This window comes from Prionailurus bengalensis, chromosome E1 (assembly GCF_016509475.1).
Source record: "Prionailurus bengalensis isolate Pbe53 chromosome E1, Fcat_Pben_1.1_paternal_pri, whole genome shotgun sequence".
NCBI lineage: Eukaryota > Metazoa > Chordata > Mammalia > Carnivora > Felidae > Prionailurus > Prionailurus bengalensis.
Window position 1 is genome coordinate 8,681,260 of NC_057347.1, and position 71,125 is coordinate 8,752,384.

Sequence of the window (71,125 nt, forward strand, 5' to 3'; positions counted from 1 at the left end):
GTGATGGGTACTCAAGAGGGCACTTGTGATGAGCACTGGGTGTTATATGTAAGTGATGAATAAACTGATTTCTACTCCTGAAACGAATACTACACCGTACGTTAACCAATTGGAATTTGAGCAAAAACTTGAAACTACCAAAAAAAAAAAAAAAAAAAGGACACTGGTTGAAAGCAAGCACATCAAAAAATGCTGGACAACCTTCAGACGAGGGTGCGAATTAAAAGCGAATTAAAAAGGAAATGCGAGTGCATAATTATTAGAATGTGTCTAAAGAAAAACCCCGCTCAACTTCCCCGTCCCGTGCGGAGGGGGGAGAGAACCTAGGTGTTCCCTACTGTGTATTTCTCCTGTGAGTCTCCTTAACTGCTGACACAGGAACACTGCATTTCTGACATTGCTGGTCACCAAATGTGAGGTTTACGCCACATAAACAATTCTCTGCAACACTGACTAGGTGTGCTACCATTCACTCAATGCTCACACTACCTACCTGGAGGTAGCATCAGATCGCACAAGTTAAGGGCTCGGTCCCACAAGACTGTCCCCCTCAACACACACACACACACACACACACACACACACACACACAGAGCGGAGGCCAATGTCAGTCACCTGTGCTTCTGACCTGCCATCTGTAGACAGTTCCAACTACCCCCTCTTCTGGTTCGCTTAACTTGCAAGAGCATCTCACAGAGGTCAGGAAAACAGGTTATGTTTACTTGTTTATTATAAAAGGGCACAACAGAGGAGACAGATGAACAGCCACAGGCAAGAGATGCATCGGACAAAGTGTTTGGGAAGGGCTGTGGAGCTGCCATGCCCTCTGGGCATGCGACTCTCCCAGAACTCCCAGGGTTCACCAGACCCGAAGCTCGCTCTCCAAACCTCATGCTTTGGGGATTTTATGGCAGCTTCCTCACATAGGCATGATCAATCATTCACTTCATCTTCAGACCTCCTCTCTTCTCAAGAAAATGGGGGCTGGGGCAGAAACTCCAAGCTTCTAACGTGGCTCGATCTTCCCGGTGACCAGCTTCATCCAAGAGCCATCTGGGAGCCCAGGAGAAACAAGACCCTCCAAACACCCAGGAAATGGCAAAGGTTTCAGGAGCTCTGTGCCAGGCACAGAGGTCCAAGACCAATAAGAAATAAAAATTCTGTTCTTAATACGCAAGCGTTTTATTTAAAAAGAGCTTAATAATAGGGGCACCTGGGTGGCTCAGTCGGCTAAGCATCCAACTCGGTTTCAGCTCAGGTCACATCACAGTTCGTGAGTTCAAGCCCCGCATCGGGCTCCACAAGGACAGCACAGAGATTGCTTGGGATTCTCTCGCCCTCTCTCTCTGCCCACTTTCCCACTCGTGCACGCTCTCCCTCTCTCTCTCTACAGTAAAATAAAATAAGAATTTCATTAAAAAAAAAGGAGCTTAAGAATATATGCTATAAAATGAGAAAACACAATAAATGATATAATAATAAAATAATCTCACCCAGATTTAATTCTTGCACGACGAGTCAGTGCAGTAGAGTAAAAAAACTTGGCAGTTAGGACATGTTGGGTTTAGAAGTGACACCGACTAGCTACAAAGTAGGGTTTCCAGGACAGGAAACGCAGGGCACCCAGTTAAATTTGTATTTTCAGATAAAGAAACCAACTTTTTCTTGGTGCTAAATATATCCAACTGTTGCACAGCACCTACACGTACCAAAAGTTATTCGTTGTTTATCTGACATTTACATGCAACCGGGCTCTCTGTAATCTGTTTTGCCAAATCTGGCAACTCCACATTTAAGTCACTTACCTTCTCTGATCTGATTTCCCCTGAGAAGTGCATAGAATTGTTGAACGTTTGTATTGGACCCCTGGGGCTACTATAACACCGTACGTTAAAACCTTGAATTAAAACGAAAAACAAAAGAAAGAAGATATAAAAACACCTTAACTCTGAGTTTTCAAGATACCATCTTGTCTCATATGCTGGTGCGGCAGGCGCTAACTGTCCCGGAAATCTAAAGTCACGGCTGCTCTCTGCGTGTCTCCTGTGGTCTAAGGGGATACGACACCATTTCACAGACAGGAAATCAGCACCAAGTGTTCTCATCACTTAGGAAATTACAAAGGTTTTAGGAGCCGTGTGCCAGGAACCGGGGGGGGGGGGGGGGGGCAGCGACGCATCTATATTTTCAATGGCCTCACAGAACGGCTAACATTGACGACTGACCACACGATGGCAAAAATGTGGAAGGACCAGCGCTCTCATATCTTCGCTGGTGGAGACTGAACATGATGCAGTCACTTTGCAACACAGGGTGGAAGTGTCCTAAAAAGTTAAACTCACACAGAGCAAAGGATTCAGTCATTTCAGTCCTAGGTTGTTTGCCCAGGAGGAAAGGAAACATATGGTCATTCAAAGACTTGTGCACACGGGTCCACAACAACCTTATTTGTAATTGTCCCCACACGGAAACAACCTTAATGTCCACTAACAAGTGAATGGATAAAGAAGGTGTGTTAGTCATACAATGGAACGTTTGTCCACAGTGAAGAGGAATGGGCTATTTGTACACTCAACAAATACATTTTACAGTACTTTCCAACGTGTACGATAAGACAGATGAAATCAATTTCAAAAATGTATTCTCTTTAAATTTTTTTTTCAATGTTTATTTATTTTTGGGACAGAGAGAGACAGAGCATGAACGGGGGAGGGGCAGAGAGAGAGGGAGACACAGAATCAGAAACAGGCTCCAGGCTCCGAGCCATCAGCCCAGAGCCCGATGCGGGGCTCGAACTCACGGACCGCGAGATCATGACCTGGCTGAAGTCGGACGCTTAACCGACTGCGCCACCCAGGCGCCCCTCTCTTTAAACCAGTATATCTAAAATATTTGCATTCCAACGTAGAATAAGTATATATAAATACCGTGGTTAAAGTCAATGTAAATTAAATTTTGTCGTCTTTATTTAAGATTTTTTAATGTGTATTCATTTTTGAGAGACGGAGAGAGACAGAGCGCCAGCGGGGAAAGGGCAGAGAGAGGGAGAGGGAGAGACAGAATCCGAAGCAGGCTCCAGGCTCTGAGCTGTCAGCACAGAGCACGACGTGGGGCTCGAACTCACGAACCGTGAGATCATGTCCCGAGCTGAAGTCGGATGCTCAATCGCCTGAGCCACCCCGGCACCGCCACCCCCCCCTTTTTTTTAAGTTTATTTATTTATTTTCAGAGAGAGAGAGAGAGAGATGTAAATTAATGATAACTAAATAAAGTTAAAAATTCACTCCCTCGTCACGTGTCAAGTGCTCAATCGCCACCTGTGGCTGGTGGCTACTATAAGGAGAGTGCAGACATAGGCCGCTCGCGAATACTCAGAAGTTTCTCAGTGCTCGGTATTTAAGCAAAAACCAAAGCTCAGCTCCATCCCTCAAGTACACGCAACCCACCTACAGCAAATGACTGAGGCTTCCGAGGTTCCCCACCCCCACCTCCCCACCTTCCCACCGCTCATTCTAAGAGGGGGTGCGAAAGTATGCGCAAAACCTATCTCGGAACTCCAGTCTCTTCACTCCAGATGTCTGGACTTTCCTTCCACCCAAAGGGCAGATTCTATAAAAGGTTACGGAAGACAGAGAGCAAAGTCAGCTTTGAAAACTGAGGTTTTGCAACAGCAAACTCTTCTTTTGTGGAATCAGGAGCGGGAGGGACTCTCTGGAGAAATCCGGTAAATAGAGACCGTGTAAAATAATCCAGGAGGCCCAGAGCGCATGAATTAAAAGCTGAACCTTGATGTTGAGACTTAGGCTAATTTCTTTCGTTTGTATCATGTGGTTCCTGAGAAGATTACATCGTTGTACACACAATGACCACCCTCCCCCTCATTTGGGCCGCCTCTGAGTCTGCGTGGCTTTTAACGGCAAGTCGGATCGGTTCCTAAAGCTGGCCACTTCAAGAATGAAAAGAACAAGCCAACACCGTTGTTGGGCATGACGGACACAACCACGGGATTCAGTCGATGACGAGTCCGGCTTTTTTTGTCTAACTCGGAGAAATCACCAAGAAACCACTTTGATTTTATTCCCCAGACAGCGCTCATGGAATGCTCCCACCCCGGAGCCAATGGATGAGCCCCAGGCTCGCACCTTCTTGGTGGTCCACACCTGGGATCCATCCTGCCCTTGACTTGACTTCTCTGAGGCTTTATCTGAAAACTGCATGGTAATTAAGAAGGTTTGGATGAATGTGATTCCAAGGTACATGCCAACCACCCATTCAAAGCCTCTTAATGGGTTAATAATAAGTATGTATCTTTCAACCGCAAAATAAGTACAGTAAGCCCCCAGGACAGATGGACGGCGCTCAAATATTCGATGCTTTGTGGTCAATCACCAGGCACCAAAGCCAGGGTCCGGAATTGGTCCAGTCCCAGGTTGGGGGATTCCTGCCCTGGGATCTAGACAAAGAATCAGTAATTTGGTTCCTTTTGAAGAAAAAACAAATCTTGCGGTTAACGTACAAATAGACCCGAGGGGTGGAAAAATATGAAAATGAATTCTACCCTAAGTCTTTACTGTGTGAATTTTGATGAAGGTGACAGGGACAAGGATAGAAATGGTCCCCCCATTGTATTACCCGAGCAAGGGCTCCCTCTACTGGAAATCTATTTTGAATCCCGTGAATTGTAATTGACTCCTTGAAATGCCTATTTCGCGGTAGAAAAAGCACCCATAATTTAAATTTTTGAGACTGACGTCACCTGTCTACCTGGGTAATGATAGCTTTTCAAAATACTTTTGAAGCTAAGGCACTGATTTAGTAAAGTAAAGAATATTCATTTGATTTAGGATGAACATAATGACTATAGGAAGACGCTCTAAGTCTTGGGAAAATGCTCCCGAAGAATGCCTTTTTGTTGTTGCTATCCTTAATTTGGCAGAGCTATAAAATTATCCCGGGAAATACTTTATGGAACTCAAAGTAGTTAAAAAGAGTGAAGGGCATGAGTTTTCACTCAACACCCTGATGGCTTGGCTGCCATCCATCTGAGATGTGGGCTCACTGACTTTTTCTCAGAGATTTAGACCTTGACTAAATGTGTAGGCATCCCAAGGTGGTCACCCTACCTCTCCAACTCTTAAACCTACATGCCTGCCCAACCTGGATCAGCACACTGAAGATTTTGTATTCTAAATCCATGACGTAGTGATAAAGGTTGGGCGTTTTAAAATCTTATATTGCCTTCCTCTGGGCTCCATTTGTAATTAAAAAAAAAAGAAAGAAAAACAGACTGATATAAACTCCAAACAATGTCCACTTGAAATGCTAAACAGGTAGAGTGACATTTTGGAATCCACAGATTAGATTGTGAATGATCGAGTCTAAAAGACATTATCAATTATGTCAAACCAATAGGTCGATCAACCGTGAATTGTCTTACAATTCCCAGCAGTCAAGTGCACAGAAGTGTAAAAGGCAGTCTTCCCATTTGTGTGGCCAACAAAACAAACTGACATTCTCTCTATACAGACTGTGTTCATACCACATTTCCATCCTCAACTCACACACACACACACACACACGCGCGCGCGCACACACACACATGCTAATAATACTCATGTAATCTAACCAGTTGAAAGCAAAGGGTCACAATTCAATTCAACAACATTCACTGAGAACTTTCTGTCGATTCCATGAGAAATTTGTTAGCAGGAGCGATGTCTAAAAGGCAATGAAAAGGACAGAGGGTGAGATGTGTCCACAAGTAAATAACATTTTTGAGTGTGAGTTAAGGAGTTCTTCATTTTCACGTTGACCTGGAGATCCATGACTCTATGAACACTTTGAGATTTTTGTTATGAACCAGTTTTGTGGCAGAGAAGTGTTCTCCCTCACAAAGAATATAGCCTTATTCCCGTAAATCTATTATAATGTAGTAGATAATCGGGGTGCCTAGGTGGCCCAGTCGGTTAAGCGTCTGAATTCAGCTCAGGTCATGATCTCCGGGTTCATGGGTTCGAGCCCCGCAGCAGGCTGTCTTCTGACACATCGGAGCTTAGAGCCTGCTTCGGATTCTGTGTCTCCCTCTCTCTCTGCCCCTCCCCGCCTGTGCTCTCCCTCCCTCTCAAAAATACATAAAGCATTTAAAAAATATATAGTAGATAATCAATAAAAATGTGTAAAATTGAAATGAGCAGAATTACATGAAAATGGTGTTTTATAACCAGCTTTCTCCTTTTTACAATGCATTCTGGTTATATGTCCGTTTTTATAAATATTCTTCTACATTTCATTTTTAATGGCTGTCTGGTAGTCCTTTTATGGGTGTATCATAATTTATTGAAACAGTTTATTATTATTTCCAAGTTTTCTATTATAAACAAGTCTGACATTAATATCTTTGAAGCTAAATCTTTTCACACAGCTCTGATTACTCTCTTAGAGTAAAACCCAAAATGTAGAATTGCTAAGGTAAAGGATATTTTCACATGTGATAATTTTGATATATGTTAACAAATTGCCCCTCCATAGAGGTTATACCAACTCATAATTCTACACTAACTTTTTTGTTTTCCAATTCGGCAGACCACAAAAAAGGATCTTGCTTTAATCTTTATTTTTTGATTGATGTTTAGCACCTTTTATGATTTTTTATAATCACAAATTGCCTGCTTTTAACATCCAACCATTTTTCCACTGGTATGTTTGTTATTTTTTTATTTATTAGCAAGACATTTTTACAGGCAGCATTGAAAATAAGAACGCTTTGGGGCGCCTAGGTGGCTCAGTCAGTCAAACATCTGACTTTGGCTCAGGTCATGTTCTCACGGTTCGTGAGTTCGAGCCCTGCGTCGGGGTCTGTGCTGACAGCTCGGAGCCTGGAGCCTGCTTCCAATTCTGTGTCTCCCTCTCTCTCTGCCCCTCCCCTGCTCATGCTCTCTCTCTCTCTCGAAAATGAATAAAGTTTCCAAAAATAAAAAATAAAAAGAAAAAATATGCAAAATTAACAAAAATAATATTTTTCCAGAAAATAGGAGAGGGAAACCACCACCATGGCTCATCAAGAAAAAGGAAGCACAGATGTGCAAAATTAAGAACAAGAAAGTTGATACGGAGGGTTTAAAAGTATAATTAGAAACGCCTGTATAACTTTAAAAAGTAAGTTAGAAAACCTGAAGAAAGTGGATGATGTCCTAGAAAAATATAGAAATCATCAAAGTAAATTAAGAGTCCAAACACTTCCATAGGAAACAAATTGTGAAACAGAAAACTGAGGAAGATACCAGGGCTGTTCCAAAGCTCGTAGGATCACTCTGCTAGAGCCAGAGAATTTCCATTGCTGACCCAATAATACTTGTATTTACAGAAGTCCCGTAACGAAACATAACAAACAGAGCTGTCTCCACTCCTGTGACAGCCTGTATAGAACCCTAAGACTAAAACGTATTAAGAAACCACACCAGAAACTTCAAAATCAATCTAGTTTATAAATAAAAGCACCAAAAAAGCCTCAATAAACTACTAAAAATAACCCAACAATTCGTCAAAAGAATAATGGCCCCATGAAAAGGTAGCTTTTAGCTCGCTAGCAAAATGGATAAGTCGATACTAAGAAAAATGTGAATAGGATTTCCCGTCAGAGCTGATTGAAAATAGAAAAGAAAAAAAAAAAAAAAACGGGTTCTTGATAAAGACTGGAAAAACCTGGTCACATTTAATATGACTTCTCAGAAATTAATTAATTAATTAATTAATTCTTGGTCAAAATTCCTATCGAGAATCAAGAAATACATACTTGTTGGGGTGCCTGGGTGGCTCGGTGGGTTAAGCGACCAACTCTTGATTCTGGCTCGGGTCATGATCTCACAGTTCGTGGGTTCGAGCCCCGCGTCGGGCTCTGGGCTGACCGCTCGGAGCCTGGAGCCTGCTTCGGATTCTGTGTCTCCCTCTCTCTCTGCCCCTCCCCCACTCGTGCTCTCTCTCTCTCTCTCTCTCTCTCTCTCTCTCTGCCCCTCCCCTACTCATGCCGTCTCTGTCTCTCCCAAAATAAACAAATAAACTGAAAAAAAAAATGAAACAAAAATTCAGACGAGACAGGTTAACGACAGAAGAAAAACCCAAAGTTTTAGTACACAGGCATAGAGGCCCAATAACAAAATGGAGACCCAAAGAAATGACAGAGGCAGGCAGGTTTTACACCTTCTGGACAAGGAGACATTAAATTTGTGAGAACTTTACAGGGTAAGGAGAATGGGTGTTTGGGAGTTTTAATGACTAAGGAATTCTAAAGCAAAACTTGGGCTGAGTTAGTAGGTCAGTAAAAAAAGTAACAAGGTTTGTTTGTACAGCTTTCTCAGCTTTAAAGTCCCTGTCTCTGGTGTCTTTTTTTTTTTTTAAGTGTATTTATTTATTTTGAGAGAGAGAGAACGAGCAGGGAAGGGGCAGAGAGAGAGGGAGAGAGAGACTCCCAAGCAGGCTCTGCATAAGTGCGGAGACCAGTGAAGGGCTCGATCTCACAAATGGCGAGATCACGACCTGAGCTGAAACCAAGAATCAGATGCTTAACCAACTGAGCCCCCCAGGCGCCCCCTCTTTTTACTTCGCAATATAGGGAGGATGTTTCCACGTGGGAGATTTATGTCCTGCTTTCAGGGGGAAGCAGAGGGTCCGAACGCCCTTCCTGCATAGGCTGTCTCTTAAATAACTTTCATTTAATATAATCAACGTGATAAAGTGGCACATTTTGGGGCAGGCCGGGCTTGACCCCTCCAACCCACAAGGGAAGATACGATTTTTTTTTCCGAATAAAATCTATGAAGTTAACATAAACTCTTTCAAAGTAAATAAAGAATTTTTGTTTTCAAATTAAAAGGGGCTTCTTGTACAGCAGCTTGTAGCAGATAAATTCTCCTGGCTGAGAACCGTGAAAACAATCGGATCAAACTTCTCCAAATCTGTTTGAGAGCATCATTTTGACACTAAGACCACCAGGATTTGGGCCGGTAGATCAGAGAAAAGGAAACCCACTGCGGTGAGCCCACCACCAATTCCGAATTTCCCCAAAGCAGCAGACCAAAGGGGGGCACTCGGGTGGCTCAGTCGGTTAAGCGTCCAACTTCGGCTCAGGTCACGATCTCACTGGTTTGCGAGTTCGAGCCCTGCCTCTGGCTCTGTGCTGATGGCTCAGAGCTTGGAGCCTGCTTCCCATCCCGTGTCTCCTTCTGTCTCTGCCCCTCCCCTGCTGGTGCTCTGTCTCCCTCTCTCTCAAAAATAAATAAAGGTGGGGCGCCTGGGTGGCGCAGTCGGTTAAGCGTCCGACATCAGCCAGGTCACGATCTCGAGGTCTGTGTCAGCCAGGTCACGATCTCGCGGTCTGTGAGTTCGAGCCCCGCGTCAGGCTCTGGGCTGATGGCTCGGAGCCTGGAGCCTGTTTCTGATTCTGTGTCTCCCTCTCTCTCTGCCCCTCCCCGTTCATGCTCTGTCTCTCTCTGTCCCAAAAAAATAAATAAAAAACGTTGAAAAAAAATTTTTTAAAAATAAATAAATAAATAAATAAATAAATAAAGGTGAAAAAAAATTTTTTTGAGAGTAATAAGCAGCAAACCAAGAGCTTGCAAAGCTGTCTAGAAGCAGATGGTAAGGGCAGAAAGACTAAGGCCGTTTTCAGGCCCTTGAAGACTCGCAGACAAAATTGGAGTTTAGGGTTTACTAAGACACGAGGATACAAAATCCTGGAGAGAAAAGGAAATGGAAGAAAGCATGCCTGACGCCCTGAGCTGCTCTTTGCCTCCATCCATTTGACATTTTGTAAACAGGACACTCCCCGAGTCTGAACGCCCGGCAGAAGGCGGCTGCTAAGAGGGCGGTTTCTAATCAAAACTCCATTTGTATAAATTCCTGAGATTGAACTATTTCTCAGACGAGCTCCAGGATGGAAAATAAATGTCATCAAAAACAGTCCCCTGGGAAAACCCAAGATTCTTAATTTTTTTAAAATGTTTTATTTATTTTTGAGACAGAGAGAGACAGAGCATGAGCAGGGGAGGGGCAGAGAGAGAGAGGGAGACACAGAATCAGAAACGAACTCCAGGCTCCGAGCTGTCAGCACAGAGCCCGACCCGGGGCTCGAACCCACAAACCGTGAGATCATGACCTGAGCCAAAGTCAGACAGACGTTCAACCGACTGAGCTACCCAGGTGCCCCCGAAAACCCAAGATTCTGTTAGTGAAGAAATATGTAAGCTGTTCATCTTCAATATCCTGCCTTGCTTTTTATTGCTTAGAAGAAATAAGAATTTTGTCCCTTTTGGATGGGGGGGGCCATGGGGGGGGCGCCTGGGTAGCTCAGTCGGTTGAGCGTCTGACTTCGGCTCAGGTCACGATCAGGGCTGACAGCTCGGAGCCTGGAGCCTGCTTCAGATTCTGTGTCTCCCTCTCTCTCTGCCCCTTCCCCCCCACCAAAGATAATTAAAATTTTTAAAAATTAAAAACAAAAAAAGAATCTTGTCCCTTTGGGAGAAAAAGTAACCCAAACCACGAAAATAAAAGGCGGATTACTTTTCAAACAGAAAGAACAGACTTAATGAGAGAACAAGGAACAGCGGGAACAGACAACCGTCTCTTTTCTTTCTTTTTATTAACAGCTTTATTGAGATATAATTATCCTAGTACACAACTGACCTATTTAAAGGGTACAATTCACTGGTTTTTACTATATTCATTTCCACGAGAAGATATGTAACCATTACGACAGTCAATTTTAGAACATTTTTATCACCTCCAAAGGAACCATGGTACCTGTGAGCTATCACAACACTGCGTTCCCCAGCCCTGCTTCCCAGCCTTAAGTCGTCACTGATCTAATTTCTGTCGCTGTAGAGTTCCCCACTCTGGACTTCCAAGGAAACTGACTTATACGATATGCAGCCTTTTGCAACTGCCTTCTTTCATTTAGCATAAGGTTTCCAGGTTTCACCCACGTTGACCGCATATCCCGGCATTGGGATCTATGACGTTTTATGTATGCATTCTTCAGTCGATGGACATTTGGGTTGTTTCCACCTTTGGGCTGGTACGAATAACACGGCCATAAACATCCCTGTACCAGCTTCTGTGTTTTGTGTGTTTGCGTCTCTCAGGTATATTCCCGGGACAGGAATTGCTAGGTCATACGGTAGCTCTATGCTTAATCCTTCGAGGAACCGACAGTGTTTTCCAAACGAGTGGTGCTGTTTACATTCCCACCATCAGTGTATGGGGGCTACAAATTGTCTACGTCCTCACCAACATGTGTAATCAATTGTCCGACTTTCTGATTCTAGCTAACCTAGTGGGGTATGAACTAACATCTCCTTCTGGTTTTCATTTTCACTCCCTTGATGACTTCCAGTGCTGAGCATTTTGGCGGGGAGGGGGGTATTTACTTGCCATATATATTTATTCCTTGGACCAATGTCTACTGAAGTCCTTCACCCCTGCTTTAATTGGGTCATTCATCTTTTTTATTATTGAATATAAGGGTTCTTTTTTTTTAAATTTTATTTTAATGTTTATTTATTTGTGAAGGAGAGACAGAGAGAGACAGAGCGCGAGTGGGAGGGGGGAGCAGAGAGAGGGAGACACGGAATCCGAAGCAGGCTCCAGGCCCTGAGCTGTCAGCACAGAGCCCGATGCGGGGCTCGAACCCATGAACCGTGAGATCATGACCTGAGCCGGAGTCGGACGCTTAACCAACTGAGCCACCCGGGTGCCCCTAAGGATTCTTTACAAATATATTCTAGATGTAGGTTCCGCATCACACATATGATTGGCAAGTACTTTCTTCTATTCAGTGGTTTGTCTTTTCACTCTCTGGATGGTGTTCTTTGAAATACAATAGCTTTTAATTTTGATGATGTCCAATGTATTGATTTTTTTCTTTTGTTGCTGATGCTTTTGGTGTTATCGCGAAGATGCCTTGCCAAACCCAAGGTCACAAAGATGACGCCTAAGCTTTCAAGAGTTTTATACTTTTAGCTCTTAAATTTGGGTCCTTGATCCATGTTGAGTTAATTTTTGTATATACTGTTAAATAAAAGTCCAATTTACTTTTTTTGTTGCATGTGGATGTTTAGCTATTCCAGCCCTATCTGTTGAAAGGACTATTTTTCCCCATTAGATGGTCTTCGCACCTTTGTGAAGACCCAGTTGATGGTATTTTATGATCATAGAATTCAATCAAATATATGTGGGTTTATGATCATAGACATATGGGTTTACTTCTATACTTTCAACCCTATTCCACTCATCTATATGTCTGTTGTTGGGCCAATACCACACCGTCTTGATTACCATTGATTTGCATAGTAAGTTCTGAAATCCATAAATAAGGGTCCTCTACTTCGTTCCTTTGCCAGATCGTGTTGGCTATTTTGGGTCTCTTACCATCCCATTTGAGTTTTAGAAACAGCTTGTGAATTTCTCATAAAGAAGGCAGCTGGGATTCCGATGGAAATTGCCTTGAATCTGTAGAACAATTTAGGAGCATTTTCCTTCTTAACAATGGTAAAGTTTCCAATCCATGAACATAGACTATCTTCCCAATTACTTAGATTTTCTTTAATGTCTTCGTCAATGTTCCATAATTTTCACACGGTAAGTTTTTCACTTTTTTGTTACATTTATTCCTAAGGGTTTTTTTTCCGGATGCTATTCTAAGTGGGATTACTTCCTCAATTTCATTTTTTAATTGTTCATTGCAAATATAGAAATACAACTGATTTTTGTATGTTCATATTGTGCCCTGCCTCTTTGCTGAATCCATTTATTAGTTCTAAGCGTTTTTTTTTTATTGGATTACTTAGGATTTTTTGTATACAAGATCATTTACCTGTGAATACAGATAGTCTCAGTCTTCCATTTTAATCTTGATGACTTCTGTTTGTTTCATCTAATTTGCCGAATTGTCCTAGCTGGAACCTCCAAGTTAATGTTAAACAGAGACAGACACACTTGTCTTCTTCCCGATTTTAGAGGGAAAGCACTCACTATGTCACCAATACATACGATGAAGGTGAGGGTTGTTTTTTTTTTTTTATAGATGGACTTCATTAGGTTGTGGATATTCTCTTTTATTCCTAGTTTGCTGGCTGTTTTTATCATAAAAGAATGTCAGGGCCCCCAGGTGGCTCAGTCGGTGGAGCGTCCAGCTTCGGCTCAGGTCATGATCTCGCGGTCCGTGAGTTCGAGCCCCGCGTCGGGCTCTGTGCTGACAGCTGGGAGCCTGGAGCCTGCTTTGGATTCTGTGTCTCCCTCTCTCTCTGCCCCTCACCCGCTCACGCTCTATCTCCCTCTCTCTCTCAAAAATAAATAAATATAAAAAAATTTTTGGGGGGGGGGGGTGCCTGGGTGGCTCAGTCGGTTAAGCGTCCGACTTTGGCTCAGGTCATGATCTCACGGTCCGTGAGTTCGAGCCCCGCGTCGGGCTCTGTGCTGACAGCTCAGAGCCTGGAGCCTGCTTCAGATTCTGTGTCTCCCTCTCTCTCTGACCCTCCCCTGTTCATGCTCTGTCTCTCTCTGTCTCAAAAATAAATAAACATTAAAAAAAAATTTTTTTTAATTTAAAAAAAATTTTTTTAAGAGCGTCGGGGGCGCCTGGGTGGCTCAGTCGGTGGAGCGTCCGTCTTCGGCTCAGGTCATGATCTCGCGGTTCACGAGTTAGAGCCCTGCCTCGGGCTCTGTGCTGACAGCTGGAGTGTGGAGCCTGCTTCGGATTCTGTGTCTCCCTCTCTCTCTGCCCCTCCCCTGCTCATGCACGGTCTCTCTGTGTCACAAAAATAAGTAAAACATTAAAAAAAAAAAAAAACTAATTTACTGCCAAAAAAAAAAAATGCTATCGTCTGAGATTTTAGCAAGGCACCATCCCTGGTCACAGATCACCGTAACAAATGTAATACTGAAGAAGACTGACATATCGCAAAAACTCCCAAAAGGTGACACGGAGGCACAGAGTGACCAAATGCTGATGGGAAAGCGGCATGGGGAGACTCGCTCAACGCAGGCCCCACAAACCTGGAATTTGTAAACGATGCAAGATCTACGATGTGCAATGAAACGAGGTATGCTTGTATTTAGTAACCGACTGGATTATTTTGGTGAGGTCTCTTTCCTCCGCACAGTGTTCAGCCTCTGATGTTCCTTGGGGCGGGGGGCGGGGGGGAGGATTGGGGGGGTGGTTAGGGACGCTTTGGAATGTTCACCGTGACAGGGGATTCATAGGGCTCTCTTGCTCTCTTTCCCAGACCACATCCCGTTGTTAGACGCCATTCATTTACTGCCGGTTTCTCTGCTGTTTTCAGCAACGCCTTGGGTCATCAACCGGTCTACGAGTTCATCCAGTCAAACTTCAACTCCTTTGAAGGAACAGTTTCTCACGTCAGGGTCTGATTATTCGCTCTGACCCCAGGAGGCTTCCTCCTACCGGTAGTATCCACATGTTCTGTCCTGCAAACCAGTGGCCTATAATGCAGCCTGGGCCTTCAGGGTCCTCCCAGCTGCCCTCTCCGAGCACTGCCACCGTTCTTGGGCGCGCCCCGAGGCTTGAACTTCACTCTCCGGGGCGGCTGAGGTCTGTTCCTTGGAAAGAGAGTAGCAGCTACCCGTTTTGTGGATGCGTCTCCACCCAGGCAAAAAGCGCTGAGCCAGGGCTTAGGGAGGCTTGACGAACACGACGCAGAAGCTGGCGAGAAATCCGGAGCTCGTTGAAAAGCATGAGGTCTGTGCTGAGGTAGAAAGATCTCCAATTTGGATCATTAAATGCAAAGAACAGCTTGGTGCCAAACAGTGCGGGTAGTCTGATCCCTTTCAGGTACACGTTTTATTGATGTCTTAAGTTTTTTTCCTGCTTATTTATTTTTGAGAAAGAGAGACAGAGCGCGGGCGGGGGAGGGGCAGAGGGAGGGGGAGACACAGAATCCGAAGCAGGCTCCGGGCTCCGAGCTGTCAGCACAGAGCCCGACGCGGGGCTCGAACTCACGGACCGCGAGATCATGCCCTGAGCCAAAGTCGGATGCTCAACCGACTGAGTCACCCAGGCGTCCCTTGATGTGCACTTTTTAAATAAATGGATGGATGTGTCTATGTTGGCATTGCCTTTTTCTCCCGGAAGACATCATAAGCTATGTCTTACGTTAGCTTTGACAAGAGACTATGGGGAGGTGAAAAAGAGGCTTTCACGTGTCACTTTTCCCTCCAGATGCCTTTAGGATGTTATGTTCCTTGATATATATTACTTTTTTTTTTTAATGCCAAAAACGTTACCTAGGCGGGAAGATTTGGACCACTTTTGGTTTCCTTCTTTGATCTCACATATAGGCATGTTCAACTTTTAGGTAAATATTATAAAAACAAGTTTGTGACACGAAAGCCGACTTTTCCAAGTACAAGTTGGTGAGGTTCCCAGTGTTCCTAACCACCTACGTCTCCCGGGCATAGGAATGGCCGTCTGTACCACCTGACCTGTTCTACCCAAGTCACAAGCAGAGTTAGCTGGTCACTACTGAAAACCTGGGAAGGGGGAAGCCCTCCTATCACCGGGGTTCAGGGACAAAAGAGTATGAAGTGCCCAAAGGTGGCTTCATTGTGGCCCTCGCTACTTAAAGCATGGTCCGGGGGACCTGGTCCGGGGGCATCAGCATCACTTAGGCAGGAACCGGAAATGCAGACCGGAAGTCCTCACCCCAGACTTCCGGAACCAGGATCTGCATTTGATAAGCTTCCCAGGTGATTCATCGGCACAATGAAGTCTGAAAAGACCCGTGGAGTCTTTCAGATCCATCAAGGCAGGTGGGGGCCAACACAGACAGAAGGAATCCAAATCTCTGGGGTGGCCCCCCGCATGGGAGATTCTCGCGTTGGGCCTGAGATTGACAATCCCCCAGAAGAATCGAGATCTCCTCTCGGTACGCCCCAATCGTCACATCTGTGAAAATCACTGATGTGCTTTCGAATCACCGATCACTGTGCTAAGCACGTTACACATTTCATCTTTTTCCTGCCGACCATCCCATAAACTTGGCCTTGGCATCATCTTTCAGGTGAGGATGTGGGATCCTAGAGTCGTAATAACCTGTCCAGCCTCCTACAGCGGGTAAGGGGCAAAGGGCAGGTTCAAACCTAAGGTGCCTAATCTGTGTGCTCTTCGCTGCCGTATGGCTGTCTGCGTACGCCTCTTCGCGAAACCATCACCCTTTGCGATTAAGAAGTATGCGATCCTTTCTTGATCCCTGGTGCCCAGTTTCACACAGATGCTCAACGAGAACTGGGAAAATATCGAACGCGCCGGGAGCTTGATGTATCGCGAACGCGCAATAACACGTCAACGGGTAAACGTGGCTATGAGTGAGACGCAGCCCAGAAACCTGGAGCTAGACGGCACGGTCGGCCCTTTCCCTCCCTCAGGACCACACACAGGGCGGGAGCTCTGTTGGTGCTAACATCTCACCTGAAAGCCCAGTCTCAAGTCACCAACTTGTCGCCTTTCCACTATTAACACATCTCCCCTCCTTGTACAGGTTACGGTCTGTGCCACTCACGCCAACATTCCCCGAACGTTAGGTTGACACAGACGTGACACGTCCCCTGGTCCCCGAGAGGGTCACCAGAGGACAGCGCGAGACAGAGAGGGGGAGCTGAGCTAAATGAACACGCAAGCCCCTTCCGGTCCATGTCCAGTTTCTGTTTCAGCTGCAATTCCTGTTCTTCCTCAGTCAGGAGACATCTGCATGGGTTTATGGAAGGCACACTGTGCTCCCTGTGGCCTGTTAGGGAGCCCAGACAGACCACGAGCTCAACCTTGCTCTCTGCTACGGCTCTAAAGTGCACCCCCCACCCCGTGCGCCGAGGTCCCCACAAAATCCCAAGAGAGATCGTTGAGTTACTCTGATGTTTATTTGAATGCATCTTAGTCCACACTTGGTATAAAATCAGAAAAAGCAAAGCCAAAAAAAAAAAAAAAGGAAAAGAAAAGAAAAAAAGAAAAAAAGAAAAAAAAACAGGTCTGGAGTCTTAGCATCAGAAGGGCACCTTATATACAGGTACAGTCGGTGGCCAACACAAGTCATTGCCAGACAGTCCTTGGAGGCGGAGAACAGTCTAGACCCAGAGGAGTCCTGGGAATGCACGGTCCCGAGGGGTCTAGAGGCTGGTCCCGATGCTCCGACCGTAAGAAAAATGTGGGAGCAGTAAACGCTGTGTTTATTATTTATTTATTATTGTCATAACTGCAGCCTCGCTAGGTACAAAAGCAGTTATAAACCATTTATATGACACAGAATTACTCAGGTGTCCATTCTACTTTATGTCGTAAAACCGTTAATTGAATTTCCAGTGAGTAGTTTAGACGATTAGTGATAATAAGGAATGGTAAATCCATAGCACCATTTCATAGGTTTGCTGTCACCGATTTCTCATCTAGACATGCGGCTGAGACACTCACGGCCAAGGGCAAGTGTTCCAAAGCCGGGGGCTCCAGTTTGGGGGTTCTGTCCATGGCTTCGCATGGAGGTGCGGGCGGGACCTGTCTCTGTGCGACGCACCGGGTCGCCCACCAGGTAAAAGGGCTTCTGGCCAGTCGGGGCTCCCACCCACGCTTTGGTTTTCTGAATGAGGTGGAGCGAAGGGAGGTATCTACTTTCCAATAAAAGGGAAGGGGCAAGATGGGAAGTATTTTACGTCCGGGCCAAACACAAAGAACAACAAAACAGAACAAAAGAACAGAGCTCGGTTATACGGTTAGGAGGTAAAAGTTCCTTAGCTACTTCTTTAAGATTCAACACAAGGCTGATGGTCAACATAAAAAGCGAACGATACTATGTACATATATGTAAAAAGTGTTATAAATAGGTTTTATAAACCATAGATATTATATACATCTTCAGTCAACACGAACCCCCCCCCTCAACTGCTTTCTGTTTGATTTGGTTTGAGTTTGGGTTTTTTTGGCTAGCTCTTTTGTTTGGTTGGTTGCTTTGGGTTGGGTTTTTTTCTTTCTTTCTTTCTTTTTTTTTTTTTTTCTGGTTTCCTTCCTCCCTTCCCCCGATGTACGCTCAGTGCCTCAGACCAAACCGTCTGGGCACCTCATTCGCGTTTCCGCAAGATCACGTAGATGACGCCGCTGAGAAGGGCCAGAGGGAAGGCCACCCAGGCCAGGATGTAGGCGAAGCCGTAGGAGTAGTCAGAGTTGAGATGCCACTCTGGGTGCCTCACCGTGTAGATGGACGCTGCACTCATCACACACAGACCTGGGGAAAGACAGGGACAGGTAGGGGGAGGGAGGCAGGGAGGGGCCCCCCTGTCCACCTCCCCGATGCAGATTCCACAGGACTCCGGACACCTGCCCACACCATTCCTCTCTCTTGACACACACACACACACACACACACACATACCAGGAAGAAGGTCACCCAATCTTCCGCAGATAACGCTGTGCTCAAAGAGCATGTCTGAGGGGCGCCTGGGGGGCTCAGCCAGTTAAGCAATCGATCGACTCTTGATTTCGGCTCAGGTCATAATCTCGCGCGGTTCAGGGGTTCAAGCCCCGAGTCAGGCTCTGCGTTGACGGCATGGAGCCTGCTTGGGATTCTGTCTCCTTCTTTCTCTGCCCCTCCCCCCTCTCGCTCTCTGTATCTTTCTCAAAATAAATAAATAAGTAAATAAACTTAAAAAAAAAAGAAGAAGAAGAAGAGGGGCACTTGGGCAGCTCAGTCGGTTGGACGTCTGACTCCAGCTCAGGTCATGATCTCACAGTTCGTGGGTTCAAGCACTGTGTCGGGCTCTGTGCTGACAGCTCGGGGCCTGGAGCCTGCTTCGGATTCCGTACCTCCCTCTCTCCCCGCCCCTCCCAAAACGCACACTCTGTCTCTCTCAAAAATAAAGATTTAAAAAATTAAAAGAAGGAGGAGAAGGAGAAGGAGAAAAGCATGTCTGATTCTGGATCTGGCAGCAGAGGAAGGGTCTCGAAGATACAGAAACAGGGGAAAGAATCTGCTCTCTGCCTCTGATCGAGGGGACCCAGACCAGCATCTCCAAGGTCGCTTGTCATCTTTTCTGCCCTATTTCTCTTCCTCGGACTGTCGCCAACGCCTCGTCGACAGAAGGATGTGGCCAGCAAGAATTCGACTCACAAGATAAACCCACCTAGCGCTCTCCAGGGAGGGTTGGGCACGGGAGCGCCCGGAAACCCGTAAAGCGCTGTTCAAATGGGTGGTGATGTCCTCTGAACCAGTAACGCGAAGGGGCACTTGGCCACGATCTGAATTGTGCCAGGGCAAGAGCACTGGGGTCCAGGCAGATCCCAGAGCCCCTTGGCAGGACTTCTACTCAGGAGACCGAGCAAGCAATGCCAATGGGCACCGTTAGGCAGACAGAGGATGCAGAGAGAGGAAAAAGAAGAGGGCGGATAAGATATGAGTGGGAAGCCGAGAGAGGAATCTATCAAGCTCCATCGCACTCGGTCCCTTCTAACAGTTCCTGGTGCCCTCAAGGTCGGGTCTGAAGCCCCAAGAGTGCAAGATTATCGGGTCCAGAGATAAATCAGGTGGCCCTTCCCCTGCCCACCTCTGCAGCCCTTTGGTGTGGGACTCTTGAAGCAGGCAAGTTCAAGAGCGATGGTCCGCGCCCACAGTGACAGTCAGCATCCCCCTGCAGGGAGGGGTCCCGCGATGTCAGCACCCCAGCCTGGCGCCCCACAAAGCCCGCTCTGTTCCCTCTGTTCCCTCCTGAAAACAGGGTCTTTGAGAGGCTCTGAGTGACTCTATTATAAACCCAGCGTGCTATGTGGGATTCCTGTGGTTCCAAAGCTCCCAATGTCCCAGACCACCTACATCTAACCTCCCTGCTATTTCGCTGGACACTGTAAACTTTGTTTGAACAAAGCACGTAAGTGGGAATATACTACATTCGCCACCCTGATAAGACCGTCCTTCTCCCAGTCAGAGGAGAAAGCTCCCACGTGAGTGGCCCCTGTTGAGAAGGCCACACAATAGTCCCGCAGCTCCCGCGGGATCGGATCCAGGACCCGCTACCTACAGAAAGTTAGGGGGACAGCGCGGATGCCCGGGGTAGAGGGAAAACCAAGGGCCGGCAAACTGCCATTCGAGGGCTCTGCTGGGAACGCGCTTTATTTGCCCTGGCGTCCTCGATCCCCGATTATCTTCCCCAACGGCTCCGTGGCTGACCACCTCAAGGTGCAAATTCTTGTCTTCAAGAAATACTTGAACTTCAAGAATACTGAAGTTGTCGATACCCAGCTACCTCCTGGGGGCAGGGCTATAGAAAGACAAGTGTGACCCAGGGAACAGAATGCCAAAAGGCCAGGCCCATGCTCGTCAAGCTGGCGAGGCTTCCGAACGGGGCCCGCGTCTACCCAGCACGGGCAGGAACAAAGCCGCGGTGGCTGTGCAGACCGGCTGTGCCCAGATTTCACCGGCAGAGAGCACACGTTCCATCGGCGACCACGGGGGACAGGGGGAGGCGGGACACGCAAGTGCGGTGACTCACTAGATGGCCTCGTCTGTAGGGTATCCGCCGAGGAGTATCTCGGGGGTTAAATGACCTTGAGCTTCGCTGCCACGAGCCACCGGCCGAGACGCTCGCAAAGCCAAAGAGCGGATACGCGCTTCGTAATTACGGCTGTCGGGAGACTGATGCTTTAGGGTATACGCGACGACAAGGTGGTCTGCGTGTAGTGCCATAGTGGTGCCCTGGAACACGGGGAGTTAATGCCATACGACAGACCTCCCAATGTCGCACAGGTGTTCCCATAAATGGGCGGTCCCCATAAACTCGCTTTCTCAATGACCTGTAGGTGGGGGCGTGGTGATGAAGGTCCTCCCCACACCCCCACCTCGTGGGGAAGGTGAGGGAGGTTGCGATCACACCAGCAGTGTCCTGCCTTCTCCAAGGACGAGCGGCGTGCGCCCCGGCAGTGACAGGGATGCCCTGGGAGGGGCCCGAGTCTGGGAGGGCAGGCAGCTGTGAGTGGGGGACTCTGACCCTCTCCAGACAACACAGAAGAGCTGGCCACTCAAGAGTTTATCCCCGTCACGGGGCGCCTGGGTGGCTCAGTCAGTAAGTGTCCGCCTCTGGGTTTCAGCTCAGGTCACGATCTCGTGGCTTTGTGGGTTCGAGCCCCATGGAGGGCTCTGTGCTGACAGCGTGGAGCCTGCTTGGGATTCTCTCTCTCTCTCTCTCTCTCTCTCTCTCTGCCCCTCCCCTGCTCGTGTGCTCTCTCTCTCTCTCTCTCTCTCTCTCAAAATAAATAAACTAACTTAAAAGAGAGAGAGAGCGTGTGGACATCAGTGACCTCTGTGGAAGCTGTTCATTGTAGGGCCCGGAGCGGAAGCCTGAGAGAAGCTGCTAGAAAGCAGCAGTGGGGGGGAGGGGGAGTTGCCTTGTGGCAATGGTTGGATGAGTGAACACCTGTGAGTCACGTCCTCCCCCCCCATCCTGAGGGTGACAAAACGTTGAGGGAAGAGGCTAGAGGGTCCACTCCTCTGAAAGCGTTGGGCTCTCTGTCAGACCCACACAGAGCCTTCTCTGCATTGCCGGGCCGGTTTCCGCTTTCGGCCCCCAAATGCTGCTTAGAAAATCACCCCCACAGCATTACTGGCTTCTGACCTGGGCACGGCCGGGGCAGCATCTGAAACAGTTCATCCCTCTTTTTTTTTTTAATTTATTTGTTTTGGGGGTGGGGGGAAAGAGAGAGAGAGAGAGCACAAGCAGGGGAGGGACAGGGAGAGAGAAAGAATCCCAAGCAGGTTCTGAGCTGTCTGCACAGAGCCCAACGTGGGGCTCGATCCCACGGACCGTGAGATCATGACCCAAGCGGAAATCAAGAGTTGGCTGCTTCACCGACTGAGTCACCCAGGCGCCCCTGCTTTAGTTCATTCCTAAGGGGGGGTTTCTAAATGTGGTGTCTGACCACAGCTGCCTTTGAGCCCCTCGGAACAGGGAGGGCATCGTGCTTTTATGCTTCCCCAAAATCCTTTCATTCTAAAGCCCTAGATCTCTATCAGTCTGTTTGACGAAACAAACGGAACAAACGGAAACCCTCCCTCGGGAGTCTCCTTTGCCCGGGTTTTCTGTTCCTCTTAATCACAATAAATAGTAAGCTATACACACGTGACCCGAGTTCGCGGCAAGGGAACACAATTATCCAGTAATCCAACAAGCGGGTTATTCAGGGCCTTCTATGGAGCCTTCGATGCACGGAGCTCGGTGCGGGGCGTCAAGTAACGAAATCAGTCAAAACGTGGATCTGTCTTTCGGGTCTGTACTTCTGCGAATTTCTTGATGTTCTCCCATCGAGGGCAACCCAGCCCGACAGAGCTAGGGCCAGGGTAAGCGCTGTCTGAGAACAGACGGCTGCAGGTTCTGGAAATAAAAAGGACTCTGAAGTCCAGACACTGATTCAGAACGGCTCTTCTCTAAGAACGGGGTTTGGAACAATCTATGGCTCCTGAGTGGGAAGAGTCATCAGCAGAGAAAGTCCAGTAAGACCAGACCGAGGGATTACAAAGAGCTCGATGGCCACACCAGTGGTTCCTAAGCCCTGATCAAGAGTCACCCAGGGAACAGCCCCTCCCTAGAGCTCTCCAGAGACAAAGGCTGAGCACTGGAATTTTCTAAAAGCACCTTCTTTATTCTGGGCACCTGGGCGGCTCAGTCGGTTATGTGCCCGACTCTTGATTTCAGCTCAGGTCATGATCTCACACAGTTCATGAGTTCAAGCCCCGCATTGGGCTCCAGGCTGACGGCTCGGAGCCTGGAGCCTGCTTCGGATTCCGCATCTCCCTCTCCCTCTGCCCCTCCCCTGCTTGTGCTCTGTCTCTGTCTCTCTCAAAAATAAACATCAAAAAACATGTTTTTAATATAAAAAAAAAAGCAATGAACTAGATGAAGACACCTGTTGCTATATCCCCCAAAAGCAGCCAACCTGAGAAGTATGTAATCAAGGGAAGACAGCTCATAAATGTTAAGACCTGCTAATTATGACACGCAGAAGGGAATCAGGCGGCAGAGCAGGCAGACCAATAAGCACACACAGACGTGTAATCTGGAAAAAGGCAGAGACGGCTCCCTACATCGACAGTCAGCCCCGAGAGCCCCCCACACCTTTCATCCGCCTTTCTTGCACCCTCGTGCGTGTGATCTACGAAGACCACAGCTGGATCCTTCCAAGGGAAGCGAGGCAGAGGCAGCGCAGAAAGTATTGGGAGACTCAGAAAATACTCCAAGGGCTTCCGCTTAAAACGCCTCAGTGCTTTGCAGAAGCACGGAAATCTTCAAGTGAAGCCTCTTCTCCTTGAAGTTTTCAACCTGAGTGGGAGGACCCTGTAGATCAAGTTCGATCGCAACGTTCGGGGGGTGGGGCGGGGAACCTGTGGCTCCCAGACCACCTGCTTTCAGCTCCCGCTAACTGGAGTGAACAGTTCAGAACAGAACATTCCTTAGGGCTGGTAGATTACAACCGCTCCTGTGGCTTGACTTTTCTCATCCAACACCACTTTCTATTCAAACCGGGGCCGCTAGGCTGATGAACTGATAACTGAACGTTGGATCCCATGATAGATAAGAAGCTACATTGGAAGGGGAGAAATGAAGAACAAATCATGTGCTTTTAGACATAGAGGGTTTTTTTTTTTAATTTCTTTTTTACATTTATTTATTTTTGAGAGACAGAGAGAGAGCGCCAGTGGGGGAGGGGGAGAGAGAGAGGGAGACACAGAATCCGAAACAGGCTCCAGGCCCTGAGCTGTCAGCACAGAGCCCGACGCGGGGCTCGAACTCACAAACCGTGAGATCATGACCTGAGCCGAAGTTGGATGCTTAACTGATTAAGCCACCCAGGCGCCCCAAGCGTTTGTTTTTTTGCTTTTTTTTTTTAAATAGCAGCATTCTAAAAGGCTTGTATCGAGTTCAGAGGAGATTCAAAACAGAGAAGTGAGGGTGCACGAAGAACTATATTTTGGAAAAAGTGGAGTTTCCGCCCTGCATTTTCCATTCTGTAGCAATTCGGGCGGATTCCGTTGTCTCTAACCATAAGGAGGTTGCTAACTATATCGAGTCCGTGTCGGAGGAAGTGTGGGCTTCTGGTTGTTCCTGCTTGAGCTGGGTGACCTTGGCTATTCATTATCCTCTCCTGATCTCAGTTTATCAGTAAAATAACACCCTTGTATAGGTCTCATATATATACACACACACATATACACACACACATATATATATGCATATACACACATATATATGCATACATATGTGTGTATATGTGTGTGTATATATATACATATATGTGTGTGCATATATATGTGTGTGTATATACATACATGTGTGTGTGCATATATATATATGTGTGTATGTGTATATGTGTGTGTATATATATATATTTTATGAAAGTTCTGGTTCCTAAGTCTGTATTATTCTCTCTTGAGGACAGATCCACTGATGCAACAGCCATGATCATCAGTCGACTTGATATCGAACTGTAAATGGTAAGCCAAAAAAAGAAATCCCCAGACCATGTTCCAGTTTTGTGTATTACTTTCAGAAACGGGAATGACTAATTGATAACTCTTCTTCTAACACACCTAGGAATGATACCGTACCGCAAAATTAGTAACTCAATAAAACCAGCACCACTCTAGGAGCTTGGCTTGCTTGGTCTAACTAAACCTATGCAAGCAGCAAAGCCCTATCTGGTTTTCACATCCTAAAACTGCACGTACCGGAATGCCGTATTTAAGTATTTCATGAGAAGTAGCTGTCCGATTTCCCTCCCTTTTCCAGGGAAGGTGGGGGGGGGGGTACTCTCTGGCTTCTAGAAAAGATCATCAACATCTAACCTCAGCCCGTGTCTTACCGTACGGCCGTGGGTAAGCCATTACATCTGCACTCACCAAAGACGTGTGGGCTGTTATCAACCCTCCAATGACTGCCGCTGAGCCCAGGGTGGTGATTCAGCACCACGGACATTCTGACAACCAACCAAAAGAAGAGAGGACAGCCTAGCCCTCCGCCTACTCAGCCAGCCGGCATCTAGAACATCTCACAGTACATAGATGCTCTCTGGTGCACCGGGAGCGTGTGACTTGTTAACACGGATTTTAGGATCCACCACCGCACCTCTTAATTCTCTCCAGTGCCTTCTGACTCAGTCAACTGGCAGTCAATAGACAGGAAGAGAAGAGTCAGTGAAGGAGGACACTGGCCAGAATCTAGAGACAAAGTCGGAAGCTGTCACCCTCTATAAGAGAAGCTTCTCGGACTCTGCACATCGTACATACGGATAACCTATCCGGTGGGGGAACTGGAAGGTGGTTTAAGGAGAGGAATAGGGTGGCTCAGTCGGTAAGCGTCCGACGTCAGCTCGGGTCGTGATCTCACGGTTCGTGAGTTCGAGCCCCGCGTCGGGCTCTGTGCTGACAGCTGAGCGCCTGGATCCTGCTTCCGATTCTGTGTCTCCCTCTCTCTCTGCTCCTCCCCCACTCGCGCTCTGTCTCCCTCTCAAAAATAAATAAACATTTAAAAAATTTTTTAAAAAAAAGAAGGAGAGGAACGAGACCTCTCGCGTATTGTCACGGCCCCATGTTAGGAAATGATGCTGTGGGGGGGGGGGGGGGTGCCAAAGTGAAGACACCTAAGAAGGACAACAGTAAGCCAAAGCCCAGTGGAGCCCCGGAGCTGGGGTAAAGGAGAGCAAGAATGCGCCGTGGCTTCACCACTGCTTGGAGGTGGGAGACACGTATCCGAAAACAACCTCAGTCGCCCACGGGGGCCACTTTCCACGCTGAAGGAAGGACGGTTCCTTGGGGCTTCGCGCAACGTGCAGGGATACAACCCTCAAGCGTGGCCTTTGCTCTACTCCTATCCTTAGTAACATTCACCTCCGATGATGTGTCCAGACCGTGGCTCCGTCCCCGATATTAGGTCTGGCTGGGTTATGGACCTTCGTTCTCGAGTCCCTAAGTCCTATTTCCCATCTACCCTGTTCCATGGGGAGGTAGAGAGTTCTCAAATTCTAAGGTGCATGTGTAGGTATACACACACACACACACACACACACTCACCCCTGTGCTTTATAAAAACCACCCAATGTGCAGACTCACAAACATCAGTCACTCCCCAGCCTCGGAGACCCAGGAACAGCTTCCCCCGTGGAGTTTGTCATCCCCAACTCACCGGCAAGGATCTGGAAGACTCCGGTGATGTAAAACCGGCCCCCTTTGGTGAGAGTGAAGAGCTGGCAGAAGAACAGGAACAGGGACAGAACGCTGAAGATGATCGACAGGATCATGGTGGCCTGGACAGACTGCAGCCATTCTGGAAGGGGAGAGGCACTGGGGTTAGGAGAAGTCAGCCTGAACTCAGACGATCCACTTTTGGGACACCTGCTTGCTTGTGGCCGTTTCAAGAAAGGGCTGCAAGAAAATACTAGTGTCCCGGAACGAGGAGCTAAACTCCAGTTAAACTCTACTGAACGCCTTCCCAGTCTTTTCGCCAAGGGTCTGAGCCCCGCCCACTGCCTCTGAGCCCCGCCCACCGTCAGCTCTCTTCTTGCCCTCAGGGGCTTGCCAATTGGACCCCCTGTCTTCCGAGCACAATCCAAAACCACCGTTCAAAATATCAGCAACCCCCCCCCCCCCCCCAAGGAGAGGTGGAGATCGTGGGGTTGGCTGGGAAGAACAAACAGTGCTGGTCAGAGCCAAAGCCAATTCTGCAGGAAACTGGAAGAAAATGCTGATGGAGAAGACCCTGCAGCGAGAACCCATTTGCTCAGCCGAGCTGGATCTTGGCCGATCTTGACCCTACTCATGAACCTCAGCGCAGAGCAGCCCGTGCTCCGACAGGTCACCCGGTGGGACGCTGGATGACAGTTCCACATCTCTGTTGAATGCCTGACCCACCCACCCCCCCACCCCCCCACCAAGCCTCGGATCAAATCTCCATGCTTCCGACTAAACTTCAGGCGGAAAAGAGAATTCTGTAGTTCATCATCTATGGTAAAATAGTGCCATTTCCGGAAGGAAGGGAGAGGAGACGGCCTGGGTTCAGCCTACGGAGGGAGCCTACAGTGTCCTACTTGAAGACCCGCATTTGGCATTGCCCGCGTGTCACCCGCGTCCCTTCTTCCAAGTGCCAAAGAAATCACCGGGGTGGGTGCTCCTCTACACAAGGCAAAGCAACTGGAGAAGCCACAGGGCCTTATCTTCTCCGCTCAGTAACTGGCTACTTCGTGAAGGCTTAGAAAAACACACACTGGTGCTTAACGCGGTACTCAACGCTACGAATGCAGCATGATTTATAGTCAGTCACTGAATGAGATGAACCTGGTTTGAGTTACCAAGAGATCATGGCAGAATCTTAAGGGTGTTGGCTGGGTTAACTGTCACCAGAGTTTCAGCATAAGACTTTTCCAGACACGGTTGGAAGAAGTGTCAGATCCGGATCAACTAATCCAGCTCCTTCGTACGGAAAGAGATTTCCGGAGATGTTTGGATGGGCCCAACTGGGCACGATCAAACCTGAGAGGCCCTGGATTCCAGTCTAGCATCCTTTTCACCGTGACAGAACATAGGCTTCTTTTGTGTTTTCAGTCTCTGTGTCAACTCAGGTAAGAAAAAGATGTCCCAGGTTGGGTGCCATCTTTCTCCAGCATATTTAGTCCCTCTAGGTGAGCCTGCCATGAAGTTAATGTTGCCGGAATACTGTCTTTTTGAGAGTAAGCCAATTATCTGGGACTCTGGTAAGGGAGTCTGGAAACACAAAGATACGTGAGACCCAAATCCAGAGCTGAAAACAGTGATTCAGTTTTGCTGGGAAACGTTCTTCAGTTTCCCTCCCAGGGAGCATGGCTGATGCAAACAGTACTCTGGATTTCCTCCACCAGTTCTGAAATCTTTACCCCCCACCAGCCCCTAACAACAGACCTCACACTTCGAGAAGACCTCAAATCTTTGACATTAAATCTACACGAAGAGGAAAGGTCCCTTAGAATTAAAAAGGGAACTTAAAGCCTTCTTGAGAACTTCTTTTACCAATAATTTGAGCGTTAGCCCCAACCCCATTACAATGGGGGGCTTCTGCCGTACGTGGTCAAATCAGATCAGAATCCAGGGGTCAAGGAAGGTGTTATTCGATGAGCATTTGTTGAACGTCTATTGCTGCGAGCCCAGCTCTCAGGTTGGCTCTGGGAGATACGGAGTTGAAGGAGAAGGTTTTCAATCATAAGTACAATAAATAAATGACATACATGAAGATAGTCCAGTCAAATCACCGATCACAATACATGTGAATGGGTTCGAGTCCCTCGTTGACACAGAATTTCACCTTGAATTACATTAATTCCTGTCTATAGTCTGAGACAAGGGATACATCTCAAACAAACAATGGTAGAAAAATCAAAAGATTTTTAAAAGAGGCTCCAGGCAAATATTAACAAAAAGAAAGCAATTATAGTAATCATAGCAGCAGAAAAAAAAAAAACAGAATTTAAATTGAAAAAGATGAGGGGTGCCTGGGTATCTCAGTTGAAGCGTCCGGCTCTTGATTTCTGCTCAGGTCATGATCTCACGGTTCACGAGTTCAAGCCCTACATTGGGCTCCACACACTGACAGTACGGAACCTGCGTGGGATTCTCTTTCTCCCCGATTCTCTCTGTCCCTTCCCCGCTTGTGCAGGCACACACGCGTTCTCTCTCTCTCAAATAAATAAACTTTAATAAATAAGTAAGTTGAAAAAGATGAAAGGGGCCAAAGAGAGATACTTCCTAGTGAAGAAAGATCCAGTTTACCATAAGGAAATGGCAGTCATAAACCTTTATGCAAATAATAACACATCCTGGAAAATGTATAAAGCAAAAGATAATTGGAATACGAGAAGATATTGACAAAGTCACAATCACGGTGAAAGACTTCGGCACACTTCTCTCGGAATAGATAAATCAACTAGCAAAAAACAAAAACACAGAAGCAGAGAGATTATTCATAACAGGGTTAACAAATTCAACTTAGTAAATATATAGAAAATTTGCATCCAGATAATAAAGACCGTGAATTATTTTCAAACGCACGAGGAAGAGTCTTACACACTCTGTATCAGGCATCAAAAAAATCTCAATAAATTTCAAAGGAAACAGAAGTCATACCGGCACAACTTGAGGCAAACACAAAATAGAAATTAAAAACAAACTGGCCAAGATAATGTTGGAAATTTAAAAAATGGTATCTGGACAGAGAAATTGAGACAAAAACCAAAACTTTCTTCAGCAAGGATTGCCGCTGTACCACGTGACAAATCTATAGGCAGGTGGCCCAAGCAATACTTAGCATTTAATGGACACCCTTAGAACAATTACTAAACAATAAAAAATAATGGCAAAGAATGAACTTTCAACTCAAGAAATTAGAAAAGGAATAATGAATCCAGAAGCAATGGGCTCATTACTGAGAAGGGCAGAGATTAATAGAATTTAAAAATGACAAAAATACAATTGACTAAAGAATCATGTTCTTTGGGGAATCCAAAGAACATGGGGAATCCACGTTCTATTGGAATCAATAAGGCAGACAAATTTTACTAAATCACACAGAAGACGTGCTGAAGACACAGAAACACATTATGTCCCCAGGCAGAAACACTCAAAGTCATAAAGATGCCTCTTTTCCCCAAAGCAATCTACACGTTCAATATTATCCTAAATAATATCCCAGCCAGAACATGACACGTGCTTTAACAGCTTACCTAAAGGACAATGAAGCAACAAGAGCCAAAACATGTTGAACCAAGCACAAAAACAAGAGGAAGAAACAAAACGAGACAAACAAAAACAATGAGGCAGAACATCACCTACTAGATATCAAACATATATTATATATATATATGTATATACAACATATATACATGTAATATTATATATGTATACATAGTATGATTATAACCATGAATTATATAATATATATTTTTATGTTACTATATTTATATTAGATTATACTATATAGCTTATGCTACAAGCTTATATTATACTTATATTATAAAGTTTTAGCAGCTCAAACAATGTGGTATTAGCCATGAAAGAAAAATAAAACAACAGGACAGAATTAAGACTTTGAGAGTACACCTGTGAATTTAGTATATAATAAACACAACATACAATTCAGTAGGGAAAGGACAGAACAGATACCAAGCGGTGTTGGCCATCCATTTGTCAAAACACCCAAGTAGATCTCTAGCTCACATCATCCACAAAATTCAATTCCAGAGGCATCAAAAGGCTCAGTGTAGAATTATAAAGCCACGGAGACACGCGATTCACAAAAGAGAAATACGAACAGCCAATAAACATATTTGATGGTGCTCAATTTCATTAGCAACCAGGAAAACACAAGTGAAATCCAGAAGGGATGGGATGCCAATGTTTACCTATCACACTGGCTGAAATCAAGACGATTGGTAATGTCAACAGAGTGCATGTATGAGAGAGACGTCTGTATACCGTTCAGAGGGATGCTAATATAATAATTGTTCTGTGCCCAGCAATTTAGCAGAATCCATTTGAATTTTTAAATGTCAGGGTGCCTGGGTGGCTCAGTCGGTTGAGCGTCCGACTCTTGATTTTGGCTCAGGTCATGATCTCACTGTTTGTGGGACTGAGCCCTGCATTGGGCTCTGTGCTGATAATGTGGAAGGAGCCTGCTTGGGATTTTCTCTCTCCCCCTCTGTATGCCCCTCCCTGACGTGTGCCCTCTCTCTCTCTCTCTCTCAAAGTAAATAAATAAAAATTTAAAAAAATAATAAAAAATAAAACTTTAAATGCCAATACCACGACCCCACTGTTTAATCACTACACCCCGGATAAACATTTAAACATAGGCTCCAAGAGAAATGAATAAGGATGCTCACTGTGGTACCACTCTTCGGAGTGGAAATAAATTAAGGTAAATCCTTGCAATGGAATGTTTTGCAACAGTTAAAAAATCATGAGTTAGAAAATGAATAACCACTGAAAAGCCCTCAAGACAACGAAAAGACTCAGGTATATACACGACGTGATGTCATTATGTAAATACACACCAAAACACTATAGATGCGTAAATGCGCATGCACATGCGTGAATGCGTGTGTGTGTGTGTGTGTGTGTGTGTGTGTGTGTTCATTGAAAAAAGAGCCAAGGACGTGCCAGATTGATATCAATGATTGCCCCCAGGAACTAGAGCTGGAATGGAGAAGAGTCTGGTCTTCTGTCAAGGTCTGTACCGTTTTGGGGGCGCCCGGGTGGTTCAGTAGGTTAGACGTCCGACTTCAGCTCAGGTCACGATCTCACGGTTCGTGAGTTCGAGCCCCGTGTCGGGCTCTGAGCTGTAGAATTAGCTCAGAATCTGTCAGCAGGTAGCCCACTTCGTATCTTCTGTACCCTTCTCTCTCTGTCCCTCCCCCACTCGTGCTGTCTCTTTCTCTCGCTCTCTCAAAAATAAATAACCATTAAAGCTATTTTTTAAATGGTCTCTATCAGTTGGTTTATTTTTAATACGAGAGAATACTCTCATGTCATCTTTGAATAAACTGAAACTAATTTAAAAGATCACAAGGTAAAGAAAACCTCGCAGGCCCCAATAAGTGAGGATTCCGAAACTCAAAGAATGGCTGGAATCTGGACAGGACCGGTTTTCCACCTGCAAAGAGTAAAGGGACTTCACCTTTCTTCAAATGCCATCAAATCAGAAGCCACATGTTGACAGAAGGGAAAAAACAGCGCCGAGCCAAGAGGGAGAAGTTTGCGTGCCAGCCCCAAACAGGCCGGCTGAAGGTTCGAGAGCCCTGTCAGTATTGTTCCAAAGGAAGCCGATGATGTCCTGAGGGGATTCTGAAGTTCACAGGACATTGGTCCAGAGCCAGAGTCTTTCCTCTGGACTGGACTAGACCCACGGCAGACAGTAATGGAGAGCAGGTATCTATGCATGGCAGGTGTTCGATCCTCTATGAGGATATATGAAGCCTGACCACCCAGAGGTCATTCAGTCCAGTTACAGAGGCCCAGGGGACGGCTCTGTCACCCGCTTCTGCTGACCGCCCCCTTCCCTACCACTTGCCATGTTTGGGGCTCTGAATTTCTCTTCTCTAACATGACGTACAATCTCGTAGAGCGGTCGCAAGGATCAAACAAGCTGATATAAAAGGTCTGTCAAAGGACGATACAAATAACCCAATTTAAAAAGCCGATGTTGGGGCGCCTGAGTGGCTCAGTCAGTTAAGCGTCTGACTCTTGATCTCCGCTCAGGTCATGAGCTCATGGTTTATGAGTTCAAGCCCCATGTCGGGCTTTGTGCTGGCAGCACAGGACCTGCTTAGAATTCTCTCTTCCTCTGTCTCTGCCCCTATCCTACTCATGCTCTCTCTGCCCCCTACTCTGCTCACGCTCTCTCTGCCCCTCCCCTACTCATGCTGTCTCTGGCCCCTACCCAACTCATGCTCTCTCTCGCTCTCTCTCAAAATAAATATATAAACTTAAAAAAAAAAAAAAAAGCTGATGTTGAAGATCAGGGTAAGTAAGCATTTACAGACTGTTCCAGGGTTCTGGGAGTACCTCCATCCGGGTGACTCCAGTCATGATAAGGGGGGGACCACAGGGCTCACACCAGCCATTTTATTAGGGGACCAACCAGAACTCCAAAGTATCCTGGAACGACGTTGACATCACTCCAGAATATCTCACTTTCAGCTCAGAGTTCCGCAGACTCTTTGTAAAGAGTCAGACGGTCTATATTGTTGGCTTTGCAGGTCACACGTACGGTCTCGGCAGCAACCATCGGGCTCAGCCATCTCAGCACCAAATCGGTCTTGGCCAACATGTACGTTTCATCTGACGAGGCCTTACGTACAAAATCAGGGAGCGGTGGGCCAGGTCCGGCCGGCAGCCTCTACGTGGCCAAGCGCTGCTATCGCAAAGCCAATCAGACGTACAGGAAATCGTGCTTAGGGTGGAGGGACGTCTGGTATAAGGCACAGAGCTATCGATGACGGATCGATGTCAGACAGAAAGCCTGATTTCTACGGAGCACGCCTAACGTCAGGCCAACAGGCCAAGTGGCAGATCCGCACCCCCATCCCGGCCCCAGCGCGGGGACAAGCTGTCTCTCAAACCGCAAGTTGAGCCCACGTTGGGCACCCACGGTCTTCCTCACTCGGTGGCTGGCCCCCAAGTGGATACCCGGTAAATCCTGGCAGAACTCCGGCGACAGCGTTTGGGGCAGAGCACAGGGATTTAAAGCCCTAAAAACTCTTTGGAGACCTTGTTCTAATGAGAGTGCCGCGTCCAAGAGCTTTTGGACAGGTTGCGGATGTGGGCCGCGGAGGCAGGCCGACCCAGCGTCCCCGGCAGAGAAGGGCAAGCTTGAGTTACTCCGCGATCAAAGCTCGCTTCAAGGTCAGATTCCTGCTGCCGGGGCAGCTAAGCAATGAAGGAAATACATCTGCCCCCGCAGCTGTATTCTTAGCCGGGGCCTGGAGTCCAGTGAGTTACGGGCTCAGAAAGGATGAGGCGCTTTTCAAAGCACCAGATCATCTGGGCCCTTCTGCGGCTTTCACTGCCGGCACAGAGTCAGTCCCCTGCCCCTCTCATCCCCTGCCCCCACCCTGGGGTCCCTCTCTGAGCGAGGCACAAACGCTTTCTGTTTCCACCGAGAGAACAGGTTTTCTTGGAAGGGAGAGGACAGACAGCTGGGGGAAAGTCAGAGCACACACCGGGGAGGCCGTGAAAGAAACAAAGCCTCCAAGGAAGAAGCCACCAGAGGGGCTAAATCCCAAATGCAAGAGGCAAGACAGGCACGTGCACACCTGGGCATAAGGCTGGGCTGTTTGCAACAGCACGTGACCAACAAGGCCGGGCTCTGCGCCCTCAGACCGCCCCGCCCACGGCCACCACACAAATTTTCCTCATTTGTCACTAAGAATGCCATTCCAGGAATAGCTGACACACCGAGGGGCCTCTATCCTGAACAACGTGGCCTTTGCCCTTAAGGCTTCACCCACCCGCTGGAGCACCTGCACGGCCCCCCACGTGGGTCTACACCCTGGCGGGCAGGCGGGGGGGGGGGTCTACACCCACACAAGAGGATACAGAACTGCCCAATACGGAATCGTGGGGGCCTGTTGATTAGAGCAAACTAGCGAACACTCCCATGTCAAGCAGGTGGAAAGAAACTTCGGGTCAAGGTGTTCCTGCTTAAGCCTCATTAACTGGCTCAGGGGTGGACAGAGGAACCATTCAAACTGGGGTCTGAGACCACAGTTTCATTCTGCTAACGAGACCTTGGGCTCCAAAAGGGAACGTAATACGGCACAGAGGATACCTGCAAACACTTAAGGCAGCTTAGGTTTCCTTTGGAAAATGCTCCGGCTGGAAAAGTCTGGAAACTGCGGGATCAGGTGAGGCTAGGCTGTGTCCCTCGAAGAATTATTGTGCTCTCTCTCCCTCTCTCTCTTTCTGCCTCTCCCCCTCTCTCAAAATAAATAAATATTAAAAGGAAAAAAAAAGAGAATTGTTGTGGGACCACTTACCCACCGGTTGACTTAAAAAAACAGAAACAAGGGACGGGTTCCACGGTCAAGTACGTTAATCTCCCCCCTCGGATGTTAATTACAACCTACAACGAAACGTTAAAGGCTAAGAGAATTCTTGCCATCAAAGAAGCAGCCCTTAGCTTTTAGGGTTTCTCCGATTTTTCCAATGGACTTATCAGAAATTTTTTTTTTTTTTTTTTTTAGAGCGGACCACTTGGAAATGTTGGGTTTGGCCAGAGAAAATGGCAGCAGGGGGACAGAAAGGCATTGTGCGCGAGCTGTAGTCTCCGATTAGCCAGGAGTGTGTAAGGGGTGAGGGGGATGCCCGGGTTGTTTGCAGGATCTTTGGGTCTGAAAGGCTTTCTCTGCAATATAATAGCCAGAAGCCCCCTCTCCTTTTGATTCCTAAAGCCTTTTCGAAAAGGCCAAGCATCGTGGCCGTCAAGAGCTAGAACAGAGCCCCTACCCCATCAATCGCGGTAATGGCCCTCCGTCACCTAGCACGACGTCCTTCTGTCCCCTGCACGCCTACTGAAATTCTCCCCAACGTCCAAAGCCCAGCTCAAAGGTCACCTCCACTCTGGACACTCACCCACCATGTCACAAGTATACCCGGAACGTGAAGACGCTCTGGGACACGACGTGGTAGCTGCCTTTCCGGGCTCACTCTATTCGGCACCCAGGGCCCCTGCCCCAGATTCCCAGTTGGTCAGAGGCAGGCCCGGTGCAGACAAAAGGCAAGATGCCCAGGCTACTGGGTTTTCAACTTGGACACACACGGGGAGGGGTGCGGAGAGGGTCAATGGCGTGTTTGAACTCTCTCGCGCGATTTAAATGACCCTACGGCCTTTCTGTAGGTTTAAATTCACGGAAGCTGGACAGGGAAGAGGGAGCACGGTGTGAGCTTCCCCGATTCTCTGCCCGCCCACCTGGCAAGCCCACGCACCGCCCCAGCTCCAGAGAGACAAGGAGAGGCTGGGTGCCTGCCCTCTACAGGCGGTACTTGACGAATCTTCCAGCCCGGCCCTCTGCCATGAGCTACAGACTTCTGGATCCCAGTGCCTGGCCGCCAATCCCTACTCTCAACCTAACGGCCAGCCTGAGCCCTCGAAACAAATCGAACCCCGCCCCTCTTCTGCTTAAGATCTTTCAATGGTGTCTCACTTGTCCTTCTCAGTCTGTGGCCTCTGGGGCCCCCCAAGCCCCTCTCCCCCCATCACCTCACTCCCCTTCGTCCAGCCAGCACGCTCAGTCATGCCGGACTCCTCCCCACCTCAGGGTCTTGCCCCCTTGCCATGACCTCCTGGAATATTCTCCCTGTGGTCCTTCACGTGACGGGTCCCTCCGGTCTTGAAGTCTGTCCACGAGAGGGCAAGAAAGAGGCCTTTCCGTAACCAGCCTCCCCCACCGTGGGTGACTTTCGAGGCCACCATCCCATCTCCCTACAGGGTCCTTTCCACTCCCCGCCCTCGTTTATTCTCTATTCCGTGCCTCCCCCAAGGACCCGTGCGCCCCACTAAAACAGAGACGTGGTCTTTCTGGTTCCGTCTGTGGGGCTGGTTTGTGGAACAGCACCTGATACACAGGATGTGCTCGGTACGTTCAAAAACTAAATGAAAGGATGCTGCTGTCAGCGCTTGGAAAATGCAAGAGGTTCTCTTGAAAGGTAGTGAGTTCCCCATCACGGGCAGGAGGCGTGCGTGGCGGGCGTACTGGAGTGGGGCCTGAAGTGAGGTGCGGCGGGAGAGGGGCGGACTTGATCTCCCAAGTCCTGCAACACCGGGAGTGCCCGTGCGTGCCCACGATGGATGACACGCTCCGGAGGCTTCTCGCCAGACATCCTTCTCTCGGGCACCGAAAACCCACGCCCACAACCTCGCGCCACAGTACGGCCAGGCCCTGCTCCCCAGATGCAAGAGAGACGCCTTCTCGACCCTGCGGAAATCCTGGGGACGCAACTTAAATTTTTTTGCCAGAAGCGAAGACTGTGAGCGTCAAGGGCCACGTGGCTCAGGCGCGGGTTTGCACACGCATTCGGAATTAACTCCCGGATGCTGGCGGCCGGCGGGGAGCTCCGGGGGCTGAAACATCAGCATTACGGCACCACCTCCCCCACCCCGGCCGCTCCCTGTCCCGCCAGGGCCTTGGCAACGCACACGGGCCTGTAAAAGCGAGAGCCATTACTTGGGCAGAGATTGTGGGTTGGTCCACGGAGCCACAAAGGTTTTAAATTGCAAAACACGACCCCGTAAGGGCAGAGGGCCTCCGGCGTCCTCTAAAATCGGCCCAAGCACCGAGCCGCAGACGAGGAAACGCTCCGATCCCCTCGCCAGAATGACGATGCCACCAGATGAATAGGTCTGGAATCGTCGAAAAGAGCCAGAGAACGAGTGCCCCCGAGGGGCTCAGGCTGGGGGGGGCCTCGGAGACTGGCGAGGCTTAGATTGTTCTAATTCTCAACGCAAAGCATCCATCGAATGCCGCCCACGAGCTTGACGGCCACGAATTTATTGTGGCCGTCGTTGCTTGGAAGGGAAAGTAAAAGCATCGAGGGCTCATTTTCTTAGCTTGCGATCCTGGCCCCAGCCCACGCTCTGGTGCAGGAGGCCAGCCCGGGGTCACTGGCAAACGGGGGCACCTGTGCGCGGCGTCCTTCCTTATACACCGGAGGGGACGCCGGAGGCTCCGGGGGACAGGCTGCAGGGGGGCCTGCCTTTTTGCCTTCGTGCTTTCGTGTCGAGCATGGGCCCCTTCTTTCAAACTGCACACGCACGGGGCACCCGGGTGGCTCAGTCGGTTACGCGTCCGCCTCTTGGTGTCGGCTCAGGTCACGGTCTCACGGCTCGTGAGTTCGAGCCCCGCGCCGGGCTCTGTGCTGACAGCTCGGAGCCTGGAGCCTGTTTCGGATTCTGTGTCTCCCTCTCTCTCTCTCTCTGCCCCTCCCCTGCTCATGCCCTGCCTGTCTCTCCCTCTCTCTCTCTCTCTCTCAAAAAAAAATAATAATAAACATCAAAAAAAAATTTAGAAATGCACTCATAGGCACCAAACTGTTTATTAGGCTCTAGAAGGACCAGATAGGCCTGCCCTCTGTCCCTCGATGCTGCCAGGCCCCTTTCCTACACGAGAGGGTCCCCTCTGCCTCGAATCGGCCCCAGATGCTCCTGTGGCGGACTCCCGGTCACCCCCAAGGGGTCACGCCCGCACGACGCCTCTCTTCCCTTGTTACACATTACCCTGTTTTCCTTCTCGTTGTAGTTCCCATCCCTGCCCCCAAATTTATTCATGCTTATTGGCTGTTTTGCCCAGTAAAATGCAAGCTTTTGTTCATTCTTACATCCTGGCTGTCTACAACAGTATCTGGTATATGGCAGGCAGCCAGGGAGTAGCTGCACACGAAAAAACCAGGGGAAGGGAGAAAGGCAGAGAGGGGGCGGGCCCCGGAGGTGGGAAGTTCATGATCAAGGAACCAACAGAAGGCAGAAAATTCCAGGAGATGAGGTTTCAAGGGAATGGGTCCATCCAGGTAGATTCCTATGGGATTTAGTAAAGATTTCCATCTGAAGTTGAAGGCCAAGGAGGGGCCCTCTGAAAGGCTTGAGATCGAGAGTGACAGGGCCGGCTTTGTATTTTTTTAAAATATCACCCTGGATTGGGTGTGAAAACTGAGTTATAAAGAAATAAGCAAGGTGACGGGTTAGGGGGCAGCCTCAGTGGCTCTGAGAAGTCCTGCAGGCGTGGTGATCCACAAGGAAACAGCCAGCACCCGGTGGGGCTGGGGGGTGGGGGGGCAGGCTGAGGAACCAGAAGGAAATACATCCACACGGGCTGCAGACATTAGCAGCATTCTCTAAGATACTAGGAATTGTCCAAGAGGTAGATTTGGTGGAGGAGAATGGAGACTGACTGGTTCGGGGATGCCCCTGAGACATCCCAGTGGAACCGTCTAGAAGGAGGCTGCATATGCAGATCTGGAAGGTCAGGAGAGGAGTCCAGGCTGGAAGGAAACACAGATCCAGAGACATGATGAAATGAGGAGGCTTAGGGACTGGAGGTGGGGAGAACAAGAGGCAAGTCCAAAGGTCGCACGCTTTCCAATATGGATCTCTCTGAGAACTGGCCGGTGCGGCTCTTAGAGCCCAGGATACAGGAAGGAGGAAATATTTGAATAATCCTAAAATAACGGGGCTCTGCCCAGAAACTGCCTAGGACCCAGCGGAGCTATGGTAAAGAGTATGACGGGGTACAGAGGGGGGAAAGGTCACAGCCCCGGAGAGAAGTGTTTCAAGCCAGGCTTACGGGGAGGGCTTGCTGTTAAATTTCTAGGAATCGAGAAGCCGTGCTTCCCACGAGGCCAAGTGACTACATCCTCAGCCTCCCTGGTAACTAGGTGTGGCTGTGTGACTAAGTTCCTGTAAAAGAACACACACAGCAGTGTGAGTGAGGTCTCTCTGGAGACATTCCATGGAAAGGGAAGGGCGCACATTCTCCTCCTCCTTTCTCCGCCCTATTGCTTGAAGCCTGGATGAGATGGCTGGAGCATCAGCAGCCTTTGCGACCATGAGGATGAGGACCACATTCAAGAGAGAGCAAAGGAAAGAGCTAGAAAGTGTCTGGGTCTCTGACAACTTCATGAAAGCGCCGTAGCTCTCTCTTCTCAGGCCGCTGACTTCCCGAAAAGAAACTGTCTTAAGGAAGCCACAGCTACTTGAAGAGGTGCTGTTACATTGCGGTCAATTTTAATCCTCATCCGAATACTAGCCGACGGATCCAACACGTCCCCTGCACTGCTGTCCCCTTGCTGCGGGTCACGTCATTGCCTTGGTAGGGATATCCTCCTCCTTGCCTGTATTTATTTAAATCCTGCCCATCCTCTGGAGGATGGATCAGATTCCACCTCCCACACGAGACTTCCTCCCTTGAACTCTGGCGCTGTCTGCCTGCCCCCACTCCTTGGGCATCTGGCCTATGCTGCCTTCCCAGTGATTCACCCCCTCCCCCCCCCCCCCCCCACTTATCTGCTGGCTCCTCAGAGAGGCTCAGGCCCCTCAAGGGCAAGGTCCACCATTTCCAAGTGCTCGTATTCCCTGGGCCCGGGGAGGCCGTCAATACAAGGTCATGATGAACAGGCCCCCCCTAAGGTTCTTCCCGCCCCCCACCTGCAGCCAAGTTAAGGATGGACCCAGAAGGTATGGAAACGAATTCAGAAAATGAGAAGGCAGGTAAGACAGCTAAAACCACTTCTCATAGCAAGAGGTAGCTTGATGGAAAGATCTAAGACTTCTCCCTCAGACTATACAACCCAGCTGGTTGACCTCATGAGGTTCACACGGCAGGGGGCAGCGTTCACACAGAAAACGAGGGGCAGATGTCATGCCCCGGGCACCGCACGTACAAACTCAAGTCCCTTCGGTAAAAGCCAGCCAGTCAGGTCAACCGACACATTTTCACCTAACGCGCCTGTAACATACTTGGCAATCTGTCGCTCTCGGTAACAAATCACTTTGGAGGACCTCATCCCAGAGGATGTTTGGAACAGCCTGAGCACAAACGCACACCTCAGTTCATTCGTCAAGGCAGTCTAATGTTTGTAACTGCAGATTTTTGCGTCTGTGGCTTGCCTCGGAAATTGTTAAACTCGATCGGCAAAGCACAGGAGGCCCAGAGGATCCCCCGCCCCTGGTCAGAGCTGAAGTCGGAACACAGGCTGACCGGCCGGGGAGCCGTCAGCGGAGATAACAACTACTGGGGAAGCTTCCATGGAAACGTCTAACTTCGGGGGCCAACTTCGAAGAAGCCTCCGGCTGCTGGCCGGAGATGACAGCCATTCACAACCCGGTCAAGTGCAGCACCCGGGGTCAGTAACCGGCCCCGAGGTGAAGGCTGCCTTCCTTCCCATGCACGGCTGGAGCGCAGTCTAGACAGCTGAGCCTCTGCCCCCGTCCGGACCTCAGAGTCCAGGATTTCACGCCAACCCCGAGTGGCATTTGAGGTCTGGGGAGGCCTGGGGAAAAACCACTCTCTGGGGCCGCGTCACCACTGGTGACCACCAGGTGTCAGTAGTGAGCGGGGGCGCCACCCATCTGGATTCTTCAGAGAACTTGAGCCAGATCCTTGGGGGGGGGGGGGGGGCACCGGATGCTGTGGCTTTGGGGGCAAACAGGGCTATCACCGCATTCTCAGGCATGCACGAGTATTTCATTTCAGTTACTCATCTGTCAACTCACCATGCAAACGCGCTGCACCCCCGTCTAGGATGTTTTTCATCCAATATCCTTCACGCACTCCGAGAAAAGATTCGGGGCTGCTCACGTCCATGGGGACGGAGGCCTTTCTGTTTTCGCCCCACCCCCCGCCCCCGGGGAAAGCTTAAATGTAAAGCAGGGTTTTCTACTCCTCACCGATCCTTCCCCCACAGACACTGCCCCATAAGTGTTCTAGAAGTTTCTCTTCATACAGAGGTTCGAGATGTGGGTTTGCAATGCTTCGGTGACAGCTTGGGGGTTACTGGGTGCGGAGCCCGCAGGGACACAAAGCTTGTGCACCGTGCAAAAGCCAGAGCGGAGGGCCCCTTCCCTGCCTGCTTTATGGAGCTGGACCCAAACTGGTCTCTGTCAGCAGTTGTAACATCTCCAACGGAAATACTAGATCATGAGTAGCTTCAGCAACAACGGAGGCTGTCCTTGCTCGGTCTTTTAAAACCCGAGATGTCAGGAAAGCTTTGTCAAATCCTACAGCGACTTCCCTCTCCAGGCTGGGGACGTATCCTTTGGAGCACGGGCCCATGCCAAGCCCAGCCCACGATGTCCTCAACACCAAGCACTAGGGTCCCTTTCAGGGTCCACAGTGACACTCAACAGCACCCAGCCACCCCAGAGAAGGCACCCCATTTACCGCTGCCTCTCCGCATCCAAAGACGCGGGGGGCCCCTACGTCTGAGCACTCCTCTGAGTACAGGCGGTGTCTAGAGGGTCCCTCACTGCCAATTATCCCTTAACTGGAATCCAAGAAAGCCCCGCTTCAAATATCTCACAAGCAATGATACCGAGGACAAAGGAGAAACACAGTCCTCCGCACGAAGGGCACTCCTAGGCTTGCGTTTAGCCTTTTGCAAATAGCTTCGAGTCGCCATCTTGCTGCAAGGAAACACCCGAAGGTTGGAATGCCAAATGGCATCACCACTGAGGCCCACGACCTCGAAAAGCGGTCTTGCCAACGGGGGACCAAAAGCTGGCCCAACTACCCCCTGGGACCGTCACTGAAACAGGAAGTGGCAGGACCTTTCTGGATAGAGACAGCCACCAAAGCAAAGATACCAGTGGGGTCAGAAGGCCCAACTGGGTCTGCCTAAGGTCCTGCCATGGTGCCACATTTATGGCTTATCTGTGCCCACGTTTCTTTGCTGACAAGAAGCACTGTGCTTTCTAGGGCATCTTTCCGGGGAGAGATCATGTGCAGTGAGAGCCGGGGTCTTAGGTTAGCCAGGGAAACTTCTGCCCTTCTCCTGTCTCGGATCCCCGGTCCCCTATTGCATTCTGCCCCACCCCAGCAACAACTTTTGAGCTGCGTCTTCCAAGAACAAGGGTTTCCAGGTCTGGACTGAGAAATATGGAGCAAAGACCCAGTCTCACCATTTGCCGACGATGAGTAGCAGTGGTGGACGTTTCCGGAAGAAGAGGTGCTACAATTCTGCCAGAGATCGGTTGCATGTCCATTGCCCACGATCCATTGCTAGAAAGGACCAGACATCTTCGATCAGACAGGGTGGTGAGGAGCGAAGGGAAGGGGAGAGAAAGGGGAAGGGGAGAGAAAGGGGAAGGAAGGCAAGAGCAGCCTCATCCGCCCGTCTACCTGGCCTGCCCCTGCCCTGCCCAGGGTGGCCCAGCCAGAGGCCACAGTCACACTGGGGAAAGGAGAGAGGTGGGGGTCTGGCTCAGACATGGTGTTGGGCGGAGGGCCAGCGTTGAAAAGCACTTTGTGAACAGAAAAGTTCACTCACACACACACACACACACACACACACGCACACAAGCTAATACGTGCAGAAGTATGTCCTATAGCAGAAGGAGCCATGAACTCAAGCCAGGACACCTGCATTCAAGCCGGCTCTCCTCACCCCGGATCTCCTGGGTGTCGCTCCCCCAAGCTACTGCCTCTCTGAGCCTGTCGCCTGGCTCCTAATTCCTATCAATCCCACAAGATTAAGAGGTTGTAAAAATGCTTACAAACGATGAAACAATCCACAGATCCCCAACATCACAATCTCTCACTCTGACATATTTCTCAACCTTGGAAACGGACAAGAATATCACGTCTGGGATACGCCTCAGTTAAGAAGTTAAAACCACAGTAGGGGCGCCTGGGTGGCTCAGCCGGTTAAGCGTCTGACTTTGGGCTCAGGTCGTGATCTCAAGGTTCCTGACTTCCAGCCCCGCGTGGGTTCTGTGCTGACAGCTCAGAGCCTGGGGCCTGCTTGGGATTCTGTGTCTCCCTCTCTCTCTCTCTCTGCCCCTTCCCCACGCACGCTCTGTGTTCATACAGAAGAGGCTTTAGAGTGGAAGGTGCTATGCCCACATCACAAAGCAGACCGGGGGCTGTGAACTCTTTTCCGGAAGAGCCTATTTTAACCTTCCCATTTCCAGCCCTAAAGGGTGTTCCATGACATGTGGAGAAAAACAAACCTTCATAAATACTCCACTTCCTTCCTCAAGGAACCTACGGCGCAAAAAAAAAAAAAAAAAAAAAAAAACCCTGCAATTTTATCAAATGAAGGTCGGGAAACCCTGAGGTCTCTGCACTGAAATTATTTGGTTTAAATGGAGGCCTGCGCCGCTCACCTAGTCTGGCGATCGCCTCCCTCCTACCCCTGAATCTGCTCGGCTTTTCTCCAAACAACTGAAAGGGGGCAGCCTGCCAGAAAATGCAAAAACGCCCCGGGGGCCGCCCGAGACTTTCACGTCGTTTGCAAATCACGACGCGGCGCGGACCCGGAGGAATCGCCGCCCGGGAGGCCCGAGCCCAGGGCGGGGGGTGGGGAGAGGGGGTCCGGGTGCCCCGCCCGCGCCCACCTCCCCGCTGCCCGCCGGGCACTCACGCTGACGATCGTGGAGACGAAGAGCAGCACGAGCACTGCGACGTGGAGGACGATGATGCCCAGCAACAAGAGGAGCATTCTGGCGGCTGGTTGTGCTCAGCGGAGTTCCTGCCTGCCGGGAAAGAGAGCCGAAGCTGGACGTGAGGCCCAACCAACTGGCCCGGGCGGGCGAGCGAGCGAGGGAGGGGGGGAGGGAGGAGGAGCGCGCGGAGGGAGGGTCCCCGCGCCGGCGGAATGCAGGGGCCTGGCTGCGCGCCCGGCCCGGGTCGCGGCGCCCGCACGCCTCCCGGCGGCCGGCCGAGAGAGGGCAGCAGCCGGCCGCAGCATCCCCGCCAGGCAGCCCGCGGGGGGCCCGCCGGCCACACGACACCTCTTGCTTCGGGGACGAGACGAGGGGGTACGCACGTCTAAGTCACCCCGGGAGGAGAGCTCTTCCCAGAATGACCAGCGGAGGCCACGGCACACCTCCACCCACCCGGGGTTGCCTCCGGAGCACAGCCCCACGTGGGGAAGGAGGCAGGAGGAGGAGAGAGCCCCCTTTCCCTACGGGGTGGCGGTTGGGGGTCCGCGCGTGGGCGCCCCGATTTCTGCCGGAGGCCCGGGGACGCCAGCCGCACGCTGCGAGGGAGAGCGCGCGGCGGGGAGCTGGTTTCCCGGGCCCGGTGCGCTCCGCGTTCCGTTAGTCTCCCAAGTTTCCACCGGGTTCTGCCAGCGCCGGGGAGCCGTCCTGGCCCCGGCTCAGCCTGGCGTCCACACCGGCGGCTCCGGAGAGGAGGCGCAGAGCCGGGGGAGTGTGGGCAGGAAAGAAAGGCCCAGAGAGTGGCGGGACCCCCGCGCTTCCCGCCCACCGCGCGCTTCACCCCACCCCCTACCCCCAATCCCCTCCCGCCGCAGCCCCTGCGGGCCGGGCCCTGCGCTCCCGGGCTGGCCTCTCGCCGGTTCTCCCCGGTCCCGGCTGCGCCCCCGGCACGCGGAGCCGAGACACGACCCGGTTCGGCCTCGGCGCGCCGGGACGCGCGCCCAGGAGCCTGCACGGAGGGGGGGTGGCGGGGAGGGGGGGGTGGTGGCAGATGTCCGGTGGGAAGGAGAGGCGGAGGGTGGAGGGCTGAGTCCCAGGAGAACCGCAACCCGCCAAAGCCGGCAGGGCAGCTTCCCCCACGCAGCTGTGTGGTCCTAGCCCCTTGTTTTACAGCTCCTGGGGGGAAATGGAGACTGGGGTGACCCGTTAGAGGGTACTACGGCTGTGGAAGCCCAGCTGCATTTGGGGGCACCGTCTCAGCACAGGGCCAGGGGAGACCACGTTTCAACAGCTCCTTTTTAAAAGTCCCCAATACCAGGCCCCTCCGCTGCTCTCCCTAAGCAACACAGTCCAAGGAACCCCTGGAATGTACGGGAAGAAATGAGCACGGCTTTCGGATGGTCTCCCAGACGGTTTAAATTAAATCCAACGGCTCCTAGAGCCGGGAGGGACAAGAGAAGGATAATCGGGTCTATGGCTAGAAATGGGGGGACCACGGGGGGCCAGCAGCCCCATCTCCGGGGTCCACCGCAGGGACTGCTTTGCCAATGAGTCCCCAAGTAGGCGCGTCTCCAGAGAGACCCAAAGTGCTCAGCCCTTGCCGCATATCCCCACACCGCCACCCGCGCCCCTTACGACTTAGGGACCATAAGGCAAGGCCACACGGTGTCCCTACAAGCCCCGCAAGAACCAGACGAGCCAGACCGTGGTCCGCCTGTCCGAGCTCGGAAAGACACTGGCCAGCCCAGTGCCCGCGCCTGCTCCGCGCTTTCTGGCACCATCGACGGAAGATGCCCACGTTTCGCCTCCATCTCCTCCACTTGTCCCTACCAAAGCACTTACAGCCCAAAGGGATAGTTGTCCCCGTTCCTCCAAGTGGCCTCCGGCACAAACTCGGCGCGTCTGGCTCGGCGGCTGGCGTCCCCAAGACAGCTGCGCTGCGGGGCTGCGCGCGCGAAGCGAGGGGCCAGAGGGAGGCTCCCGGCGTTCCCCTTTAACGGGAACAACGCCCTGTCTGCGTCGCTGCAGTAGGGTGTGTCCCTGGGTCAGCGTGTGCAGGGGGGCGGGACTCGGGGGAGGAGAGAGGGCAGGAGGCAGGGAGGGCGGGCGGGAGACAGTTACTCGGCCTTCAAGCCGCCTCGGGAGAAAGTCGATCACTGCGAAACCGCTGGGACTTTTACTCGCTACTAGCCGGCGGCTGAGCTTTCTCACCTCCGCTTCCTCTGGCTCCCCGAGCTCCTGGAGACCAAGTGTCGGCCAATAAACTGGCCCTTCCGCCCCCTCGGCCACGTGGGAAAAGCCCTCCCGAGGTCGCCCCCGCCGGGGCGCACGCACGTGCACTGCGCCCACGCGGGGACCGAGGCCGGATTCCTCTCCTCCGGGGAGGGGGGAGCCGGCACTTAAGCGCAGGAAGACGGCCCTCACCTCTCGGGTCCTGGCGCGCCTGGCCTGCCCTGGCATTTGTGCTGGCCACACCTGCACCGCGCCCTCCCGCGCTGTCCGTGTCTGCGCCCAGGCCGCGTGCCGGCTCCCTAGGACTCAAGGGACCCACTTTGCGGGCCCCGCTTGGGTGACAATTAGCAGGAGGAGGGAGAGTTCCGCCGACTACAGCACAGCGCGACCGGGGGAAGGGGGTCTGGCTCCTGCTAGCCCGGACCACAGCCGGGTATGCTCCAGGCGAAGTTCGCCTGGCCCGGCTCCCAGCCTCCGCTGGCGTCCCCAGGCCATTGGGTGGGGAGTTGGCCATCGAGGTGGGGGAAGATCAGCCAGGGAAATCCGCTGATTCATAGTCGCCTGAAAGTGGTTCGCCCAGCGTCACAGGGACGGAGAGTCTAGCCCTTCTGGGCGTGGCGCAGGTGGGCCCAAATACGACTCTCGAAGGGAGAGTGGGTGCGCAAGCCCAGAGCCTTAATGTGGATTTTAAATGTCTTTACTTACTAATGCAGCAATTCACACACACCCGGACGGCTAGTGTCCTGTCATAAAACCTCATCATTCCAACTGATTCAGACAATTCCATACTATTTTACTATTTGAAACCAGCTGTTTAGGGGCGCCTGGGTGACTCAGAAGGGTTAAGCATCCGACTCTTGACTTGGGTTGAGGTCATGATCTCTCGGTTCCGAGTTTGCCTCTCCTGGGGCTGACAGTGCAGAGCCTAGGTGGGATTCTCTCTCTCCCTCTGTCTGCGCCTCCCCGGCTCATGCTCTCTGTCTCTCTCTGCTTCTCGCTCTCAAAAAATAAACAAAAATAAATTTTTTTAAAGTATCTGCTTATGGTAGCTGATTGCATATTCTTGCCTTTAAGTCAAAATACGTTATCTGGGGGCGCCTGGGTGGCTCAGTTGGTTGAGCATCGGACTTCAGCTCAGGTCACGATCTCACGGTCCGTGAGTTCGAGCCCCGCATCAGGCTCTGGGCCGATGGCTCAGAGCCTGGAGCCTACTTCCGATTCTGTGTCTCCCTCTCTCTCTGCCCCTCCCCAGTTCATGCTCTGTCTCTCTCTGTCCCAAAAATAAATAAACGTTAAAAAATTAAAAAAAAATACATTATCTGAAATACTCTTCAAACCACGGTCTTTTAAAAACTCTTATATTAGCCAATTAAAAAGATGACATATGAAAGTTTGGCTCGATGCGCATTATATGACAGGTGCACACATGGTCTGGGAGAGGCGGTGTGGGGCAACGCTTAGGCGCGCTGGCTCTGGGCTCAGACAAAGCTGACTACTCAGAGTCCTGAATTGGGGCAAGTACCTGAAGTTCCACGAGCTTCCATTTTTGCATCTACAAGCAGGACTGACAATGCCTACTTTAGAGGTGGCGAGTAGGGGGGACAAGGTGTGTGAGGCAGTTTGCATAGTGTCCGGAACATAATAGGGACCAGGACCCAGTAAACTGTCACCATGGTTACCGTTATATCACATTTTGCCCTCACATCAAGCAAGGCTGAGCCCCCACCCCACCCCACCCCCGCCAGCCCACCCCGTGAGCTAAAATAGCTTATGCCAATAGCATAACTGACCACAGGAATGACAGTGTGCTCTCTCCTCCTGGGTCATTTTATAGGTCAGGTATGCCCCAGCAACTATGGCCTCTCTTTATGCCATTCAGACTTTTATTTTATTTATTCCACCAACACTGATGTGGACACTATGTACCCAGTACTGTTCTAAGCACTTTCCAGATAATTGGCGTATTTAACTCAGGATTTTCTTTCTCTTCCTTTTCTTTTTTTCTTTTCCCAAGTAACCTTTTTACCGAAGCGTATGCATCTAGGAAAGAATACACGTCGTAAGCGACAGCCTGCCTCTTCCTCTTCCCAAGATTTTAGTCCCTAAGCAGGTGACACCACGCTGTGAGCTTTGGAACCCATGAGCTTGAACCCTTTTTTGCTCCTCCCTTACTGCCTCTCGCCTGTCTCCTGCCCGCTGGGCTCCCAGGGTGGAAGACGAAACACCGCCCCGGGGAAGTCTCCACCAGGCTTGGCCACACCCAGGGCCAGGCCAGGGCTTGACTACCGGTGGAAGCTTCTCCCTAACCTGCTTCCCAACCCAAGGTCCCCTGCCAGCCAGCTGTGTGTGCAGAGCTCCGTCCCATCAGGAAAAAAAAGCATCGGGTCCCCTTTCTCCCTTCAAATCTGGACGTGCTGGGGTTTCCAGACGCTCTCAGATAGAGCCTCTCCCCTCCCCAGCCAGAGTATATACCCAGCTTCCAAAGGAGGAGTTGAAAACCCTCTGACGGTCGGTCATCTGCAACACAAAAGCCCTGTCTCCCCTGCAGCCCTTCCCATTTGTGATTTGCAGGGGGTGGGGGACTGGGCAGTTCTCGGAGAAGCAGAAGCTTCCACTCTGCAGAGGGACAGTGTGCCAAGAAAACTCACCGGGCCGAATGGTGTAACCCCTTCCTCCACGCGGATTTCTCTGCTCCAAACACGAGGGATGCCAAGGCGGGGTCCTCCCCACAGGGCAGCCGAGAGACCAGCAGCTGGCAGGTTGTAAGCCCCACTGCTTCCAACCAGGCTCCCCGAGATGTTTCCCCGGGGGTGCTCCGTGTAACTGAAGCCAGGCCAGGCGTCTTTCCAGTTTATTCAGGGGCTGGTCCAATGCTGGGATATGTCATGGTGGCCTGAGAGCTTCTCAGCCTCTTCTGCTTAAAGAGACAGCACCCAGCTTGGTCTACAGTGATCCCCAGAGGCCCTGCTCTTTTCCTCCGAGGAGGAAACGCGCCGCGTGGGGTGTCCTACGTGTTAATTGCAGATAAGTTTCTTTTTTTCTTTTTAAAATCAGTATCATCATTTGAAAGAGCGCGGGCATCTCGCGAATGACGTTGACCTCCGTGAGATCATTCGGTCCAAGTCAACAAGACTCGATTGAAGGCATTCGAACCATCAATAGATAGGAACGATAGGCTGCGAGGACAGTTGCAAAGTTACGGAGCGTTGGGCCAAGGAGGCCACCAGTTTCTTCAGGCTCTTTGCACTATATGCGTCCCCCAGTCTCCTGGGTGGAAGTCCCAAGACAAGGGCACTTAGTTTTATTGAAGGAGTCTCCTGGAATTCTGGCAGTTTCCCCACCTCTTAGGACAGGGATGCCAATCCGTAGTGCCCTGTAGAGTCTGGGGAAGTCTCTCTTGGCCGCAAACACCTTACGTTTTGTCCGGCTCCACAGTCCGGAGGGGGGTCCCAGAGGCCCACTGCCCGTTCTGCTATCAGCCGGGATGTTTCCAGGCGCAGTGAAACAGCATAACCCGGCCTGGCCTCGGGTCTCCTTAGCTCCGACTGCTCATTAAAATTACGGACAGCTTTGCACGCAGCCTGGCCTGGGCCCGTGTGCGAGAGTAGCTGACTCAGTGGTCCGGGCTGGGGCTCGGGTGTGGGTAACAGACGGTCAGAAGGCATCGGACGGTCACTTGTTTCTGCCTCGCTGCCTTCGGTCACGGTGCCCAAAATGGAAGTTATGCCCAGTGAGGGCTGTAGCGTCAGACAGGTTATGCTTCAGAGCCTTGCCAGGTAAAAGAGGGGCGTAGGTGTATATTTGGTGTGCGTGAGAGAGAGAGACAGAGAGAAGAGAAAGAGAGAGGAACTCCCTCAATCCTCCCCTGACTTAGGGGGTGAGGGAGGGCCCAGCGAGCAAGGTTTTCAGCTTCCCCAGACAACCCCCCTGCCTTGATGTCCCCAAGGTCCTGCTTGAAGGTTGCAGCTGGCCCTCAGGCCGGACTAAGCCTGAAGATGTCTGAGAGCCTTTGTGCCCAAGGGCTATGGATTCAGAGGAAGAAAGGGTGGGGTGGGGCAGGGTGCAGGTGGGAAGCAGGGAGTTTGCTTCTGGCTGGATAGTGCCAATCTGATCAGCCCTCCATCCTTCCAAGAGCTCCTGGTCCCAGGACCTGCTGTCTTGACCCCGTGTGTCCTTCGATCCCCGCCCCCCATCTCCTGCAACCAAGCCCTGAAAACCAGTGGGCTTTGGCTGAGCCCTCTTTGATGAGCTCCTCGAAGCTTCCAGCCCCCAGAGCTGGTCCCTGCTGTGTTCCAGCGGCCCATCCATCAGGCCCCCGCACCCCTGTGTCTACCCACCTGGGCCAGGCCCTCTGCCTCCTCCTGGGCCCCCTCTCTCCTCACCCTGGTGGCCCCCCTCAGCCAAAAGAAACCCCAGCCTCTCTGTTTTGAGCTGTGTGTCCTCAGAGACATGGAGACTATCCCCCGGGGTCCCTCGAACTGCCGGGCACCATTCTGAACATTCCATGCGATTATTAATCTTTACAACAACCTTATGAAATAGGTGCCCATCACCCTTTTATCATAGGAGGGGAAACCGAGGCCCGGCAAGATACTGAGTGGCTTTCTCCAGACACCCCACGAGAACATGACAAAGGCCATGTACGAACCAGACATGGATCCTGATACAGTATACCTATCGTTACAGCCACCTTTCTTTTTCCTGTTAAAAAGGCAAGAAAGGGGGCACCTGGGTGGCTGAGTCAGCTGAGTGTCTGACTTGAGCTCAGGTCATGATCTCGCGGTTTGTGAGATCGAGCCCCGTGTCGGGCTCCGTGCCGACAGCTCGGACCCTAGAGCCTGCTTCTCTCTCTCTCTCACTCTCTCTCTCTCTCTCAAAAATAAATAAACATTAAAAACTCATTTTTAAAAAGGCGAGAAAATATCCCAAAGCCTCCACTGTTTCCGCTAGTCCTGTGAGCTCCCCTTTGAAGGTCCTGCCTTGTGCCAACCAGGCCTCCGGGTCGCCCTGTGCCGGGTGGATCTCGCGGGTGTGACAGGTTGATTTCCTAAGACCATCGGTATTGTCCATGGGGAGTGGGATCTCGGCAGCCCCTAGAAGTGGAACACAGCCCATCTTTCCTTTTCCTGCATTTAGAGCCGCTGCCCTGCCGTTGCATATAGCATCTCGTTCAACAGGGAGGGACCAGAACCGTCTTCCTTGCGGAGCATTCAGGGCTCGGGGCATTTGCAGCGTGTCCCCCGGCCACGGGCGAGTACAGAGTTCCTCCGCTTTCCAGACCTGTGATTTTTCCATTATGTGGACGCCCCTCCCCCACAAGTGAAAACCAGAGGTGAGTCTTAATCGGGCACTGGTCCTGTTGATGAAGCTGTCGTCAGAGTGTCTGTCTCGCCAGGCACTGACTGGGTCGATATCTGGGGAGTGTTTACATGACAGATGAAGCCTTTCCTGTTTCGGTGCAGCCAGCAGCCTGTGTGGGCGTTCTTGGCCAGGCCTGGACACATCTGGTCGGAAAAGGTCCTCCAAAGTGAGGTTACTGCCTCATCAAGACTCAACTGACTCTTTTGAGCAGCTCAGTGTCAAAAGCTCAAACACGGCGGTGGCGGGGGGAAGGGGGGGAGGCAGAGGGGAAGGAAGGAAGGCAAGGAGGGAAGGAGGGAGGGAGGAAAAAAGAGAAAGAGAGGGAGGAGGAGGAGAACGGAGAAAAGAAATGGAAGGACCCTGTTTGACTTCCCTGAGCGGATCTCTGTAAACAGACACATTTGGAATTTGTGGCAAATCCAAGCCCCCAGAAGACGTTCTCTACGAACAGCAGGAACAGATAGAAGCAGCTTGAACACACATCTCACACACACACACACACACACACACACACACACACACTCAAGCTGGCACAGGGCTATTCCCTAAATTACCTCTTTAAAAGTTACAAATGTATCATCTCCAGCGCCTTCACCTGGGGGGAGCGTGAAAGCACAGAGCGATCGTGTTGTGCCATTGGAACGATGCAAAGTACAAGGGTTCTTTGTCCCCGGATGCTTGTTGCTTAGGGAAGCCAGATTCCACTGATGCCAAAGGAAGGCGAGGAAGTGGGCTTTTCTGACACGTCGAGAGCCAGCAGAGAAAGGATCCGGGAGCCACTGAAGCAGGAGAGGGTCCGAAAGGGATTTGGGCTGGAGATGAAAAACTCTGAAACTTTTCTAAGGCTCTCCCTCCTCGGGGATGTTTTTCTGCTCCAGGAGGGAGAGAGGCCCCCCGGAAGGTGGGGAGGGTGATGGATCTAGCCACCCAGCAATGGCTAGAACAGGCGGGCATGGACGGATCTTCTGGGCCCCTCAGTCCAGGCAGGACAATGCCAAGGACAGCAGCCTGGGCTTCATGTCAGAGGTTGTCCTGTTGGAAGAAGGTGGACAGAAAGGTCTGTGATAAGCCAAGGCAATGAGTGATTCAGGTAGAGGAGGCCACACCGAGCCGGGGGGTGGGGGGTGAGGGGCATCAATCTCCCGCAAGAAGAGCGAGGTGTGCACAAGCCATCCTGGAAGGCAACCCGAGTGAACAAGTCCCAGGGTGCATCGAAGTATGGCATCTCTGAGCTGCAGGCACTTGCACTAAAAATGAACTTGGGCACAGACGTTTTCTTCATCTCGGAGTCCCTGAACCACATATCAAGTGTGAAACCTCAGCTCAAGCCAGAGAAGTTCACGGGCAAAGGTCAAATCCCTTTGCGAAGTTCAAGGCAGTTCAAGTATGTCTGCTCTTGGTTGTTAAAGGCCAGCGAATATCTATCCAGGGGATTTCAGTGGTAAGCCTGGGTTTCATGCGGCAATTACCTTAGAATTCTGATCTAGAAATTAAACTCCTAGAACCGTATCTTACAACAGGGACGGATATGCAAAAATGTGGCTGTGACAGCTCTTTTTTACGATGAAGGAAAATGTGAACATCCCGAATCTTAAGCAATGGGGAGAAATTTGGGTGCGGTCATTAGACGAAATATTATGTAGATGCTAAAACTGATGGGGAGGGGCCGCCTGGGTGGCTCAGTCAGTTAAGCATCTGACTCTTGATTTCAGCTCAGGTCATGATCGCACGGTTCGTGGGATCGAGCCCCGCGTCGGGCTCCGCACTGGGGGCGTAGCACCTGCTTGGGATGGTCTCTCTCTGCCCCTCTGCTCCTCCCCTGCTAGTGCACTCTCGCTCTCTCTCTCTCTCAAAATAAATAAATAAACATTAAAAAAAATAATGCTGAGGAAGGGTATTTAATGAAATGAGGAAAAGTCAACAATGCATGCTTAGTGGAGGGAAAAGTTACAAAGTGCTATACCTATAATTTTGGGGGGAGCTTGCTTCCCAGGGCGCTGCGCTAACCCTCTCATTTAATTCCTACAACAATCCCTGGGGCACTGAGAGGTTAATGTAGTGCGAAGGGCACACAGCTGGCAAAAGGTAGAGCCAAAGTGTCAACTTGGCCATTCCGAAGACAAGGCCCTGTCTTCTCAACCTCTAGAGGCCAACAGATGTATACCTTCAGACATATCCCCAGTTGGCAAAAACGAAAGCCATATCTGCAAGACTGCGGCGTTTGGAGAGTGGAGCGCAACACGATGTTTCCAAGTTCAACATAAAATGGGAAAAAACACATTTGCGTGGAATGGAACGTACCGCCGGGCGAGTCATGGTTGATTATCACACGTCTCAGTCTTGTACCTCCATCAGACGAATCTGTGACATTCTGGCTTAGACGGAGGAGGTGGGCACTGGGCCTACCCCAGGGAGGGGTCACGTGGCCCAGAGCCACGGGCAAAGTCTGGCTTCATCGCTTGTACTGTCCCCAAATGGAGTCACACACCCAGACACAGGGGTAGCAGGTCAGTGTTGAATTAAGTGGCGCATCTTACGGTGAAATCGATTGTACATCTTACAATGTCGACGGTGAAATGTAAGCATTTATACGGACCGTGAGTTTGGCAACCTTTTTTTGGTACTTATGTAAATACATCAGGAGACTCAAGATTTCAAAACAAAACAACAAAAAAAAAGGAAGTGTCCTGGAACCATGAATGAGCCAACAGTCCATTGGTCTAGTTATGAGACTTTGAATCTGAGAATGTGTACGACTCACAGCACAAACATGGTCAGATGTAGATCGGATGAGTAAAAGTGCACTGACCAGTTATGGTCCGTTTGACCAAGGGGGGGAGAGTCTTACACGGTTGTCAGTGGTCTGTCACCCACCACGTTGTCTTCTCTTCCTCTCTCGCTCTCTCTCTCTCTTTTCGTGCCTCATGCATCCATCATGGTGTGCAACCATAATGAAATCAAGATACAATTACTATCTGAATTTCACCACCTCGTGAATTCCTCAACCTTTGGGAGACCTCAGGACCCCTTTGAAATGTCCTTCCCAGCAAGGTATTTTCAAGAGACTTCCTGGGGGGGGGGGGGTGGCTACTTGACACAGTCTTGTGCCTCACTCCTATATGATCTTGGATCCCTGAACACACAACTCTGTCTTGGGACCCTTTAGGCAGGGACCGGATTACGAAGCATTTTTTAAATTTACTAGACCACACAATTTTTGTGCCCAGATTCTCTCCAAGAGGTAGGTTCCCTGGAACCTTTTCTTGGAACACTGGGCCATGTGACTTCTCCAGCTCTGACATTCTTTCTGGTCTTTACCAAGGAGGGAAAAATGGAAGAAATGGCATTCCTTCAAACTGACTGTCGACATTTCAGGAAAGGAAGAGACCAATTTGAAGGCAGGAGCCTTCAGCGAAGGACTCCAGGCCAGCTAACTTTCCCCCAGCAGGGAAGAGAAAACATCCACGGAGGCTGACCAAGAGATTCATCAGTGTGATCCCAAGTAAGGAATTGGGTGGACGTCCTCTGAGGTCATGCCGTGCCACGTCACTCCCAGTGGCCACTCAGGACCTCCCTTGTCACTTGTTTATTCTTCTATTGGAGAAGACCACGTTGTTTCAACTCCGGGCGGTGGCCTCATCAGGGTCTTTGGAAGAACACCGCGGAACCCAGTTATGGTGTTATATGAGCCTCCCAAAGGTGGCTTTCTCACTGCAGACTGAGACCCGTTTGCCCAAAAGACTGCTGTGTCTAATTCAAACTTTTGCACATCAGATTATTTTTTAAAAATAACCCCAAAGAGCAGATTCTTATCCATCTAGAACCTGTCTGCTTTGCATACCCCGTGCGACCATCTGGAGGCCATCGATGACATGGAGGCTTAGAGTTATAAGACCCCAAGCTGCTATGGCCCTTCAGAGTTCTGACCCAGAGACTCCCCACTGTGTTGATGAGCAACATCGCAGAGACACGTATGCCCCCTTTTGGAATCCTGTCTTCCAGGACTTTCTTCTCCCTCTTCCTTTTGGATGGCAGCCTCTGGGCCCACGACAGTCTCATGCTAAGAGGGACCTACCCGAGCACCACCTAATAAAGTGTGTTACATGTTACTCCCTCTGTTGACCCTGTCTTTTTTTTCCTAGATCCATCCCAAAGTCCCTCACACGAACCCCCACCTATGCAGAGAGAGACAGGAGTCACAGAAGATACTGGAGCAGACACACGGAAACTCAGCGATGACCCCAGGATCCACGCACGCAGAGAAGGGCAAAAAATCCTCCAGAGAAACCGAAGAATCCCAGCGGTAGCATCGCACAGGCCGTTCCCAGCTTCCTAAGATAACCCAGCTTCGTGGCTCCCATTTCCAGAGAGGCCGGAGTGAAAGTTGTTGACGTGGATTGCCGGGGTAGACTGCCAACTGGAAGACCCGAAGAAAGATCTTCTCGCTCTCGGGCTGAGGGAGAGCACCTGTTACGAGGCTGAAGGCATGAACTATTCAGCCATGGAGCTCTGACAAATAACAACGTAGTACATAGACCTGTACATAGTCTCCTGAGAGTCCAGAGAGCCCTACCCCATTAAGGTGGTCTCCAGCTCAGGGGACCGATGGACCCATTGTGTATCCAGCAATTTCAAGGGCAGATCCTTACCCACATGGCTACGTGTGAATGCCTGGTAAGGCTGAAATCGGCTGGTGGCATCAGCAGCTGCACAACTGAAGCATCAGTTCCCAGGCTACACTGGTGGTTGCTTCTAGAAAGGAAACAAAAGCCATATAGTTCCTCTCACTAAGGTCACCGGACTTTGCTGGCTTCTTCCCTGATGAGAGAGTCAACAGAAAATGACTAAGTGTTCTTGGCACCCAAAGCCAATATCCACAAAGATTCCCATCCCTACAGACCTGCCTCTGTGCTAGATAGCTTTTCTATTTTCTCCATCCAAAGGCATGATCTCTTCCCCCACTCTTTGAGTCTGGACCTGGCCATGTGAGCCGTTTGGGCCGGTGGAAATTTCTTGGCAGAAGCAGAAGCTTAGAGAGTGCTTGCTCATTGGGGCTTGCCCTCTCACTACTGGAGACTATTCCCCCATCATCCGAACAAGCCCAGGGAACCTTGCCGGATATTGACAGACCAGCCATGCCAGCTGAGGCCCCGGAAACGTGAGTCACCCCAAGGGAGAACAGCTGCGCGTGGCCCAGACCTTCAAGCCACACAAAGCCCAGCCAGCGGTCGGAATGTGAAACCTAGTAACTTGTTGTTCCAAGCCGCTAAGATTTGGGGCACTTTGTTACACAGAAAGAGCTAGCTGATACATTAAGGATCCTAGAGTTGGGATTAGGTGCCAAATACATTCTTTAGCAGCAGGACTTTATGCCCACAGGGCAGAGGCAGTCAATTTCCTGCTGTAGCAAATTGACTTGCACTCCCCTTTGGCGCTCCGGGGCCCCGGAAAACTGACTTTAATTCTTGGCTCAGCGGATTCCCTGAGGGAGGAGAGTGGTAAGGTCAGTGAGATGGAGCAGATTCCCCGGGCTCTGTGGGAATCACTTGACCCGCTGGAAACTCTCCGGCATTTTCTGAGAGTCTTGTGATTCCGTGTAGAGGCTACAGGTCTGTAAAGAGTCCCGTGGATTTGTGGGGGTGCGCTGAGATGCAGAGTCGAGCAGGACCGCTCACCCTAACTGAGGCGAAGCACCGTGTTTGGTTTTTTCTTTATCTCTGATCCATCAGTAAGCTGCCTGACCCCACTGGACATACCAGATGGATGCGTCCATTGATGGTGGACTTGGACGCCGTGCAACGTGAAACTACCGTGAAAGCTTCTGAATTCGTACTCCCAGTTTCTGGACTTATCCCACAGCAGCCTTATACCAGTTCGTGAGCTGGCAGAGGTCCCCTGGGCAGACCACACTCGGAGTAGAATTTCTGCATAGACAGCTGAGGCCGGCCCTTACCTACGTAGAGCCCCTGGCCCAGGACCGTGAACTCTCCTCGGTGGCGGAAGCCTGACTATTCAAACTTTGCTTTGGACACTAAGCCGAATGGCATCTCTTCCACCCCCCCGGGGCAAGGCCTATGGAAAATCAAATAACAGGACAACTTTTGTGAAGAGCAGAACCCTCCCTTGGGCAAGGTGCTGAATAACAAAATAATAACTCTCGACGTGTAGCACCTCATTGGCCAGAAGAAGCAGTTGTACTGAGCCCTTTGTTCCGCAACCGCCCATGAGTCACCGTCTTGACAGAATGCCCGTCTGCGTGCCAGCCTTGCCCTGATTCGCCAGGGCAGAGCCTGCAGGAAGGGCGCTCCAGCCAGCGAGATGACCCCCCTCGGCTCCCAGCAACCATTCTCCTCGATGGAACCACCGCTTCCTTAATCTGCGGATGGCAGGAGCATCAGTAAATCCCAGAAAAAAAATCTAGAGGGCATTAGGGAGCGTCCCCTGCAGCCTCTTCCTGGGGGAGGGGCTTGCAACATTGGAAAGGGGTACCGGGAACATGCAGAAGGCAGATGCTGAGGACATGTATTTATTTTTTTATTTGAGAGAGAGACAGAGAGAGAGAGAGGATGAGTAGGGGAGGGGGGGGAGAGGGAGAGAGAGAATCTCAAGCAGCGCTCAGTGCCGAGCCCCGACGCAGGGCTCGATCCTACGACCACGCAATCATGACCTGAGCCAAAACCAAGCAAGCGTCAGATGCTTAGCCCATGGAGCCACCCAGGTGCCCCCGAAGATGCTAGGGAGATGCTGGGATGTCCCAGAAGGACCTTTAGTGAGCACCAAGATGCGCCAGGCCCTAAGTGCCTAACGTACTATTTCTGTGGTCTTTGCGGCAACCAGACGCTCCCAAGCTAACCGAGGCTTGGAGAAATTCAACGAGATGCCCGACGGCGCACGGTTACCGTCCGCTTATGAAGAACAACAATTACGACTTCTACACGAGCTGCCAACAAAATGACTCTCTTTTCCACCGATCGGTGACGCCGCTTTCAAAACGTTTTCCCCTTCAACCTCTTTTGTGCCTAACGTGGATCGTGTCGGTGCCCCCCGCTGAAATACAGTCAAATCCTAGTTTACCATTTCTGGGCGTTTGCGGCTCAACCTGCCTCGTCATCGTGTTTCCAAGGGCCAGTGCCTGCACGCTCTTCTTGTGAAGGGCTGTCCTTGGGCTTCTGGACCACTCTACCTGCAGGTACGGAGAGTCAGAGATGCCCGGGAGCTGCCGCACCGGCCTCCCACCCCCATCTTGGCCATCAACCAGACTGCCAGGCTGAGGACAAAGAAAGCGCACGGCCCTTGCTTTGAGTTGGGGCATTTCTGAGGTGTGACTTACCCTCCAGTGCTCCCTACAGAGTTAGGAGCAAGCTGCCCTCCACAGGACGTGGAGCATACACGTCTTCACCCCATGGGGCCACGATGTTTTCAACCCGAACTCACTGCCAGCGTTTCCAAGCTGGAGTCATGCGGAAACCTCCATTTCTGTCTGGCTTCCCTGGGAAAACTGGGATGCTTGGGCACACCAGCCAGGATGGTCATTTCCAGCTGAGCAGCGGCTCACCCCTGCCTCGTGTATTGATGAAGACAGAAGGGACTCCGATCTTAGTGGCTTTACCCAACAAAGATCATTTCTCATTCACTCCTGGGCCAGTCGGGGTCCATGAGGGCTCGACTCCCAGCTATGACTCCAGGACCCAAGACTCCTGCTTCTTCCCGTGACACGTCATCTGAATAAGTAGCATCTAAGATCAGTGGGGGAAGGAAGTTTGAAAGAGGCACGCTGGCTCTGAACCACCCGGCCTGACATTTTTCTTCGGCGTCCATTGGCCAAAACTAATCAAGTGAATCCCATCGAGCTGTGCAGGAGACAGGATGATGTAAGACAGTCCTCGGTATCTGGTCAGCATCATCTCTGCCACACACAGATGTGTCCTCTGTCTGGCCAAATATCCACGGACCCCATTACCTACAAGACGCTGCCGTTTAACCTCTAACACTGGCCTCTTCGCTCATCCCATTACCCTGGGTTAGAAGGAACCGTATCAGATTGGAAAGCCTCTGGGTCTGTGGGTCTCTGGATCTCCAGCTCCTCCTTCGGGACTGACGGCTGACGGAAGTGGCCAAGGGCCTCGGACAGGCGTCCCCAGGGAGGAAAAAGCCCTCAAGCCCTCGGATGAGCTCCTCGGCCATTGACCAAAACACGCCCGTCCCTGAGACAGAAGTGACGCCCAGCTGTTCCCGGAGGCCAGACCTGTCACCCACACCTCCCTGTTTCTATTTCAACAGACACCTGGCAGCTGGTTCAAGGACTTTTTGAACAAACATGGTTTCTTCTCTCTGCGTGTAAGCCCGCTCGTCTCCTGGGAAAACAGCGTGTAAGATGGTGATCGTGTCTCCGAACCAGGCCACACAACCTACTTAACACAGCATGTGGTGGGTACTTCCCGCATGTGGCTGAGACCGGCCTTTGTGGGTTAGCAAAGAATGACACTACCAACCAATGCCACAGGAAAAGACCTTCTGGGGCGCCTGGGTGACTCAGCTGGTTGAACGTCTGACTTTGGCTCAGGTCATGATCTCGCAGTTTGTGGATTCAAGCCCCGCACCGGGCTCTGTGCTGATGGCTCAGAGCCTGGAACCTGCTTCGGATTCTGTGTCTCCCTCTCTCTCTGCCCGTCCCCCACTCATGCGCTCTCTCTCTGTCTTTCAAAAATAAACATCAAGAAAGAAAAAAACACATTTCAAGAGCAAGCCACCAACTTATGAATGTTTCTTGCCATTACCGCTTGATAAACTAGAATTTACCTGTATTGAACAATCCTAAAGCAGCTCACGGAGGGTCCATCTCTCCCCCTAGTGTTTTGTGTTAAAATTAGATTTCAGGGGTGCCTGGGGTGGTGACTCATTCAGTTAAGCGTCCGACTTCAGCTCAGGTCATGATCTCATGGTTCATGAGTTCGAGCCCCACATCAGGTTCTCTGCTGTCAGCACGGAGCCTGCTTCAGATCCTCTGTCCCCCCACCTCTCTGCCCTTCCCTCCCTTCCTCCCTCCCTCTCTCTCTCTCTCTCAAAAATAAATAAACATTCCAAAATAAATAAGAAATAAAATTAGGTTTCAGACGTTCCTTACCCTCAGAATAGGTCAGAATAGGAGAGGCTTTTAGAAGCTGCTAAGTATCAATCAAAACATGAAAAATTCATTTGCTGTTTTATACGATTGCAAAAAGAAACTTTAAAAATCCTCTGTATCAATACTGTCTAGATCATAACGGCTTATTTCACTCACTTCCAAATACTTTCTAATTTCCTGGACCTGTGGGTTGTTTAGAGGTATGTCATTACTTTTGCAAATATGTGAGGACTTTTCCCAGATCTTATGACTGATTTTTTTATTGGCATTTTATTTATTTTTGAAAGACAGAGAGAGACAGAGCACAAGCAGGGGTAGGGCGGAGAGAGACGGGGACACAGAATCCGAAGCAGGCTCCAGGCTCCGAGCTGTCAGCACAGAGCCCGACGCAGGACTCAAACTCACGAACCTCGAAATCGTGACTTGAGCCGAAGTCGGATGCTTAACTGACTGAGCCACCCAGGCGCCCCTGATTTTTTTAATTTAATTCAGTTGTCATAAGAGGACATACTCTGTCTGACATTAATCATTTTAAATTCATCGAGACTTCTTTAGGGTCCTAATATGGCTTATTTTGATTAACGTGCCATGTGCACTTGAAAAGCTTAGATATTTCCAGTCTTTGTATTTTTTTAAAGATGTTTTATTCCTTAGTGTACAATGACTGCCTAATTTTTTGATGTAAACTCATTAAATTCAAAGAAAAATGGTTTTAAAAAGTTTATATATTTTGGGGCGCCTGGTGGCTCAGTCAGTTGAGTGTCCAACTTCAGCTCAGGTCATGATCTCGTGGTTCGTGAGTTCAAGCCCCGCGTCAGGCTCTTTGCTGACAGCTCAGAGTCTGGAGCCTGCTTCGGATTCTGTGTCCCCGTCTCTCTCCGCCCTACCCCTGCTTGTGCTCTGTCTCTCTCTGTCTTTCAAAAGTGCATAGACATTAAAAAACATTTTTTTGAATAAATAAATAAAATAAAAGGTTTATATATTTTGCAGTTTCTGGGCAGGGAAATGTTAATTATAAATGTTACCCAGATCCATTTGTTGATAGTGTGGTTCAAGCCTTCTGTAGCCTTTCTGATTTTCTATTTTTTTTTCTATCAAATATTAAGGAAAGGGGGTTGTAACATCTAATGCTAATGGTGGACGTGGCTTTTCTGTTTTTGCTCCCTTTATTTTGGACTTTTTTATGTGGATACACGTTTATGATTGTTGTGTCCTCTTGATGGATGGATCCTTTTATTATCATAAAATGTATCTCTGCCCTGAAGTCTGATAGTAACTGTCTGATGTTAACTCAATCACCTTGGCTTTTTAAAAATTGGTCTTAGTGGGGCGCCTGGGTGGCTCAGTCGGTTGAGCGTCCCACTTCGGCTCAGGTCACGATCTTACGGTCCGGGAGTTTGAGCCCCGCGTCGGGCTCTGGGCTGATGGCTCAGAGCCTGGAGCCTGCTTCCGATTCTATGTCTCCCTCTCTCTCTACCCCCCCCCCCCCGTTCATGCTCTGTCTCTCTCTGTCTCAAAAATAAATAAAATGTTAAAAAATTGGTCTTAGCATATCATATCTTTTCCCCTTCTTTTCCTTCTATGCTAGTTACGTCCTTATATATACAGTGGGTTTCTGAGGTCAATGTTCTTTGTTGCTTGATGTCCAGGGTCCAGTTTACATGTATTTTGTCTGGGTTTTTTTTTTTTTTTTTTTTTTTGAGAGGAGGGTGTTTCTGGCCAGAGGGTAAGTCCAGTTCCTAGCATGCCTTCTTGGCCACACATTAAAGTCCCTCTGTTTGCTTTTTGATCAGCATCTTCCAAACAGCCAAGGATCCTTATCGCTGGTCCGTACATGACTCATCCGCCAAGAATCTGCTCCCAAATCACCTCCTTCGTGAAGCTTCTCCTGACATTCCCCACCCCCCCCACCCCCCCACCCCCCACCCCCCCCACCCCCACCCCCGGCCCCAGACCCTTCGTAGAGAATAGAGTTTTTCTATTCACAAGAATACATTCCAAGCACCTCATGAGTTCCCACAGTGGGGTGCCCCAACACAGCATACCTGTTTTTCTTAAATGCAGTTTTCTGGATGAGAACAATTGCTTCCTTAGGGATCTTTACCTTCTTCTGGTTTCCATCATTGTCATTAGCAACCGGCCTTTTGTCTCAAGATTGTCTTCCATGACGGTATTGAGATAGGATTTTATTACACTGAGAAGATAATTGTGCCGGGGCCCCTCCCCCTCCCCTCCATAGAGAACCCAGCCTCTCTGGAACTTGACTGATGTGTGATCGGCTGGTCTCCTCACTAGTTTGGTGACTGGTTCCTGCCCATACATGTCACACAGCGCCCGCAGCAAAATTGAAATCATTGCGTGTCTAAGTAAGCTGTGGTCCATCTAGACAATGGAAGATTATTCAAGAAGGAAATGAGCTCTCGAGCCACGAAATGACATAGAGGAAACTCAACTGCCTATCACCCAAGCGAAAGAAGCCAATCTGACCGTATGCCATTCTGAAGAAGGCAAAATTATGGAGACACTAAAAGGATCAACGATTGCCAGGGGCTTGGGGAGATGTGAGGGATGAACAGGCAGGGCTAAAAAGATTTTTAGGGCAGTGAAATTACTCTGTATACTATGATGTTGATATTGGCAGAGGCGGTCTGTGAGTGTGGGTAGAGCTCTACGAGAAATCTCTGTACCTTCTCCATTTTTCTGTAAAACTGCAACTTCTCTAAAAAAAAAAAATGAAGTCTTGTAAAAATCGTGTGTGACTGTGTGACTACTCACAGGCTGTTGACACTATGAATACCAAATCCAGTTGTTAAGAATCTAATTATACTTGGGGCGCCTGGGTGGCTCGGTCGGTTAAGCGTCCAGCTTTTGGTTTCAGCTCAGGTCGTGATCTCACGGTTTGCGAGATCTGAACCTCGCGTCGGGCTCTGCACTGACAGCAAGGATCCCACTTGGGATTCTCTCCCTCCCCCTCTCTCTCTGCCCCTTCCCCTCTTTCTCTCCATCTCTTTCTCTCTCAAAAGTATATTTAAAAAAAAAAACACACATAAAAAAGAAGAATCTGATTACACTCGATTACGTTTTTATTTCTTCGCGTTATTTCTTTACTGTACTCCTCCCTTAATCTAGAAGGCTTGGAAAACTGAGACTTCCCTTGCGTTTCCCGATTACTGTGCCTAATTATAGTCCCTGGCATAAAATAAGCACTTCACTAATATTTGTTGAATGAATGAATGAGAGCATAGTTAGAAAGACGCACGAATCTCCAAACCTCCATGTATTTCTAGAATGCCTGCCCTGTGGCGACCTGATGTTTATATGCACCACCCTTTGGCTGTTGAGCATTGCTTTGAGCTCTTTTCCAACTCACTTATTTACATCGCTTTGAAACATCTAATATTTCCAACCTAATGGTGCACCTTGTATCCATCCATTCTGTCACTTCGACTTGAAGACTGGTTTAAAAAACAGAACAAAACAAAACAAAAGGGGCGCCTGGGTGGCTCAGTTGGGTAAGCGTCGGACTTCGGCTCAGGTCACGATCTCACGGTTTGTGGGTTCAAGCCCTGCGTCGGGCACTGTGCTGACAGCTCAGAGCCTGGAGCCTGCTGCGGATTCTGTGTCTCCCTCTTTCTCTCTGCCCCTTCCCCGCTCACGCTCTGCCTCTGTCTCTCTCTCAAAAATAAACATTAAAACAAAAACAAAAAACAAGAAAGTAGTAGAGTAGAATCATAGGATGTCTCAAGAAGGCCTAGTGTCATGACAGCCACAGGGATAAGGGCCATCAGGACATTATTATCCTTCTCCCATCCTCTATGCTGCTTCCTGAACACCTAGCATGTGCCGGGACTTTGAGAGCCTTTCTATGACAAGCTCGAACGCTTTCTGCTTTTCAGTCTGATTAAACACTTAGGAGCCATGCATGTAAAGACTCACTGTTATCATTATTCTTATTCCCATTTTAAACATGAGGAAGAAGAGGTTCAGGGTGTAAACACGTTTCCCGAGTCCATTAGCCGGAAGACCAGAATCAGACCTTCCTGTGAGAGCATAATGCCCCTGCCACTAGCTTTCTCTAAAGCTTTCATTTGGGGGGTCGCCCGGGTGGCTCAGTCTGTTAAGCGTCCGACTTCGGCTCAGGTCACGATCTCACAGATCGTGGGTTCGAGCCCCGTGTCGGGCTCTGTGCTGTCAGATCAGAGCCTGGAGCCTGCTTCGGAGTCTATGTCTCCCTCTCTCTTTCTCTGCCCACCCCCCCCCCTTGCATTCTCTCTCTCTCTCTCTCTCTCAAAAATAAATAAACATTAAAAAAATTTTTAAATAAAAACATAAAGCTTTCACTTGCTCCCTGGTTCACTTTATCTCAAAAGCATGAACCCTTGCCAGTGTTGGGTCCCCAGAACGGTGGGCACGGGAACTCTCGACCAGCCACAGCTTGGAACAGGGTCAGGCTTTTCTGTGAACTATTTGAAGGCATCTGATGAAAGGCTGTTCGGTGAGAACATTCAGTCATCCTCAAAACATCTGAGGGACGGAACTATGTTTATCCAGACCTGGCAAGTCCTGTGCTCAAAACTATTTTCCTGGAGCACTCTAGAGGACTTCGTCTTTGCCAGGGAATGTTCCTATAACGTTTCTCTCTCGAGTCGGAGGGAATCACCAGCCCCACTCTCTACGTGCGGGGACAGCAGCTGCCGGTGTCACTGGACTCCCCGGCAGGCTCGCGGGGGGTGTGGGAACATTCAGTTTTCATCGAGGCTTATAAACACCTCATTCGTTGTGCAGCCCTCCCGGCAAGTGCATGGGGACGCTGCGGCCCTACAGATTCCCAGGATGTCCAGACTGGTTTATTGGTTGCCGTGCTGGATTCTGTCGCTCTTTTTTCGGCCGCACACTCCAGCCGCGGGCCGTCTGTGGCCAGAGCCTGAACCCCTCTTTCAGCACATGGGGACGCGTGGCTCCGTGACAAAATGATGGAGCTGGGCGGTGAGGGGCTTCCCTTCTGATCAACAGGATCCAAAAGCATCAATCCCCGGACGGATCCTTTGACGAATGGGACGGGCTGCTAGGGTCTTAAAAAGCAAACCATTTCTCGCCAGCTCGATTGCCTCGTTGTGTCTTAGTTCGTGCGTTTGGTCCCCCCTTGCTGTCCCCCAAATTTTACTTTAAATGTCCTCTCTCGGCTGTGCTATAAATCGTCACTAGTGCCCGACAGAAAGACCGTTCTTCTCTATCTTTTCTTATTTTGGTTCACAGAGGGTGGACTGCTCTCTCCTCCTCGTGGAAGAGTGTTGAAGAGAACGTGGCTGGCCCTTCTCTGCCCCCTTCCAGGGTCCTTCCTCCGTGAGGAGTGGTGATCGTGGACTCATCGTGATTCACCATGTTATGAGTTATAAAGTTAAAATGAGATCAATTAAATAATTGGGGTATTTCTTGCAATGAAAGCCAGCTCCCCCCACCCCCAAACCGGTTGGGGGTATTTAGAAGGACACTGTCGGGGCGCCTGGGTGGCTCAGTCGGTTGAGCATCCGACTTCGGCTCAGGTCATGATCTCGCGGTCCGTGAGTTCGAGCCCCGCGTCGGGCTCTGTGCTGACGGCTCGGAGCCCGGAGCCTGCTTCGGATTCTGTGTCTCCCTCTCTCTGACCCACCCCCGTTCATGCTCTGTTTCTCTGTCTCAAAAACAAATAAACGTTAAAGAAAAAACCTTTTAGAAGGACATTGTCTGATAGAATGGAGAAAGGGAATCACCTTCTCTGAGATCACGAGCTTTGAACTTTTCAGATTGCTTACCATTTTTTGGAAATCAAAGACATACGGTTTTCCACTTTACCTGTCTCTGGAGATACAGAGTTCTGCTTATATCGTTTTCACGAATCATCCAAATATAGGTTCTCCAGGGCACATGAGGTACTGTTCACCTAAATACTTTACTCGGAAATATTCTAAGTTTCATTTCTTGATAAATTAGCTTCTGGACCCACACACCCAATGGGAAAACATTTCTTGTTGAAGATTGTAGAAATTAAGATATACTTTAAATTCTTTTTAATGTTTTATCTACTTTTGAGGGAAAGACACGGAGACAGAGCACGAGCAGGGGAGGGGCAGAGAGAGCGACACAGAATCCAAAGCAGGCTCCAGGCTCCGAGCGGTCAGCCCAGAGCCCGACGCGGGGCTCGAACTCACGAAACATGAGATCGTGACTTGAGCTGAAGTCGGACGCCCGGCGGACGGAGCCACCCGGGCACCCCAAGGTGTACTTTAAAGTCAACCTGTATTGACTATGTCCATCCTGTACAATGAGGTCTACTTAATTCATTTAAGTCCTTTGTTTTATCTTCTATACACTTTATGCTTTGTGTTTTCATCTGTTGTTGTTGTTGTTGTTGTTATCGTCACTCTTCTGTTTTAAATCCTCAGTTCACAAAAAAAGAATCAATGACTCCAAAGCGGTTTGTTAAATAAGAGTGCAATGAAAATAGTAATAGACACACTACAGCTCAAAATAAAATTATAAATATAAATAGGAGAGAGGATTCCAGTCTAATTCAAATATAGACCATGAATGTGCATGTGTGAGGAGAAGTGATAGGCAAGGAGATCTCTTACGAACAACCCCAACTGAAGACCTGAAGGGGAAGTCTGACAAGTTTTATAATTGGGTTTCACTGGGGGCCCCTGGCTGGCTCAGTCAGTAGAGCATGTGACTCTCAATCTCGGGTTCATGAGCTCAAGCCCCACGTTGGGTGTGAGATTATTCAGAAATATAAAAAACAATAAACTAAAGTCGGATTTCACTGGACCAAGGGACTTATTCTACTCTGCCGTGATTTGTCTGTTTAGAAATTTTGTTAGCTAGGGGACGGAGATTTTGCATCATTTTCCAGCAGCGACCTTTTTCGTAAACCTCCTGGGAATGAGTTTTTTCTGGAACAAGCCCAAGATCTTGCTTCCCGGTTGTAAATTGAATATTTTTTTTTAATGTAAGGAGCCTGAAACTTCAAAGCCAACATTCAAAGCCGTCTCCAAAGCATAAACAGGCTCGACTCAAAATATTTTCCCGAGGTTTGGAAAACCAGCTTCATAGCCTTTGACACATTCGGGCTTGGCGAGGAAGTCCAATAAGCATGTGGAAGTCATTAGTGCTGGTCGCTACCTATTTCCCACTCTTCACCTCTGTGTGTCCAACAGCCCCGCATCTCTGTGCTGCCTTTGAAGCGAGGCATGGCCGTGGGCCCTGCGTTAGAGAAAGGGGAGTGGGAACACGACTTCAAAAGCCGGCGTGCCGTCCGCCGTGTTCTCTCTCCGCCTACGTCCATGACACCTCGTCCACGTTCCAGTAGCGGCCCTTCCACCAGCCTGAATCCACGAGCCTCCAAGTGACGTGAGCCAGACCTGCAATTCGCCCGATGAGATGTGGGTATCCTTTGTTACCGCAGCGTAACTTAGCCCGTCTTGAGCAATACGTAGTCATGGAATTCTTTAATCAGTGGCCACAAGTTGAACGAAGCAGAGTAATAACAGCACATGGCATGGAAACACAACGTCATGGGGGGGGGTGGGGGGGGTGGCAGCAAGGCTCGTGTTTGTTTTTGGCTTGTGGTTGGGTTCAACCACCGATGCGCCAACGTTTGAACTCACTCTTGGAAGATAAGAGACGTGTATTCAAGGAAGAAGAGGCTGGTGACGCCATTCTGTTGGAAACTACGGTGCCGGAGAAGACGTGTTTATTTTAGTTGACAATTATTTTGTGAGTCATGGTGGGGACTGGAAAATGCGTGTTGGGGTCAGGTACACGGAACGCTAGCGAAGGAGGCATCGAGGAAGGGAGTTGCCCTAAAAATAAAAGAAGTTGCTCTGAAAGGGCAGTCTTCTCAGTATTGCCCTCACTGAACACCCCGCAATAACACAGGAAATGCACTCAAACTGGAAATTAAAATCCAGTGGGGCCCATTTGAAATGTTTCTTCAGTACATGGTGTGACAGTAGTGGCAGGAAGTACAAGATTTTACTTCGGGGGCGCCTGGAGGGCTCAGCCCGACTTCAACTCAGGCCGTGATCTCACGGTTCGTGAGTTCAAGCCCTGAGTCGGGATCTCCGCTGTCCGCACAGGGCCCGCTTCGGATCCTCTGTCCCCCTCTCTCTCTGCCCCTCCCCCACTCACGCTTTCTCTCTCCAAACATGAATAAACACTGAAAAACAAAGACTTGATTTTCTACACAGACTGTATTGGAATAAAGGCACTCAAACGAGTATTTGAAATTACAAGTGAGCTCTCTGTGTGTATATGTGTGTGTGTTTTAAAGAATTACTTCATGGCCTTTCTAATATCAATCAATTCCTTAATTGATCAATTCCTTCAGTGATGTCAAATGATTTGTCCATGTGGCCAGTGGCATACCTTACCTGTATACTTGGCAATTTATGAGGATTCTTTTTTTTTTAATTTTTTTTTTAACGTTTATTTATTTTTGAGACAGAGACAGAGGATGAACGGGGGAGGGTCAGAGAGAGGGAGACACAGAATCTGAAACAGGCTCTAGGCTCTGAGCTGTCAGCACAGAGCCCGATGCGGGGCTCGAACTCACAGACCGCGAGATCGTGACCTGAGCTGAAGTCGGCCGCTTAACTGACTGAGCCACCCAGGCGCCCCAATGAGGATTCTTAAAGAGTTGGACGCTCGATGCAAATAACTCAATTGCAAACCATTTCACTCCTCAATATTTGATGATTTTCTCCATTAGCTCTACATCAAATGTTTTCTAACAGAACCACCTAGAATTTGCTTCTAGTTTCGTTGGCCTAGAGCTGTGAGTTAGAATTTTATGCTTTTGAGGGATTCTTAGGTAGCTCAATTAAACATCTGACTCTTGATTTTGGCTGAGGTCATGACCTCACCGTTTGTGAGTTCGAACCATGCGTCAAGTTCTGCACTGACAGTGGGAGCCTGCTTGAGATTCTCTCTCTCTCTCTCTCTCTCTCTCTGCCCCTCCCTCACTCTCTCTCTCCATCTCAAAATAAATAAACTTAAAAAAAGTTTTATGCTTTTGATATGCTTAGATTAATATTAAATTTACCTACGTTTTCTTTGAGTACTTTCACGGTTTTTAAGATTCCATGGGGCACCTGGGTGGCTCAGTCGGTTAAGTGTCTGACTTCCGCTCAGGTCATGATCTCGCAGTTTGTGGGTTTGAGCCCCACGTCAGGCTCTGTGCTGTCAGCACAGAGCCTGCTGGGGATCTTCTGTCTCCCTCTCTCTCTGTCTCTGTCTCTCAAAAATAAATGAACATTAAAAAAAAAACAAACCTCTGTAGCCAGCTACAATTTATGTTAGTGTATCACATGAAATTATAACCTAATTTTTTTGCAAATAGCCAGTTACTGAATAATCCATTTTTTTCTCCCGCTGTTATGATGCCTTGATTTTATCAGATCCACATATATTTGTGGGACTGTTTTTGGGCTTCCTGATTCATTGGTCTGTCTGCCTATCCCACTTTCAATTACTACAGCTTAAAAATACTGCTTCAGGAATAATAAACAAGGAAGAAGGGTTGAACGAGTATTGTTTTTAATTTTTTTTAATGTTTATTTTTGAGTGAGAGAGCGAGCACGTGCGAGCGAGGGAGGGGCAGAGAGAGAGGGAGACACAGCATCCGAAGCGGGCTCCAGGCTCCCAGCTGTCAGCACAGAGCCCGACGCGGGGCTCGAACTCATGAACCTCGAGATCATGACCTGAGCGGAAGTCGGACGCTTAACCGACCGAACCACCCGGGTGCCCTGAGAGAGAGCGTTTGTTGTTTTTTTTTTTTTTTTTAAAGACTGTAGAGTGTGCTTCCTCTAGTCTGTGAAATTGCTCACTCTGTCCGCTGGCTTCTGTCCCTTTGCTTACAAACGTGAACATGTTTTTTTTTTTTTTCTGTCTTGAAGAGACTTGTGCTGACCTCCTTGTGTTTCTCTGGTTATTGCTTTTCTGTCTTTCTTCCACTGCCGGTCTGCCCCGGCGACCCATGGAGCATAGTCCTCTTTCCCTTAAATTCCTGTGTTATCTGGCCACGCTGTGCTCCCCAAAGAGAACTATTAAAAGTTATCAGCCACCTCCCTTATGTCCTTCACATCTATTTCTGATCTTCAACCTCCCGCGACCCCTTGCACAATGTCACAGCAGTCACTACACCGCCCGGACTCACCTCGCTTCTCTCTCGCCACCGCCCCGCTCTGGAACCCCGCTGACTTTTTTGAGGGCAACCTCCCTGCCTCTTCGTTCCTCCTGTACTTTCGGTACACACTTCTCTTCCAAGACCGGCTGGCTGGTGGCCTTGAACGGGTTACTTAACTTTGACTCTCCCTCGATCCCAAAGAACATGGCTGGCGTGGTTTGCTCTGTGTTCATCAGGCGCCAGCGGGAACTTTGTGCAGCTTGGTCCACAGCCCGTTAAGGTCCTCCGGACCTAAAAATGAGCTGCTGACTTTCTGGCGGACTCCTAGAACAGAGCTTGGCTTTGACGTTCCGATGCCACCACGGTCCCCAGTGCCTCTAAGACATCTTCTGGGTATGAGAGAAAGGCCCCCCGAAGTCACGAAACCTTGATACGTGGTTCTTGTTGAAGCCCTCCTATCTCTCCACTCCAACACCACTACTGACCCATTCTTCTTACCTCCCGCTTCTTCCGTAGCTTCCACCGAGAAGTTCATTAAAAGCTTCTCT

At 49.8% G+C, this 71,125-nt stretch overlaps 1 protein-coding gene across 3 annotated transcripts; it reads right to left on the reverse strand.

Moving 5' to 3' along the window:
* Positions 1–17,988: 17,988 nt before the first annotated feature.
* On the reverse strand, positions 17,989–48,831 carry PMP22 (peripheral myelin protein 22). 3 transcript variants are annotated; one of them, XM_043583169.1, is made up of 5 exons: positions 48,579–48,831; positions 43,680–43,791; positions 42,217–42,316; positions 26,212–26,352; positions 17,989–18,275 (listed from the first exon to the last, which is right to left on the reverse strand). In XM_043583169.1, exons 2-5 carry the CDS (start codon positions 43,755–43,757, stop codon positions 18,112–18,114), a joined length of 483 nt encoding a protein of 160 aa, XP_043439104.1. In that variant the 5' UTR covers positions 43,758–43,791; positions 48,579–48,831; the 3' UTR covers positions 17,989–18,111. The 3 variants fall into 3 exon arrangements, with proteins under 3 accessions (XP_043439104.1, XP_043439103.1, XP_043439105.1); XM_043583168.1 differs by lacking the exon at positions 48,579–48,831 and adding an exon at positions 45,541–45,689; XM_043583170.1 differs by lacking the exon at positions 48,579–48,831 and adding an exon at positions 44,085–44,451.
* Positions 48,832–71,125: the final 22,294 nt, after the last annotated feature.

Excerpts from the sequence above, each read along its gene's own strand:
- PMP22 (XM_043583169.1), bottom strand. The coding sequence starts at position 43,757 with ATGCTCCTCTTGTTGCTGGGCATCATCGTCCTCCACGTCGCAGTGCTC. Across the intron at positions 26,353-42,216 it reads CTACTCATCGTCGGCAAATG|AATGGCTGCAGTCTGTCCAG; the intron begins GTGAGACTGGGT and ends CTCCCCTTCCAG. Across the intron at positions 18,276-26,211 it reads AGTCTTCCAGATCCTTGCCG|GTCTGTGTGTGATGAGTGCA; the intron begins GTGAGTTGGGGA and ends GTCTTTCCCCAG.